Below are 72,089 nucleotides of genomic sequence, written 5' to 3'. Positions count from 1 at the left end.
TATTCAAGACCTGGCTGCCCTGAATCGTCGCATTGCCAAGAAAGCGCATATGGAGCAACAGGCGAGCTGCTTGCTTGAAGGTGTTGACTGCCTCCAAAAAACAGCTGGTGTGTCAAGGGATAGGAGCCTAACAACTTCCTTGCAGAGGGTGGTGACACACTTTGTTGATAATGAGTTGTCGCTTTTACAAGCTGACAAAGAAGGAGGCTTTGTGGTGTTGCCGAAAGGCCTTTTCCATGAAAAAGCCCTTCAAGCGGTTGAAAAGAATTTCACCCTTATAAAGCGTCGTGCTACTACTGCAAAACAAAAGATAGCCGACTTCTGCAAGGATGTTGGGAATGATACTTTGTGTACGCGAGTCACTAAGTCTAAAGGTAATGCTTTGAATGTTTTCTTTAGTGCTAAGACGCACAAACCCGGGGTCCGTTTCCGCACTATTGTAAGTGAAAAAGGCTCTTGGCAGTTACATGTTAGCCAGTTTCTGCAAAAATCTTTAAAACAACTTACTGTTCACGATCCGTTCCTTGTCAAAAATTCTGGAGATGTAGTTAATTTTCTCAAGAACGACCGCAACATCGGCTTTGCTTTCTCTGTCGATGTAGAGGATCTTTTTTATTCTATACCTCACCAAGAGTTGTTCGCTTCTTTGAGACAATGCATTGACAAGAGTGGTGTTGTCCCTTTCCAAAATTCGGCTGGCATGTCTGTTGACAATTTTTTGACTCTTTTAGAATTTTACCTTAAAGGTACATTTATCGCTTTTAACAATCACCTCTATTTACAGACGAAAGGCATTTGCATTGGATCTTGCGTTGCACCCATTTTAAGTGACATTTTTTTAGCCAGCATTGACCAGGTTTTAAGCACTGTTTTTAACTCGGACGAGGTCATCAAAGTGTACCGATATGTTGATGATTTTTTAATATTTTTGGACAAGCAGAGCCCTTTACACTACTGCGCTATTGTTAACAAGATTTTAGATGCTTTTAGGAAGTATGGAAAGGGACTAACATTTACTTTCGAGACACCGGATAACGACGAACTTCAGTTTCTAGATATTCGAGTGAAGTTGGGCAGAGGTCATACTTGTTGGATGTACGCCCCTCGTGTTCAGAAGCAACTCTTGCCTTACGACTCTACTCATTCGAAGGTCATAAAAAGAGGCATAGTTAGTTTGTGTCTGGATTCGGCGCTTGAGAAATCGTGCGTCCATGAGATGCAGTCTGGTTTTCAGAACCAATTGGCTAGAATTTTGTCAGCGGGCTACCCCTTGTCGGTCGTGACTTCTGTTGCAGAAGCTTGCCTGAAAAAAGTGAAGGCACGCACAGAGAACTCCAAGAAGAAAGAAAGGAACATGAACCTGCGACCGGAAGTTGCCCCCTACCTACACAAGGTGTCGCATAACATGAAGAAGGTAGCGAACAGGTATGGGGTGCCGCTCGTTTTTTCGGCGCCGGTGAAGCTGTCAAAGTTGTGCCCTCGTATTTCCGGAAGCGATACAAGGAGAAGCGGGTGTGGAAAAAAGCACACTACGCCCTATGTGCAATGCGCTTCTGAGGTGGTATACGAGCTGCCACTTTCGTGTGGAAGAGTGTACATCGGTCAAACGGGGCGATGTATTAACGACCGGCTAGGGGAGCACCAAAGGAATTTAAAGAACAAAGAGAATGTGCACTTGGTTAGGCACTGCCAGTCATGCGTGACATGTTCGCCACTTTTCGATAGTGTTCGAATCCTAGGCAGAAGCAAGTATAAAACGGCACGTGAACTCCTGGAGGCCTTTCACATAAAGGAAAAAGCAGATTGCTGCATTAGTGATGCATCCGTTTTTTTGTACGCTTCGGAATTCAACCTTTTCGCGGCAATACGATAAGATGTTATTTCGTGGCACGTGTTTGTTTTGGTTTCTTTCTGTAGTGCGCAGATGCGTGAGCCATTTTAAGCTTGAATTCTTTTCGCAGTAAACCAGTTGTGAGTGCAGCGTTCGTCCGTGTTTTTTGCGTGTTCCTTCTCTGTGTGTGTGTGCTTCTTCGCTGCAATATGAATCAAGAATGTTACCAACTTGCCCAAAAACGTGTTTTACTCAAGTATATTTCTCCTGCAGTGGGCCCTTCTTTCTGTATAAACAAAGACTTTCCTTCCGTCGATTTGCTCATCACCAATATTGTTCACTCTACGTGCCGTGCCAGATACATCGCCGTATGCCTCAGAAAAGGCAGGATTCCGGAAGAAGTGAGTGCCCTATTCGGCCTTGTTAGACCCTCGTGGGGGCATGTTAAACGCGCCTGCAAAATTTTACGTTCTGAGCTTTGGCGTCAGGTCTGGTGGGACATCTGGGGGGACATCTTGCGAGTCCACGCCATACTCGCGAGCCTGCACCATCGGCCTGTGGCTGAGAAGCGCGCTCTTGTGGTCATACCACTTCCAAGCCGATGGTGCAGCTCCACTTTTCTCTTGCTCCAACCGTTCCTGTCACACAAGACAGAATTGTGCTGCAACGTCGTATCATTCCGTATGGGTGTCAAAATTCGGGTGAGGGAATGTTTATACTCACGGCCGTGAATCTCTTCTTCAAATTCTTCCAGTAGTTCCGCAACTGCTGCCACGTCCAGTGATAGCCGAGATTGGCCATTTCGGCCTGCAGCTCTTTGAACACATCTTGTTTGCGCTGCCGTCTGCTGTCCAGCGCCTCGCGCACTTTTTTTCACTGATTAGCGCTAGAAAACATTCCACTTCCCGGTCGGTCCAGGAAAATCGGGTGGAAACAGCGCGGGGACCGACGGCGGCTGCCATTTTGGTCGACTGGTCACATGACCGAAATCTTTCCCAGAGTTCCCCGTTACCCGACTCCCTGACCCGACTGCGTACACATGGTTTTTGGAAAGGCGGCTCGAGCGAGTTAACCTACCCCCTGCCGGCGAGTTAACTCGACTCGCTCTGCCGCTCATTTTACTCGACCCGACAGCGTCTACATGAACCCGGTAACAAGTTTTTCACCCGACAAGCAAACTCTACTCGACTCTATCGGGTTCATGTAGACAGGGCTTATGTAGGCCTCTTTTGCGTGACGTAGGGCGGAAGGTGGGGGAGGGGAGAACTGCGGGGGCGTGGCAGCGATGCACCTGCCTACCCGCATGTTTCCTCTCTCAGCGACAGCGGCGCTCTCCCCCTTCCCCGTTCCCGAGTTGCGGAAGGTATCGGAGCCAGAATCACGCGAGCAACCACCCCCACATCCCCTCTCCAAGCAGTGCCCCCATGATAAAGGTGGCAGAAGCCGAGCACATAACCTCCCCGTAGCCACAAGAAGGGGGTTATGGCCGCGCACTGCAAGTGTCGTTTCTTTACTGCGGCCGGTCTCGAGGGGAGCGCGGGCGCGTCCCCGTCGAGACGCCGTGCTCGCGTCAGTAAAAAGTGTCCGCAAATTTTGTTCGCAGGATTATGTCGTTCTGTGGAGATAAATGTTCAGTAGTGCCTGAGTAGATCTCGAAATAGGAAAAGTTTGGTTGATGAATTATAAATAGTCAATTAGGTTGAATGAATGAAAATAAATGCTCTGAGGCAGGTTTCGTGTGACTGATTCGTTGAAAACGATCTAAATGCGTGAGAATGCTTTCCTAGTATTAAATTTTTTTAAATAAAGTAAACAAAACGGCAAAAATAATAATAGTGGAAATAAATAAAAACGAAAACTACAATATTTCATGTAACAAAAAAATAAAAATGAAGAGAGAAAGAGAAAAGGGAAAAGCTTTCGCATTTCCGCTCTTTAGCAGACTTAAGTGAATTCCTGTAATTTTCTGCTATGCCCTATTATTTTTCGTTGTGTTTGAGTATGAACTGCCATAATGTCATGTGGTATGACGTTCCAAAACAGAAAGTGCCAGAGATGTGTCGACGGCGCTGGAGCATGGCGCGTTTTGTCAGCTGCAGTCGCTCGTTGCGATCGGTGCTCCTCTCACGTCAGTTCGTGCTGATCGTCACGAAAGTTTACCATGGTTCTGTCAAATTTCGAGTAACTAAGCACTAGCTAACAGATTGATGCCATAGCACATGTTAGAGTTCTCAAATACATGCGCTTCAATGGGGGCAGTGTTGGGAAATTGAGAAACTTCGTAATGTTGAGGACGTCGCTATATGGAGGTTCGCTACATCCAAAATTACCTGTAATTTAAAGGTCCAATTAAATGCGCTCAGCTATCCATCGTCACTATATCATCAGCGCACGGTAATGAAAGCATTCATCGCGACCTATATCAGCCATGCGAATTAGTCATGAGAAAGTCGTAGTGTAGTCGTTGAACTAAAATTCAGATGTTTCCAAAAAAGCCATAGCAAGAATAGATAGATCAACAAGCTTAAAAGAATTTTTTTTCTGATAGGACCACTAGTGGCAAAAGGTAATATGGTTGCAAGCTATTTGGCGAGATTTTTCCGGCCGTCACCTCAACTCATTTAGCAGGTTAAGGCTATGTATGATGTAATGAGTCAAACTAAACCATCAAAAATCAGAAAACTAGACTTGTATCATCCTTAAGCAGCATTTCTGTCCTGCATATGGAGTCAAAAATTCTTATTATGTGTGATCTTTCCCAGCTTAAGAATCCATTGAAAGTTTCATTTTTGCTGTGCATTTCCAGAGTGCACAATTGTACCCCGGATCACAGGTTACGCCAAAAGAGAGCCTACTACTGGTTGTAGCATTCAGCCTGCGCTACAAGCTTTCCAAAGAAGCAACTGAGTACTTGCTTCGGCTTGTTGAGCTGCATGCACCTGCCTGCCAAGACAATTTTCGCACTTCTGAAAAATTTTCGAAATTTTGATTTGCTGTCATCCAATCACTTTTATTGTCAATCGTGCAAAACTTGCATTGGTGAGGATAATGGTGCAGCTCTTAACTGTGTAGGTTGCAACTCACAGTACACAGCACAAGAGCTGACAACAAAAATTTCATTTTTTGTTGTCTTGAACAATAAACAACAATTGCGGAGCATTTTGGAGGGCCACTACGCAGACATGCATGTGATATTTGAAGGTGAGCGACCATTAAGTTATGACGTTTCAAGCATTGAGCAAAGGCTTGGCTATGGCAGGTTGCCTCTGTCCCCAGGAGACATCACTTTAAGTGCTAACAATGATGGCTTTAATTTGTATGTCTTCTGGATATTCTGTGTGGCTTCTGGAGCTTGCAGTTAACGAGATGCCAGCACATAAGCGCTCTGAAAATTTGCTCTTGAGTGCTGTATGGCTTGGACACGACAAACCAGATATGAACTCCTTCATGACGCCATAAGTCAAAGAGATGAACCACCATGCAAATGAAGTGTTTTCCTGGACTCATATGGATGAAAATTAGCATATCGCAAAAGTATTCGCTGGTCCCTTCACACTGGACACAGTCTCCAGGGGAATGGTCATGAACATGACCATATTTAATGGGGCCCATGGCTGTGCCTGGTGTGAAGACAAGGGCACCGTGATAGCAAAAGGATCAGAACATGCAAGCGTCTGTCTACTTGGCCAGAAAGAGCCAAAGGCCAGGACCCCTGAATCGTTCAAAAGGCATGCCAGAAAAGCTGAGCCACAAGGCACCACGAGCCGAGGAATCAAGGGAGCCAGCATACTGCTTACACTCAGCTGCTTTGTATTTCCCATGAACTTTGTTCGAGACTACATGCACGCTGTCTGTCTAGGATTTGTACGCTCCACAACCAGCATGCTGCTGAGCACAAGGAAAAAGAAGAAAGTTATTTTAGGAGCCCATTTTTAACAGCTGGATCAACATTTGTTGTCCCTGCAGCCTGTCAATGAGTTTTCGAGGCTACCACGTTCACTAGCTGAGCGGGCATACTGGAAAGCCACCGAATGGCTTAATTGGCTTCTCTTATATTCACCTATTGTACTTGAAGGCATCTTGTTGAATCCATATTTTGATATTTGGTTGGAATTCGTTGAAATAATGCATATCATTTTAGGTCCATCCATTGCTCTTGATGAACTTGACAGCACACAGCAAAGAATGATTCACTTCCATAGAATGTTTCAGGAACTTTATGACCCAACTAAAATGAATACAATACACGCCTTCTATTACGTTTGACTGAGAGGGTGAGAAACTGGAGACCATTGTGGTGTTATTCAGCTTTTCCATTTGAATCAATGAATGGAACGTTGATGAATCTTACCAAAGGAACAAGGTTTGCTCGCAGTCAAATTGTATCGTAATTTTCTTTGACAAAAGCTGCCTCTATTCTTTGCTTGCCATCACCCCTCAAAAAAGCAGTTATAAACGACGCTACTCAGTTTATTTTTAACCTCATGAAAGGTTACAAGCTGCAAAAGAATGCACTTACTTTGAGGTCACGTGTAGTTGTTCATTAAACAGGCAAGAGCTCCAGCAGCGGGATTTTCAAAAACTCACACATTTGGGCTTTACATTCACCACTGCTTCTGTAGACAAGTTTCGTCGAGTTAATTATTTTTTTGTGACAGCTTGTTTGCACGCATTGTTGGCATGTCCTTTGGGTGCCGTTGTCACGAGCATACTTTTTCCTGTATCAAGTGCACCGTAGTCATGGCTGAAACAATGCAGACAACCAGCAATGTACTGAAATCGCTGCCTGGGGAGTTTGTATCTGTAAGGAGAAGTGGAATAACTATTCCTATCAATGCAAACAATATGGTCAAGTGCTTAGGTTTGTTTTTAAATGGACAAACATTTCTGGCAAAGTCGCTTGATAGCATTATCAACTGTTAACATGTTCACACTTTTACAGTTGCTTCTCAGAGGTGGCAGCTGTGACAGTTATCTAAAAAGTGAAACCATGCTATGCTGTTCCCTCTTGCTGTCTGTAATGTGGGAGATAACCTAGAGCCCTGCTCTGAAATAGGTATTGGTGCCACACTTTGATGTGAAAAATCTGTGTGATAGATTACAAATCCATGTGTTGTAGCAACACAGAAAGCAAAAAAATTCACAATGTATGCATAACTTGCAGTACCCGCAGTAGAAAACCCATTGTAATTATAGGAGTAGCAGCATATAAGGAAGATTATAATTTATTCAAATGTTATATTATGCTGGAGAGTATATTGAAGTGCTAGCCAGATTAAGTTCGCGTAAGAACCTCTATACACTCATGCAGAGTCCTTTATTTCAGGAGGATGCAGGGCTCCACTGTGTTTTTGGGTGTGGCTTTGCGGCCACGAAAAAGGAAATCACTGCACACTCAAATGATGCCTGAAGCAGTGCAAAAAAAATGCGCCCATGACGAAGTGTGCACAATGAACTTATCCAACCAACTAACCACGATTGCAGTGTTGTGAGCAGGCTCAATAGACAAGCTTGTAACCCGTATTCCTGATTTCGTGATATGCAGCACTGTTGAGATTCTTTACTCCGCCTCTCTAAACCGACGGATATGATGAAAATGAGTATGGTGATTTTTATCCTTTGTCACTATGAAGCGAATTTTGCAGATATGAGTGTTTTGATTGCTACAAACCCAAATAAGGTTTTATATGTCATAGCACTTGGTGGACTAGATTTGAAATTTTGTCGTGGTATTTACTTTTCATATTACAACACTTTTAAAGCGTTCACTTATTGACGGAATTGATAATGCCTCCAGCATGAGTGCATTTCTTTTCATTTTTCAATCTCATTTAATCTCTCCGTGTTCAAAGCCGCCACACTATTATTGTGCACAAGCATAGTCCTTTTTTCAGAATGTGCAACAAACCTGAAAATAAAATAATCGCATTATATCCATAATAGCTGAGATTGTGGCTATGAGAGAAGAACAATTTATATTACTTTATGCTCTTTTCCACTAATTTTTTTTCTTTGTTGAAGTAGTTTTTCTTTAATTTTGTGTTTGTGTGTTATAGTGCTTCCTTCTATGCAATGCTGTTGTTTGCTGAAATGTAGGCAGTCAACTATAATCACAGATAGGGATAAAGTTGTGGCTTTATCATTCACGTGACAGCCTTAACAAATATCCGATAATTTTAGAGGATTAGTGGTATGGTAATTTTTATTGTGAGGTCCATGGATACTGCATCTGGCTGTTAGGAGAGAATTATTGAGGGACCTATAGTCCGCAAGGACCATGCGTTCATCTGGAACAGGGCCATGCAATGTTTTCTCAAAGATTTAAAGAATCCTCTGATTTAGCAACCAGTGCCTACACCTTAGTGTCCAAAACATGAGACCATCTTGTCCAATAATGCAGGTTACGGCTTCAGGGCAATTAATCATGAAATGTATGATTGATACCAGTTCACCAGGTGTCATCTAGACATCATCACCAGAAGACAGATATAGAGCCCCCTCATATGAGAGAAATGTTCCATTGCCAATACGTGGGCATGCTACATGATGAGCGAGTGTTTTATCGGTTGAAGCTTTATGCTGACACAAATCACAAGCCACTTAATTATCCTCCTGCCTGCACAATACAACCATAGCAGATTATCCCTAACACAGCTGGAAGAGACCTCACTAGTCATCTCGCCAACTGGCCTTAACTTTCTACATGTTGAAAGGGGGTTTGTGCACAAATAGGTCAGGGGAAAGAGTTCACGACGGGCAACACGAAACGGCTTGCAGGACAGCGGGCAGCGCCGATGGCCAGACCAAAAACCAAGCGATCTCGTGCAGCGCGGCGACGCTTCGTCTTTCATCGGCGCTTGGTCAGTGATCTGCCTATGCGGCATCAGGCGTGGCCGTCATGGTTCGCTACAACTGCCCCGGGAACGAAGAGGAGCCACCCTGGCGACCTATGGCGAGGACTAGAGGAACGGGTCGTAGTAGGTCTTCAGGCGGCTGACGTGGACAGTTTCTCGGCCGCGATGACACAAGTCCGAAGAGGGGTTGAGCGGCTCCACGATGTAATTCAGACGCGACGTTTGGCGGACGACGCGATAAGGGCCGTGGTATTCTGTACGGAATTTCGACGACAATCCTGGTGGTGTGCCTGGACCCCAGAGCCAAACTAGGAATGCTATCGGAAAAACGTGCTGCCTGTTATCGTTATCGTGACGATGCTTTTGGCGGCCTTGGGATGCCGAGGTAAAAGAGCGCGCCAACTGGCGACATTCCTCCGCATGTTTTGCGACTTCGGAGAGGGGCGTCCGCTCGGAGGCGTCAGGAGTATAAGGCAAGATGACATTCATCTTGGACGACTACTCACGCCCATACAGGAGGAAGAAAGGGGTAAAACCGGTGGTTGACCGCGTGGCGGTGTTGTACGCGTACGTCACGAAAGGAAGGACAGCGTCTCAGTTCGTCTGATCCGCTGCGACGTACATCGTGAGCATTTCTCCGAGAGCACGATTGAAGCGGTAGGTTAGCCCGTTAGTTTGGGGATTTTTTTTTATTCGAGAAGTGTGCCATGAGGCATCAGTTAAAAAGGAAAGGGGGAAGGAATGCACGGGATTGAAAGTTAAAAGAAGGAGTGAAGAACCGTTGCGCTGAGGTAGTCGCAGAGGCTGTTAATGAAACGGTTGTCCATTGTCAACTTCACGAAGTCACTTTCGCGGTTCCACCGCAGGCCCATCTCCCTGAGGAGCAGTTTTCTGATAGCAGCCGTCGCTGGGCACGTCCTCAACAAGTGCCGCACATCACATATGTCCGGTGCAGCGCCACAGTGAGGGCACCTGTCAGGTAGTGGCAAATCTTTGGCACGCCACCGATGACGAACAGATGGTGTCAGAGCCGCCCCTGCCCGAATCCGGCGCACGGATACCTCCTACTGCCGAGTAAGACTACGGGGGAGAGGGTGCGAACACGGAGGAATTAGAGCGCCTGTTCGCTGGCGCAGAACTTCGGAATCGGAAACGTGAGACAGGAACGGATCTGGGGGAAGAGGGGAAGGTGGCGGATCGTCTAATGTATGAAGATGAGTCATAGCATCCGCTTGAATGTTATGTGGATCCTGGGCATGGCCGCGAATCCAGTGTATGCGCACAGGACATGGATACTTTGCGCAGAGCACATGAATAGATTGCGAAATCTGGAACGTTCGTCGAACAGCCTTCAGCTGTTTAAGGGCGGCGCGGGAGTCGGTGTAAATGTGAACTGTATTGAATGTTGGAACGAGCGGAAGGGAAGCAATGGCATTGTAAATGGCTTGAAGTTCCAATGCCAGGGGAGTGCACGTATCCGCAGTATACGTTGCGCGAGAGTTGAGATGCGGATGAGATGGACTATACACAACAGTAACTCCCCTGTCTGCTGAATGAGATGCATCCGTGTATAATATGCACCCTTCAGGCAGATACGCTGCTGATACCGACGGGCAAACAGTGGGGCGATTGTCAGTGAGCTGGCAATAGGACCACGGTGGAAGTGTCTTTAAACGATGAAGTTTGAGAGACTGTTTTCGAGCTCTATTTGCCACCCGTTGGTCGATTATTTCACTGAGTGTATTAAGTTGGGCGAACTCCTGTAGCACAGGTATGGGTGTTAAACGAGGCAGATATGTTATGACGCGCATAGCCTCACGATTGATAGCTTCAAGGGAGTCCGACTGTCTGCGGGTGAGACGTTGAAATTGAGCCTGATATACTATCCGTGGCTGAAGGATAGAGCGCAGAAGCTGGCGCGCCGTATGAGCACGTGCGCCACCAGAGCGCATAGCTATGCGACGAATCAGACCTAGAGTAGCGTGAGCCGATTTACGGGTGGCTGTCAGCCACGGGGTGCCAGTCCTAGATGTATGGAGGAGAAGACCAAGAACACGAACAGTTTCTACCTGAGGAATCAGAGAATTATGTACCGTAAAATTTAAAGGGGGAGCTTTCCGTAAGGCGGCTTTATTTCCAATTCGAATGAAACATGATTTAGTAGTAGACAGTGTTAGACCCAAAGGTGGGAGGCGAGATGTCAATACATCCAGCGCGTGCTGAAGGACCGACTGATGAATAGACGCATCTGGATGACAGCACCACAAGGTGATATCATCGGCATATGCAAGCACGTGGATAGAAGGGATGGTCTCTAGGGCTCGAACAAGAGGAATTAAAGCCACATTAAATAATTTGGGGGCGAGAACGGAGCCCTGCGGCACTCCTCTAATGTAAGTGAAATTACCAAGGGCTTTCCGTGGACACGCACGCTGAAGGTTCGATTTGCTAAAAAAGCGTGAATGGAGAGGAGGAACCGGTGAGGGATACCAAGAGTTTGAAGGGAGGCAAGAATGGCAGAGTGAAGGATGTTATCATATGCCTTTGTTATGTCTGTAGCGATTACGGTTCGTACAAGGTGACTCTGTGGAGAGTGGTCAAGCACGTCAGCAGCCAAAGCAGCAAGGCCGTCCTCCGTTCCAATTTGTGGGCGGAAACCAATTTGGGAATCTGGGTAACAATCATGGGATTCCAGCCACCATGATAAGCGTGCGGCTAGAATGTTTTCATAAAGCTTGCAGATGGTAGGGGTAAGGAAAATTGGACGAAGGGCCGAGAGAGATACTGGAGGCTGACCTGACTTGGAGATTGGAACCACAATAGAATGCTTCCAGTCTCCCGGCATGACGCCAGAAAGCCACACTTCGTTAAAAGTATCAAGTAGGGTTTCCAAACCCCTCCCTTCCAAGTTACGGAATAAGGAGTTAGGTATGCCGTCGTGCCCGGGTGTAGTAGTAGTTTTTACACGGTCAATGGAGGCCAGCAGCTCTGCCATGGTGAGGTCAGAAGTAAACCCATCGGGGGGCTCTGTTACCGATAAGTCAGGTGGAGACGTAGCGGTACAGTCATGGTTTGGAAAAAATTGACGGGCCGCTTGTTGTGCAAATGTGTCCTCATCCACATTTAGCGCGAGGCGAATGCTCTCTGTGTAATCTGCAACCTGAGAAGGGCGCTCCATGGCGTGAAACACTCTCCAAAGGTGTCGACTGCCCTGCTTAGAGGACAGGTGGGCACACCATGCAGCCCAGCGTTGCCTGCCTAGCCGCTTTGCATAGCGCCGCGCCAGTGCGGTAGCGCGGTGAAGAGTAGGAAGAGCCGAAGGGTCATCGGGGTGACGAGTAGCGTAAAGATCCACCTGGCGACGAATAGCCCACAGATTCAAGAGATGTATGTCCGGGTTTGGGTCGTCTTCATTTACAGTAGTGGTAATAGTGTGAGTAGCGAGAACAGCAGATAGAGTAGACAATGCTGAAGAGGGGTTGAATGTAGATAAATGATTGTCTGCGCGTACAGAATCCCATGATGTTATTCGTACAGTGCGGCGTATTTTCCGTAGACGCGTAGGCGTGAGGGAGATAAAAATAGGGCTGTGATCGTTACCCCAAGTATCAGAATCAACAGCCCAACGAGGATTACCGGGGCCTAACCACCAAGTCAAATCAGGTGAATACGGGCCACCTCGTGGGTGGGTAGAAGTATTCGGGTGGTTTAAAAGTTAAAAGGAATGATCTGAAAAGCTCCCTTGGATGTGTGAACCCCTTGAGGAATCCGATGGGTAACCCCACGCAGTGTGTGCGCCGTTGAAGTCACCACCAACTAGAATAGGGATACCCGAGTTTGTAGAACGTAGAAAACGAACCCATCCCAGATTGGGAGATGCGGAGCCAGGACGACTATAAAAAGAAACAAGAATAAGGGGTGTGCGTGCAGGTTTTGCGAGAAGGGCGACAACCTCTTGACGTGTGTTGCACCACCGTGAAAGGTCGCGCGGTGTGTGCGGAACTGAACTGTGAATATAAATTGCAGATTTACCTGGGCTGAGGGAGGAGGTGGTGCAACGGCGATCAGGGATAGATGGTGAATGGTATGCGCAGAAACCTGAAAGGCGTGGGAGTGCATTATGCTCTTGCAGTAGGAACGCCCATGTCCTCAGCTTTCCGTCGCGAAGGCGGATGTTCACTTCAGAGGCCTTATTAGCGAAACCTCGACAGTTCCACTGCACCACCACCGATGATGATGCGCTATCCATGACGAGGCCGAAGAGCTTCCACGATGAGGGATGTCACCTGCTTCATCAGCGCTAATATCTTGTCCACTGTCGGGGTAATCACGGCTAACAGGTGGTCGGCACCTGATTGTGGGCCAGTGCTTACCCTAGGTGATTCCTCTGATGATTGCTTCCGAGTTATGAGAATTCGTCGAGAGGATTGAGAACGACGCTGTTCCCGGCGCTGGGTGAGTTCGTCTAGTCGGCGGCGAGCCTGGCAGTGGTGGTCCGATGTACGATGCTGCATTCGGTAAGCAGAGGTTCACTGAGGTGGGAAAGGAAGACGCGGCCTCTGTCACTTAGGATCTAACGCGGCGCGCCGTGGCGAAGAACAGCATGATGCAGCAGGAACATCGCTACTACGCGGGCAGTAGCAGCAGGAAGGCCGGCTGTCTCGGCATACCGGGTGAGATTGTCGACGCCGACGATAATCCAGCGGTTCCCAGAGACTGTACAGGGAAGCGGGCCGTAAAGGTCAACGCCAACGCGATCGAAAGGACGTGCCGGGCAAGGTAGTGGATTGTTGATAAGCATCTTCGTGAGACCTCCGTGAAGATAAAGAACAGCAGACGGCAGCGGCAGGTTTTTGCGGTGGAAAAAGGAAGATGGCCTAAATAAAACGGTGACGGCTGGCGTGACAGGACACAAGAGGGATACAAGCACTAAAGCCTCCGGAGTGACTTGGACATCTTCAGTGACGGTGAGCTTCCGCAGACACACGAAATGGATGTCGTCGGCCAGTTCGCCAAACAATGCAGAAAATTTACCTCAGCGTAGGCGCAATCGATCGCGGCGTTATTTTTTGACAGGAAGTCCCACCCGAAAATCACGTCGTGAGAATAAGACGGCAAGACCAAGAATTCGACACTGTACAAAATGTCAGCGATGACAACCCGCGCTGTGCATGTGGCCAAAGCTGCGATCCTCTCTTCGGGTGCAGTGCAAAGCTACAAACCAGAAAATGGCCTCACTTTCCGTAAGCGAAGGCACAGTCTCTCATCAATCACTGACATAGCAGCACCCGTGTCGACAAGCGCGGACACAGACAGACCGTCGACAGACCCCACTAGAATGTTTGTGGGAGAACGATGAGGCCTTGAACTGTTCGAAGAGCACGCAGTTCTTGCCTCTGGAACTGTGGAACTTAGTTTCCCTCGTCAGCGGACGTAGGGCGACTGCGCATAAGCGACAGTGAACGGTGACGTGAGGACGGAGATCGACGGGCCGTATACGGACGCTGGTCGGTGGAGTACGCTTGCGGAGATGGAGCAGCCCAAAGCAGCTGTGGTGTGTCGGCAGAAGGCGCAAACGCTAGAGGTGCGAGCACGCGGCGGCGATAGAGGTGGGCCACGTCGCCGGGGAAACCGCACGAAAAGAATATAAGACGATTGTCCGGTGTGTGCCAAGGGTTGGAATGTGGCAGAGGGAGGGTGAAGCGGGGCCGCCGGTGGGACCGGTGCCGGACGTAGGACAGGCTGACTGGGTGGAAACGCCACAGGTCGAGGCCGCGCAGCCACGGTGGCGTACGTCAAGGGCGCCGCCACAGGAGTGGAGGGACTATAACGTGCCGCGGCTTCGGCGTATGACAAAGCAGGGGCGGAAGGAACTTGAGGCAGGATAGGAAGAGCCTCGGCGACTTGTTCTCGGATTACGCACTGAAGCGAAGGCGCGAGAGAAGAGGCAGCGTCAGGACTCGGGTGGACGAGAGAGAGCTGACGAGCAACTTCTTCGCGAACAAACTGCTTTATCTGGGGTAACAGTGGCGACTGATCGGAGTCAGACGTCAAAGCCGCCAGAGGCTTGTTGTTATCGGAGGCCCCGACAGCGGGAACAGACGAGCCCGGCAGGCGCCACCGAACTATGTTCGACCAAAGGTACTGTCGTCGTGAGAAGAGGATTAGGAACGGCCCCTGGCGACGGCGAGCTGTGACAAAAGGCCTCTAATCCCTTCGTCTGGAGTATGGAATGCGGCGTTTCTCCCGAACTGCGCCCTCACGTGGACCGGCAGAAAGACCCGAACAAAGGCGCCGGAGCCTCCCCGCTCGCTTGCACCTGCGCGGCCAGACAAAGCGGGGGCGGACACGGTGATTCATCTTACCCTCTGGAATTCACCGGGACCGTCAGGACGCATCTTTCCCACGGAGGGGATCACCGCCTACAACGCCAACGACCTTATGCACCTGGTCAACCCGTCGGAAACCGCATTCCAGGACCTCAAGGCCCCAGGATTCCTTATCGCCTGTGCACGTGTTTGTGAGGGCGGAGCGGTCACGGGGTTAGGGCGGAGACTATGAAGAGTGTGTCTGCCCATTGGAAGCTTGAGCAGCCACCAGATTCCCTAGCTAGGGGCCTAGGGAATATCCACTGTATTTAAGCCGCAATTTGGCGGGTTTCACTGAACTTCATCTCTGACTTTTGGTCTCCCTGCTTCTGTGGTAAATATGTAAATAAACCTTCAAGTTTACCAACCCTCCTGAAGATTCCCTCCGTCGTCTGCAGAGTTCATCGTCGTGCGGTGAAGACCTCGGTCCCGATACCCAAGCATATCAGGCTCTTGGTGCGAGAGTGGAGAGCGAGTGAGAAGACGGCGCTTGCGTACTTCGTCGTAGCTCTGGCATTGGGCAAGGACGTCGACGACGGTTGCTGGATTTTTGGCCAGAAGCATCTGAAACGCGTCGTCGTCGATGCCCTTCAGGATGCGATCGATCTTGGCGCGCTCTGGCATCGAAGAATCCACACGCTTACACAGGTCCACCACACCCTCAGTGTAGCTGGTGCAATTTTCACCAAGAAGCTGAGCACGTAGGCGTTGCTCGGCGCGCAACTTGCGCACCGCAGGCCGGCCAAAGACGCCGGCGAAATTCTGTGCTGAAGGCGGACCACGATGTGACGTCAGCCTCGTGGTTGCGGTACCACAGATTCGCAACGTCCGTGAGATAGAGGATGGCGTTCAATTTGAGGGCATCGTCCCATTTGTTATGGATGCTGACCCACTAGTACGAGGCTGTCCAATCCTCGACGTCATAGTCCCCGGTACCACTGAGACAGCAGGATCGCGCTGGCGCAAAGCTCCAGCGCAGACGACGGTTGGCGGCCGGACTGGGGCTGGAATCTTTTGGAATGGTGATGACTGGAAGCGTAGGGCTTCGAAGCTGCAGCCCGTCAGCAAATCCGCTCCTCCACCAAGTGAAAGGGGGTTTGCGCACAAATAGATCAGGGGAAAGAGTTCACGACGGGCGACACGAAACGGCGAGCAGGACGGCGGGCAGCGCCGACGACCAGTCCAAAAACCAAGCGATCTCGTGCAGCGTGGCGACGCTTCGTCTTTCATCGGCGCCTCGTCTTCGTCGGCGCTTGGTCGGTGACCTGTCTATGCGGCATTAGGCGCGGTCGTCATGGTTCGCTACAATGTTATTTATAAACCTCGAATAAAAAAGATTGAAATTCTTAGACTCTGGTATATAGCCTGTATATAAACAAATAAAAATTAGGGTTTTAGTCTTTTTTCTATATATAGTCTATAGACTGTCTATATAAAGAAGGAAATTAAACGTGGAATAAACATAGGTCTATAGGCATTCTAAGACTGGCTATATAAAAAGGAAATTGGGCCGTTTTAGAGTTTTGTCTATAGATAGTCTATAGACATTCTATACAAAAGGAACTTGGGCTGTTATAGACTGTATTCTATAGATAGTCTATAGGTTAACTTTAACGAAATAAAATTAATTCTGTTATCGACTCTTCTATAGACTGTGTTCAGACTGTCTATAGAATAAATGAAATTGGGATGTTGTAGACTTCAATCTATAGATTTTCTATAGACTCTCTATAAAAAAGGAAATTGGGGTGTTATAGACTTTAGTTTATAGATTGTCTATAGCCCATCTATAGACCAAAGAAAATTAGGGCTCTTATATAGACTTTAATCTATAGGTCATCTGTAGACTTTCTATAGACAGAAGGAAATCGGGATATTATAGACTTTAATCTGTAGATGGTATATAGACTGTCTGTGGACAAAAGTCGATGTCTATAGGATGGCTATAGAGTCTATAAAAGGTCTATAGAAAGTTTATTTATCATTTTGTAAGGGATCCCGATCAAAACGCAGAACAGAATTTTTGTCGCGCTACACAATTTTGTGTCGCAAGACAAGCTGTCTTGTCGCGCCTTTTGTCGTGCGACAAGGTTCGTGTCGTGGATTCTTTCGCGCGACAAAGATGTTTGTAGTAGGTTCTGCCGCACGACAGACATCTTTCCTGTATTTTGTCGTGTGAAGAAGGTCCCTGTCGCAGCGTTTGTCGCGAACAGGTTTCTATCATAGGTACTGTTAGCGAAATGAAATGCTAATTCACATTGGCGAATCGAGTTTTCACCTCGCTTCCCACGACCTGGCTCTCTCACCTAACGAGAATTGGCTTAGAGCAGAGGCACTGCTCGAGCACCCACTTAATTACCTTCTGTTCCCACATGACAGTGCGACGAAAGTAGTGCATGCTCAAGTGTAATCCGGCTTTGAAAGGCCAGAAAGCTGTAATGCTCAAGCGACGTAACCAGTAGTGCCTACGTATCCGCACGTGCTTGCGGTGGCGGCATGTAGCCAGCCACGACAGGGCCTGCACACCAACCTTCGTCCACAAGTCGAATGGCGCTACTGAAAGTCAGTGTGCTCCTGGCTTCGGTGACGTGTTCAAGCCATGTAACATAATGTACCGCAACTACTACATGCGCAGAAAAGGCCAAGGACACATATACGCGCGTCGCGGAAAAAAATGTCGTTAATCGTCAATCGGGGAAAATTACTCGCCATCATCATCCGGCTATCACAAAGGCAGCCTCTATGTACATGCACGCACTCTGTATAAATGTTCAAAGCAACCCCGATATCATTTTTCCACGTTTAAGTTTTAAGAGCGCCTGCTCTTGCTACTTACGTTTGCCAAGGACACGTCTGTCTGCAGGGAAGGTCAAATTGGCCCAGGTAGTTACCACACTATATCACATAGCAACAGCGGGCGCGTAGAGCCTCAGTTGTCACAGATACCTTCAATTCGTTTTACATATGCCAGTATAGCGGCTATCGAAGTGGAACCCCGGGGACTCCCATTTGCATCAAATTTGGGGGCCGCCCGTTTGACGGAGAATGATCGAAGTGGTTTCATTTACTTGTCATGTTCCTGAGGATAAAATAAATATTGAGATGACGCCCAAATTATGTGTGGGATTCGCACCGACGACCTTTTCGCCCCCAACCCATGCATTCCGGGGACTTCCAGACAGCCATATGGCCTAATCGTTTGTCGCAGAGGGTTCCGCATGCAGTCAAACGATTCGTCTTGTGGTAATGCACACGTTTATACAATTCATTAACTGATATATAAGGAGGAAACATACCGGATATAGCGAAGGTGGCTGTAATAGTAGTGCAAAATCTTTTAATTAGATGGTACTGCTTGTAACTTCGAAGGAACGTTTCCGAAACGAAACGCCCTCAGATGTTTGTATTTTGGGTTCTCCACGTTTGCTGAGCACCCCGATGTAAACACTCGGAAGCTCCCGTAGCTAACGCTCTTAAGTCCAACAATTATCTAGTGTTGGCAGAGAACTTTTTTAGCGGCAGTGACGTGCTGCTTATCAAAAAATAGCAAAAGAAATACTTTACAACGTCGTTGATTGCCTTCACTGAATATTTTATGACGGTGACACGAAAATGTCGCTAAATATAGAGAACAGCGTATGCAGCATAATGTGGAATGCGGGGGCCGGCGAGTTGGAACCGATTTGAACATGGACGCCCAGAAACGTCGCGCGCATGGGGCGCTGCCTCGCGCCTTCGCTTCAATTTCTCGGCCGAACAAGAACCCGCATATTGGTCAGGTGACGTGGCGTAATACTCCGCGATGCTACGGATTGGGCAAGGAGTTCTGTGAAATGATGTCACAAGCGCGACTTTCATAAAAGGCTGTACTTGTTCGGAACTCCTCCCGCCTCCCCCGCCCCCCGTGACCAATGGGCTTAATTAACTTGCGCGAACTCTGGGACTCGCTACTGTGAACGCACATTTAATGCTCATTCAGACTTGCAAGCCGTAAAGGGCATGCGACCAGCAGTCGCTTGCGATCAGGCAGCAGCTCAACAACGCAATTGCTCACACCTGCAAGGGCGACCTGCAAGCCTCCTCGTTTGATTCTCGGTCGAAATGAGAAATAATTCTTGGGACTGACGTCAATCGCGAGCTTTCAGGAGTTTCGTCTGCTTTGACACAGTCTAACTCCTGTGCCCCGCGCTGGGTCCGCTAAAGTGCTCTGGTCTCAGTGTGACTGCGTACTTTGACAATATGAGTGAACAGGACGTCTGGCGGTTTTGATGTGCACCACGGCCATACAATTAACCGTCATGATAGCGTACGGGCGCCCTCCTCGGGGCCGGCATGCCCGCCTGGATGCTGGCCGCCAGCATCACAAAAATGCGACAGTAATGTTTGTTCAAGTCCATACTGAGCCATCGGATGGAGTATCGTTGGCCAATATCGAGTCGTTGGTAAAAGCGATAACAGCAGTACAAACAAATGTCTTCCCATAGCGCCTTTATTTGCTCCTGTCCAATAGCGGCTCTCCTGCCCTCAGCTGGCTCCACTCCTGAAGGTGTATCTGAAGGTCTACCTGAAGCATATCTTTGTTTTACTATGAGACGAGGTTCACAGTAAAACGGTGGCGAGAGCAGCTCCTCAACGCTAGCCGGTTCTGAAGTGCACTGAGCTGCTGCATCGATGTGAAAACGGCTAGGCTTAGCGACGACTAGGGCAGCCAGGGACTGCGCGTAGTTCAATGCCCGGCGCGCTGCGGGAGGCGCCGTTGCCCAAAGCTCGGCTCGCTCACTGCCGCTCGCTCACTGATTGGCTCAACAGCTTGCGACTTGCACTCGGAAGGATGGAAAATTGATCAGCGAGTGACTGGCCTGTGACTGAGCGATACTTTATGCCCACATTTGCAGTACTGGTGAACAACTTTTAACGCCCATATGCTTGGGTTATCGGCTGCGTTGCCGCGAGTCCTAATTAAGATCATCCGCGACGCCATCGTCACCGTTCGTGACGCACAGGCTGAGAACTTCAATTGCAGAACGTGCCAAAACAGTTAGTATTTATCGTAACGATACGAAATCAAAAACACCGCCTCTTCAATGCGCTAGAGGGCTCTTCCTTGTGAAGTTACACGCGATCAGGATGCGGCGAGTGCGAGCCGCTGTTGCATATTAGCTAAAGTGTGACGAAAGTATCCACGTAGTTTCGTAACGCAGTTGATATCCAAGCAATCTTCTTGTACTGGTCACAGTTTAAGCTGTTAAGTTTCATGATCTCCGGTGAGCGTGCCAGTGTCGCAAAAATAATGCATCGCAGCTGCTCTCCATCATGCCACTCGCGTTCAACATATCCACGATATTCGCCAGCTTGAGATACGGCACATTTCTTCGCTACTTTTGTCGCAACTTAGTGATTTTATCTGGCATCAAACGAAATTGCATTCCGTCAACAGCGTCGTCCGCTCTGTCGTCTGCTAGGGCATCCGGGTCACTTCAGGGGATCACAGGATCGCAGCTTCTACAAACGACATGCCAGAAAAAGTAACTGAAAGCGCTTTGATATTCATAATGTAAAAATAAATTAAAAAATAAAAGTCTTTGTTGTGAAGATAATTTAAATATTCGCGATTTAAAAACAAACTTCATTGTGTTTTCAATTTTTCAACGACACGAACGCGCAGCCGTCGGCGCCATTGCAGCGCAAACGACGCGTCGAATTTTGTATTATTTGCCTCTTTGAGGCACTCCTTGAGTGCTTCTACGGCGGACACGTGTGAAGAACTCATTCAAAAGGAAGGTGCGCAGGAGTGTGTTTTGGAACCCAACGACCAGAATTACGGCCTGTCAACATTGGCCAGTTTCAACTGGTAAACCATGAAGAAAGACAGTGCTGCGACGTCTTGTCATCTGTAAAGGCAACGAAGACTCCTGCGCGGCTTTACTAATCCTGGATGAATCGCATGACCGGTGAGTCCCGCTCTGCGTTTCTCATCTGTATTCACACGCGCTATTTGTATGTGGCTATATAGGGATGTGAGTGGAGGCAGTCCGCCTGCGGTTGCCGCAGCTATAATGCGGCGCCAAAGAAGCAGGGCCTATATCCTGCATGACAAGTGTTGTTCTCATTGTCTTTATGTGCATTTAGTACTCGCGTGCCGTAGTAAATCAAAATGGCATTAGATATCACAACAGAGTTACGCTGTTGCTTGCTAGCGCTGCAACACTCAGTGCAAAAGCATGTATTTGCACTGCGTAGAAGACGATGAGCGAGAAGTGCCGCCCGACGGAGCGCTTGCGCTAGGCCAGCTGCGATCAGACACTGCACTATTTTGCTCAGGGTTGGTACTTTTCGAATTAGTGCTTGCGCCTTAATATTCGTCATACTAAATTATTCTGAGACAGTGATCGCATGTGAAAGGCTGGTGCATATCCATCGCCTTGTCATTTGTGAACTTGTCGGTGCTTTCCCCAATGGAACAGGATTTGAGGCAGTGTTATGTCAAAGTTAGATCAGTGTTGCGTCTCCTCAGCTGTAAGCGTCGATGCCTCCTCTCCTTCTCAGTACTGCGAGCTGTCGCAGATGCAACTGCACACTTATTTAGGATTTCTACCTTTTTGCTATATCCCTCGCTTGTGAGGCCCGCATTCAAGTCGTTCGCCATTGTCGATGGTTTTTTTGTTACTTATTTTCACTTCGTTATTTATTCTTGGTTGCGTGCCATCAGCTGTGCTGCTTGCGACTCTCCAAGCTAGGAACTCTTCCCAGGCACGGGATCCTACCCACAGACCTCCTTTCACCGCACTCACCAGTGTTCTTTGGTGTCTTTTTGTTTCTCTTGCCCCTACTTGCATTGCCAGTCGACAAATTTGTGCAGTTTTCATTTGTATGCAGATTTGTTAAATGCGCTACCAATCTTTTGTGTGATGCTAACCTGTGCTGTGAGATATCAAGCTTCTTGCTAGTGAAGGCATGCTTTTTTCCATTTTCTCTTCTCCAAGGCAGACTGGTCGCAGCGTTGAATTTGATGCCTAGACATTGGTGCAATGCACTATGATAGGAATGAATGAAAACCTCGCATCTTATATTCAAATTGGTGTGCAGTATTTCAGCCAGCTCATCTGTCAGTGTGGTTATGACAGTCATTGTGACTCTTCTCAAAGAATGTATGTGGGTGCATTACATAAAATCTGTTCATTTCTTTTGTCAGGGGCTAGCTCATAGGTTTTTATTAACTTATTTTACGTCTACGTTTAGTTTTTAGAGCAGTAGACAATTTCCTCTCTTGTCATTCATGACAATGCTACAGCCACTGACAGCTGTTGCTCTGGATGTATTTATTTGCAGTTGCCAGCTGCCAGCATCTATTGGGTCATGTGTGCCTCCTGCCTTTAGCTGTGTCATCCCTCCTGAGCCGTTCATGGTAGTTATTCTTTCTCAGTGATGCATATCTTAGCTGCCTATTTAGAAAAATATTTTCAACATAGGCTTGCAGCTAGGTTTAGAAATGCATGCAAACTCTACATGCACTTCACAGCAGTACCTCAGCTTATAATTGCAGTAACTGTAGACTTGTACAAAATATAGTGGCTCATGTAGCTCCTGACGCAGCTGCTGTTAACATAAAGGTGCTTTGACATTGCACACCTGTTGCCTGTTATGCATATGTGTCCTCAAAAAGGACCTAAATGTTCATTTATCCCTTTAAAAATTTTGTGCTCTACAATGATGGTTTACCAGTATTTCTGATACAGAGACCAAATTGTCAGACAGTAATGTAACATTGCACGATGACACCAATCCCTGTATGGCATAGCATCATTGCAATGCACTGGGCAAGCTGCTGTCAGCACAGATATATTGCTGGTTTATTGCCAGAGCATATGATTATACTGCACACTTTGTACCTCTACCTTCTTAAAACTGCATCCTTGAAAAATATAAAATTAGTTGAAGGAAAGTTGAAGGAAATGTAACAGTAACTGTCTCACATTTTGGTGGACACTTGTACCGTCATGTAAGGGAGGGAGATAAAAGCGAATTAAAGATGCCGTAGCGAAGTGCTGACGCCCTTGTTAGATGCACCTCTTTAGTTAAACATACCTAGCAATTAACACATATGGTACAAAACAAGGGACTTGTACGCTCACGAGCACCCTCATGTCAGTAAAACAAAAAATGGTAATGTTCCCGTACTTTAGAGCTTTGCTCTTAAAAGCGCAGTTGACTGCTGCTAAAAGTTGAGAGCAAGAACTTGTCTCCTTTTCCTCATGTGCAGTCCGCGGTGCTGGTGCCATTTGCAATGGTGATTGAAAATGAGTCGCATGATGTGCAGCCCATTCCTGGAGTTAGTAATTTTGTCTGTCCTGTGAATCTCCTGTTAAAATTAGTGCAGCACAATGGTTCTACAGTTCATCTTAGGTAACCGTATTCTGTGCCACCTCCTACCACCCTTTTTCCTCAAATTTCCTAATCTCGTGTGGCCACCTGATTGCCACCCATTCATGCATTCACCTACTATTGGAATCCTCCCAGTGTTTTAGTGTGCTATTGCTTATATCTTCTCTGCATTACACATGTATTGCACTTCCTCTTTTTTCGATTTAGTCAAGATATCTCTGTTCCTGTTTCTTGCATAAGCAGCTGTGCTCTTGCTGATTTGATTGGAGGGGTACAAAATTTTAAGCACTAACAATTTCAATTTTTTTTACTGGTCGAAAAGAGGCACATTCTAGCAAGTTTCAATCACGTACTGAGTGCAACATAATGTTGGCCTACCTAAGAGTCACTTCAACCTTTCACCTGCATTAAGTGAAAACAAGGGGTGCAGCCTCAAATATTGGAACATCCTTGAAATCGCCTCTCAACAGTCTCTGCTTGCTAGTGATGCTGATGGGGTCCTGTCGGCTTGCTAACTGAACCTGTTGCCATAGCACCGGTCGGTCACGCACATAAAACCTCTGTGGTCACTCTTTAATTAGTGTAGCAGCACTAATGATGACCAGGTATTTAGTGGTGTGAAAGGCTTCGTAACGAGTGATGCCGACGAGACTCTGACAGTCGCCAAGCCAGGCCTTGCCAGAAAGCAGGCGAGCGAAAACTTGTCACCGGCGAGAAAACACACTGAGCATCCTCTCTCGTCTTTGTGAGCATGTCGAGAGGAAACAATAACGAAACACACTGCATGTGTTCATGTGTAAACACTGACGAGAGATAAAGACCACACCACAGTACCAGCCTCGTTCTGTGACGAGAAAGCCTAGTGAGTACGTCTGTGTGATGATGATTGTAGAAATTGAATTCTTAAGTCCTACCGTATGAAGTTTGTCATAAGTGTTTTTTTGGTGGCAGTGACCTGAAATGAATGGTTGCTTACTGTGTAGAACACATAGAGTGAACTAGATGTGACAATGCTAGATGAGGTGACCCTCTCTGTCTAGCAATGAATTGGTTTGGGAAACGCAGACTTGCGGAGAACGGCTTAGTTACATCAGATTTCGTGATCTTATTGCTGTGGTATCAGTGATGATGAATTGTATTTCATGACTGAGGATATAAATACTCAGTGCACAAACAAAGAGAGCTAAAATACTCAACAGTCTGGAAAGTGAACATTTTACGATAGGCAGTGAGGTACTGGAATTGGTAACAGAGTACATCTAGGCCAGGTCATCTGCACATCTGAGCCAGGTCGTGCACAAACGCAGAGCAATTCAGAGAAATGGTTGAGAGTAGATTTGTGTTTAAGGCCTTTGGCATGCACGCAGAAGCTATGAACAGCGCCTTGCAGTATGATCAAAATGAAAAATTTTAAACAGCGTTGCTGCTACAAATTTGTCGGGCAAAAAGCGGTACACTAAATGGTTTAAAATAGAGAATAGTGCAGTGAACCACTCAAAGACAAGTCACAGGGTTAATGCTAAGAAATGGAGGAAAGAGCTGCCTGAGTTGGCAATGAATGCGAATCAAAATTTGAGCTGAAATCTCGAATAGACATAGGCAGGACATGCATTTTTTAAAAGCTGACTGTCCTTTTGGGTAGTGGAGTGGTTGGTGGCAGCAAGGAACTCTACTCTTGTCTTCACTTTATGGAGATATTGCTTTGTGCTTTAGGTCCCAGAGCCTGTCATAGGCAGCATATACTTGTAATTAATTATCTGTGCAAATATGTGACATTGTTAGACTAGACAAACTTTAAAACCTCATCAATGCTCACTCTTTCTGTAGTGAACTTTGTAAGGCCTGTTAGTCACAAATTAGTTGCATGTCGCCCCTTCACTACAACATTCCTCATAGCCTGAGTTGCTTTTGGTTGCTAAACCCAACTTAACAAATCTGAGCATGCCACCCCAAATGGGAGCCGCGGTTATGGTACTCAGCTGCTCACCCGAAAGATGCAGGTCCAATTCCAGCTGCAGTGGTCGCATTTTGATGGAGACGAAATGCTAGAGGTGCAGGAACTCTGTGATGTTAGTACACCTAAAGATTTATTCATTTCTCTAATATATAACATAGCCTTGGCCGTTTTGTGGTGTTAAACATCATAAAACCAAGCAATTTTTGTGTCTGCATCATTTCTGAAAATTTGTTTAAATCTGTAATGATTTTCTAACATTAACAATTTTCTGCACCTCTTTTCCTTCATTTTTGCCTCTCTTATTCCCTTTCTCGCTGAGTAGCAGGTCAGTGGTTTTGAATGCCAGCTAAATATTCTGTTTTTCATTTCTTTAGAAATACACTCTCGCTTTATTGCTTTGTTAGTTGGATCTGCAGTATATTATTATGCGGAAACATGTGAAGCTTAGATCCAAGAGCTGTGGCCTGGATAGCAAGTTCTATATTCAAGGATAAACAATTTTATATTCAACCATACTTACACAACTTATTATGCTATCTACGCAGACTTCTTTTGTAATGGGCTACCCGGCACAGACGTGCTGTGGCCTGCAGCGGTAAACATCTTTTCAAGGCAAATTTCGCAGTTACATGCATAAATAGATTGGGCAAGCTCATGCACTTGTGAAGCTCATAAACTTGCATTTGTTTTCATAACCTTCGCTTTGATGCACTGACTCACTGGGATACACTGCAAATCTTCACTCCAATTAGATCTGTCTATTATAGTGAGGCATTCATGTATTCAAGTTCGGCTTGAGGAAAAGTCCACTGTGCAGAAATGAGTGCACGGCAGCTAGTCTTTATGAACTGAAGTATTTTCAGATGATTTATGTAGTTTGTTAGCTGGCAAATATAAAGCAAGAGTGGCAGTGTTTTGTAATGTCAACAGGGTATTCTTGCAAACTGCAGTATGCGTGTTATTCCTTTCTTTTCATGCAACATAAACTGTCTTCCCTTCACACTCATGTTTGGAACAAAATGCTGCACACTTCACCGTTGTAAAATTGAAGGGCATTTTGCTGCTCCACAAAATGATATCTGGCTGCAGCTGTAGTTTTGGCATAGAAAATTGGCTAGGCTATATTTACACCTATTCGTCATGATACAAGCCACTTGCACGCCACACAAACATGTTGATAGTACAATATCCAGTTTGCTGTGGAGCGTGCAATGCTAAAACGAGAATAATGGTGAAGAAAGCAGACATATATTTTGGCAGATGCATCAAGAATGCTAAATTTTTTTGGAAAAATTTTTGGGATGCTCCTCAGAACGTTAGGAGCTTTTATACTTCACTAACATCAGACCAATTATGGAGTATGCTTATGCAGTCTGGGACCCTTTCGTCAGAACCTATTGTGACATGCTGGAACGCGTTCAAAATTGTACGGCGTGGTTTGTCACTAACAAATATATTTTTAATCATCGAAGTAACAGTGTCAAGCAGGACCTGAACTTGGACTCTCTGGAGGAGCGCCGTTAACGAATAAAGTTAGAATTCCTTTACCGCATTTATTTCAAGGAAACTTCTATTAACACCGAAACTTATTTGCTGCCACCTCATTTTGTATCCAGAAGGCACAACCACGACTAGAAAATACATAAGATAAAATGCTGTACTAATGTGTTCAAACAGTTTTTCTTTCCGCATACCATCAATGAATGTTGTAAGCTGCCGCAATGTATCGTTGAATGCCGGTCCGATTCAAAGTTCCGAGCACTGTTGTCAGAATTGTGATGTGCACGCATGCTCAGCTGTTGTTTTTCTGCTTTTCCTCTTCTTGTCCTTCCCTGAACAATTGACTTATGTGAATGCACTGTTGACGCTCTTCGACATCTGCCATAGATTCTTTCCCATTCTGTAAAAAAAGTTGACACATGCTGTAGGACTGATTGTGCATGTATGTATTCCCACTGCCGTTATGCCTTCGTGGGGCTGCAGAAATGTAAATAAATAAATAACAGCTGATGATATGCTAAGGCTGCAGGATTCTAAGAGCGAGAAAAGCAGTGGGATTCCCTGAATCAGGTATAATAGTGAAATTTGACTGGTAGCAGACGGATCATGCAGCTTGTGGAGGATTGAAAAATTGGATACTTATGGAAGAGGCGACGCAAGTGCACCATCTGGGCTTGTGATTCAATGGGGAGGGTCCTCCGTTTTGGGTAAAACCTTGTTTCTGCCTACTGTTGCACCCCAGAAAGATTCTTAAAGATCAGGATCAGCCCAGTTTCTGTGCAAATATGCCTGTAAGAAAGAGTGGTTTGAAGGTGCACAAAATGAATAACTGCTGGAGTGTAGTTGATGTCACATACTTCTTTTAACAGATTTTTTTAAACAGTTCTGGTTATTTTATTTCGCTTTAATGTTTGTTGTCGGCTGCTTATAATTTTAAATTGAAAACTACATGTACTGACAGGTATTTCATTGCAATAATTATACCCATAATTATGAACCTGTGTTGGAAGGTAGGTGTGCATTTAGTATGCGTGCTTTGAAATTCAGTGATTGTTTTTGCGATGCAAAATGGAGAACAGGTCTCTGCTGTGCGTGTTTTTTGCAATAGAGTGAAAGTAACTGGAGCAGCATTTGTTTTTGTGTCACCCAGCCAAAAGTTATCCCACAGGGACACTGAGCTTCTGAATACCTATGGCTTAAAGCTCGAAGCTCTGGTTTCCCTTGCCGAGGTTTTCTGCATTAAGCAGTGCAGCACCAAGGGCTCAGAGCTCAAAAACATTTGAAACCATAGAACTATACATAGTAGTGTTGGGACCGTGCTGCAAGTCAGTGTTATTGAGGTTGCGATAAACGTGGTTAACAGTAGAAAACTAGTGTGAAAAAATAGTTGCGCTCTCAGAAAACGCTGTTTTTTTTCTTAGTCGGTCATTGAAACAAAGTAATGCATATAAAATTTATCTCGCTGATCCCTCAATTTTTTTCCAGCTAAAGATCCAGAGTTGCATGGAAGTTGTGCAAGCCAGCAAGTTACGTGTGATTTGTGCCAGGTACCTGGAGGAGGCTAGGAAATTAGTGAATGGCCAGTGGTATTCACTCAGTAAGGCAAGCTTTTTCTGTAAGTAAAGTTTTTGGCTTGACATTGCTTAGTGATGCATGCATTAAACTGACTACTCTGCACCTGCCCATGCTTCAAGAACAATGAAGTACATGAAAAAAAATTGATTGCCGCAAAAAATGGCCGCTTCTGGTATGTTTTGCCAGGAAAGTATTTGCCATTTAAAGGGCTCAGTGTGCTGTGAAAACCTTGAAAATTATTATCTCCTTGATGTGGCCTTTTGTCAAATTTCTCCTACGTCTTTGTTGGCTTTACCTTGTAGCTTGTCTCCATGAGATTGGCTGCTACCTACAGTTCGCTTTTTTGTTGCTTTTTTATTGTTGTCACATTCTTTGCGTGGCAGTGTCATGCGGTTTGGGAAGTAATCTGATCTGATTTCTGCATTGGCCCGAAGTGCAAGCTTTTGCACGTGGGGAAGGTTTACGGTGCCCCCTTGTTTGCTGTAACTGCAGTTTGCCATGAGGGTTAGTCCTTTTTCTATTGTGATGCAGTGTCATTTATTTCATGCATACATTATTGAAGTAAGCAGTATTTTTCGTAATAAATGTTCATTAGAGCTGCGGCCATTATAAGTGCGCTTGACTCTAAGATGGCTGTCTTCCTGAATTCAGTATTGTCTTAAAACCAGCCGGAAGACACAACACAGGAGAAGAGATGAGCACAAGACGAGGCTGGTCTAACAGCTCAAATTTTGTTCAAGGGAAGCGGCAAAAGAAGACCTGCAAAGATGCACGTGCATGAAACCTCAAACAGTGAGAGGGAAAAAAACAATCGAAAGGCACTGACATACTAGTAAACTATCTAAAGAAATTCGTTACAGGGAAAGTTCACCGACAATTTAGCCACGCACATGTCCTTAGCCTTACTGATGTAGTAAGCCTCAACTATATCAGGACAGATTTATCACTTTCCTAAACCACTGATGTTCTGCGGAAATCAGGCGTGCAAAGAGACAGGTCGTCCTCCGATTGCATTCACGATATTTAACGTGCAGTGTCAGCAAGAATTCGCCTTCCCCTTTATGCAGTGAAAGTGCTCTCAGCCAGGCGCACATTCAGACAGCTGCCTGTCGGCCCATAGTAGTTTCAGCTACAAGGCAGTGAAATGTAAAAAAACCCTTTTACTTTTGCAAGTGGTGAACATTTTTTATGTGCCGCTGTGCATAGCTGACGATTACCCGTAGTTGTATCAAGCCTAGTTTGTACGGTGGCACAAAGGGCTCCTTCCTCGCTTTTAGCTGTCAAGAAAACAGCAACATAATACTTTGGTGCGACTTTCTTGAGACGGTGCAAAATGCCGTGAAGGTAAGGCATAGAGGCCGCCTTTTTGTGCTGCTGAACTACGTCAGCATCATGCGAGTGGTGTTCCTTTCACTCGAGTGAGTAAAAACACACTCTTACCGGTGCGCGAGATGGTAAAGTGGGAACCCAGGTGCCATTGGCTTGAAAACCTGCTCCGAGAATGCATTCTCAACTCTGTGATGGCATGACATCCGTAAACGGTGGTGATGCATGCTATTGCCAACCCGTCCTTTACCAGCCTCGAGTGGTTCGACTCATACCTAAGACGTTTTCGCGATCTTGGGCTGTGGCGCCAACATATATCGTCGTCCGCAAAGCGCAGGTTTAAATCAACAAACTGCAAACGGTTCTGTTGAGTGAAATTCAGACGTAAAAGGTAGGCTTTGACCGCAAGACCTAAAGATTTCTAAAACATCTTGTGCCAACTTATCTGAGCCCTCCTTGTGCAAGAAAATTAGGTAGCTATCAACATAACGAAATGTTACTATGCCGAGGTCTTCCAAACAGGGCATTGATGCGGTTTCGACTCTGGACAGAAAAATGTCACGGAGGAACAGTGCGACATGAGACCGTCTGCATACGCCTGTTTTCTGATGTAAATACCGCCCTGCCAACTCACAAAAGTGGAGTGCTGTGGAGTTCTAGTTTCTTATGGCCAGCAACCTGGGCAGGCACTCTGCAGTGAGCACCGACATGGATGGCCTGCACTATTCCTTGTCACATGATACACTTCTGAGGCACGTGCAAGACTGCATCAGGGTGATTAATGAACATGCTTTTACAGACGATTGCGTGATTTTGGTTGCTAGCTTCATGGGGCTGTTGTCCTTTTATTGCAAATCCGCATTCGTCAGATGGCAGGGTGGTATTTACACCCAGGTTGTACCTTTGCTCAGCAACATTTTTTTGTCTGAAGTCAATATGGCATTACAGCCCTGTTTGGAAGACATTGGCATAGTAGCGTTTCGTTATGTTCATGACTACCTAATTTTTCTGGACCTGCAGGGCTCAGGTAAGTTGGCACAAGAGGTTTTAGGAGTCCTTAAGGCGTGCGGTTAAGGCCTGCCTCTTACATCAGAGTTGTCTAAGCAGAACTGTTAGCTGTTTCTGGATTCTGACCTGCGCTTTGTGGGCGACCATGTTTGTCGGGGCTACAGCCCAAGACCGGGGAAGGTTTTTTTAGGTACGAGTCGGGCCACTCGTGGCTGGGGAAGGATGGTGAAGAGGTATACTTGTCGCTGGTTAAGGTCAGTAAAGATGGAAACACTTGATGGGTGTGTAATCGCGTGCATGACATTAGCTTTACATTAGTCATGTCATTACTGTGCTGAGGACGCATTCTTGTAGCAGGTTTCCAAGCTAATGGCAGCTGGGTTCCCACTTGCCCATCTCACTAACCTGTCAGAGCGTGTTTTAACTCGCTCGACGGAAAGGAACACATACTCAGATGATGCTGATATACCTTACCTCCACAGTATTTCACACAGTCTCAGGAAAGTTGCAGCAAAGCATAATGTTGCTGTTGTCTTAACAGCGAAGTGCAAGACAGGAGGCCTTTGCACTGTCATTAAAAAAAGGCTTGATAAAATTATGGGTAATAGTCCACAATGGACAGTGCCACATAAAAAAGGTTCACCACTTGCAAAAGTAATGGAGTTTATTGCATTCCACTGCCTTATGGCTGCAACTCCTATGGGCAGACAGGCAGATATCTGAATTTGCACTTTACTGAGCACTTTCACTCTATAGGGGGAAAGCAAATTCTAATCTTGCACTGCATGCTTAGTGTTGTGAATGCAAATCTAAGGATGACCTGTCTCTTTGCATGCCTAATTTCCACGACACATTAGTGGTTTGCGGAAGGCAGAAATCTGTCGGTAGATAGTTGAGGCTCACTACATCCGTAAGGCTAAGGACACATGTGGCTAAGTGGCTGGTAAACCTTCACCGTAAGGAATTTGATTTTTAGGTGATTCATTAGTATGCCAGTGACTTTTGATTGCTTTTGATTGCATTTCTCCCTTTTACTGCTTTGGGGTGTTGTGTACACGTATCTCTTCGCGGGTCTTCTTTTGCGGCTTTCATCAATGAAATTTTTGTTAGTCAAGCCCCTTCTTGAGCTCATGTCTTCTCGTGTGTTGTGTCTCCTGGCTGGTTTTAAGGTGAGTCGGTACCAACTCGCCCAGTTGTGAGCCTTGTTCAGTATTACAACATTTTAAATAAAGTGAGAACTTTACCAGGCTATGTTGCCGGGGTTCGTGTCCGCAGCATTTCTGGGCAACTCATAAGATATAGTGTCATATGAGTGGTAGTAACTTGAAGAGGATGATGTAAGAATGCTGGTCGGAAAAAAATGTTCATAATCGGGTAATTAATTACAGCAGAAAATGTCCAAAAAGTCGCCGGGCCAGAGCAAAAGTGCCGTGAAGTTTGAAAACGCCGAAAGTAGGCAGAGCTGCAGCGTAGCGCCAAATTTAAAAAACTGGAAGTATGGACAAATGCAAAGTTTGGCGCCAAGTTTGAAAACTCGAAATGGGCAATCACGTCACCAGTGATAAGTGACCAATACAAGACAAGGGGATAGAAAAAATTATGATAAATTAGAGGCAATTTGGTAATTAATGAGAAGCGAAAGGCAATGAACGGTTAATTAGACTGGGCGGGTATATAGTAAGTGGGCGGGAATGATGCATGGCGGAAATTTTGAAAACTCGAAATGGTTGCTGGGATGAAATGAGGGTAAAATAAAAGTTAATTGATATTCCAATCAAGTGAACGAGAAAACAACCATGGCGCCAAATTTGAAAGGCGACAGTGTCGAGGAAGCGTCAATGCTTTCACATTCTCTTTGTGCCGGTAGCTGCGGTGATCTCCATTTTCTCTGTTTTCAGCCGACACAGACCACTTTTCTTGTCTCATGGGCGATGTATCTAGGAACCTGCGGCCAGGACAACGCTGGACAGCGTGCATCAGCAAGCTCGAAAAAAGCATATAACAGTAAATTAAAATTGATCATTTGCATTTCTATTCGAGTGGTTTTGTACATGAATCACTATTGAATGTACAAAGCTTGTGTTAATTGACAGGCGATCATTAACAAGCTGTGCATTTTTGTGCATTGACTACTCCAAAATGCACAAATCCTGTGTTAATTCACAGGCGACGCAGTAACGACTGCGACACAGTGTACAAGCTCTACACAAGACAGACTATAGAAGACAAGACAGACTACAAAAATCAAGACAGACTACACAAGACATGCCCAAAATATGGCAAGACTACCGAAATTTTCTGTCTTAGAATCCTGTAGTGTGTTTTGACTGGGATCATTTCACTCCAAGAAGGAACCGTGCATACAGGCCTGGTGTGGAAAGTTTATTTCGAGACATTTGCACGTTTTAGGTAATTTTAATAATTATGCTACAGTATTTTAGACCTAAACCTTGTGAATGTTTACCTCTCAGTAGTAAGACCACTTTATTGAACAATATGAATTTGTTCTGGCTCTCACGGCGCTGGAACAGCCACTCGTAGTAGTAAATTTGGTTTGTCATGTTAGTTGTAAAGGAGTAAATGGCTTTATAGCAAGCACGGCCATATATACCGCAGCCGTGGCCTAGTGGGTTGGGCGCCCGTCTCGGCGGCGGGAGGTGGTCGGTTCGAAACCCACCGCCGGACACCCACCAGTAAAAATGGGTACAAGCATCCCCCGGCCTGGCGCCCGGCTTTCATTAGGGGATGTTCGCTTGGGAGAAGCTCCGTAAACCCCGCTGCGCCCCTCGCGGGCGAAGCCCCAGTGTTGGACAACCTCGGTGCCTGCTAAAGGTGGTGTCACGGCCAACGTGGCTAGAACCTTGATCACCTGCGGCAGCAGCGTCCTTTCCTCTGAAGTGTCGCTACGAAATGATGCCGTTATTGTTGCCATAGGTGCATTGTAGCAAAGGTTACAGTAGTCTAATTCCCGAGTTGCGTTTTTGCCAGTTGGATGGTTTTGGACTGGGCACTGAGCCTTACGGGGCTTTTTTCTATTTCTTATCGTTGACAATAACAATTTTGGTGCCGCTGTATTTTATTTTTGTGCGCTGATGCTGCAATACTCAAGCAGCATATTTTCATTTTGAAATTAAAATAGTGATGACAGAAAGTTAAAAATATTCACTCTAAATGTCAGTCCTATTTCTTACCTATGAATCGCTTTCAGACGAATAAAAGTAGCATCACGGCATGGAGCTTGTTCTTTTGAGTTTTGCAAGGTGGAATTGCCAAAAGGCACCGTAAGAGATGTCATTTAGTTTATTATTCAAATATTAATATTACTATTATAATAATATATCATTATAAAAGACAGACTTAATTGAAGAGACATGGGATAGGCCTTTGCCCTGCAGTGGTGTAATAAGGCTGATGATGATGATGATGATGAATACTACATAAACCATTGTAGCTATCAAAATCCCATATATAGTTTTGATGTCGACGCAAAAAAACTCACCAGGTCTGATGACTTACTAAGTTTGGACCAAAATTAAAAAGAAAATTTCACGAACTGCATTCGCCTTGAATCATTATTTGTTGCAGTGTGTGATGTATGATACAGCGTCAGCCCGGTTAGGATGTCCTTCGTTAGAAGTAAGAACAGAGCTAAAGAGAACAAGGTCTTCTCTGCACTGTTCACTAAATGCAATGCGTCATTTTATAAGTAAATGAAATTTCGATTAGTCTCAAAAATTCCTTCTCTAAAACGCCTTTGATAAATGTTAAGGCACTGGAAAGCCAATTCCATGGTTTAGCTTCAATTCATTGTGTAGTTGGAGCCCTGGCCCACTTAGTTGTGAAGAAGCCCTTAAATTTTCCCAGCTGATATTTTTTCAGCTCTCATGGACATTCTACAACGGCGCAACCAATCCAAAACGAACAACGTTACTCCCGATGCTCTCTTCACTCCAGAAAACCTGAATGGTTTCGTTGCCTTGCTCAGGCGAATAGCCGACGCTACGAACACTGTGCAGGCCCAAAAAGTAACGTCGGCTTTGTGCATTGTGACTGCTTTTAGAACCTTGTTGAGACTGCTGAAACAAAGGGCCGAACATCAGAAGTTTTTTGCGTGTTTTTTCCGTAATGTGCTCTTACCGCGTGTAAAAAAAATCGAAGCCTAAAACCAAACTGTCGCTACAACCGGAATAGCACTTATGTTACTACATTGTGTGACCGCCTACGGCATTGCGACGACAATCAAGCTTTGTAATCAGCCGATAGCTTGGCGGCACCAGTAGTTTTGTCGTGGCCATTCGCAACTCTATCTAACGGCGTCAGTGCGAGTTTCGCTTTTCTTTCCTTGACGTTTGTGTTTGTAATCATTGTCGTTTCAGGCTAGCTTCCTCAAATATATTTTGCAGACTTATTTAGCAGCTCCAATCCCCAAAAATTTCTTTCAGATTAAGTGCAACAAGTGGCACGTATGGTACACAGAATGTGAGCTAAGTTTTTCAATGATCGGTGATACAGGAAGTAATGTGTAGTTACTCGTTTCACCATAGAGTCGATCGTACATCTCTCTCTGTAACACCGAACGGCCCTGAGAGTAAATGAATGAAATGAAACACAGCGGTTTTTTTTTTGGCTTTAACATGCTGCCTGTTGTCATAACGAAGTACCATGAATGTATTTCCATGGCGGCTATACTCGTAGGTTAGAGGGAAGAAATTCTGAGTATTCGTTTATTGATCACTCCCTACTTTTGTGCGACAATTGCAGTTTTTTCTTCTTTCTAATTGGTTGTCTATGATATCCAAAGGTAATTCTCAAATTTCTTGCAGAAACAACGAAAATATTTTTAATTTTGGCTAAGAAGTTCCTTCTCATTTTGCTTAGGACAGTATATGTTTATGAATTTAGCCTACCGAGGAATTGAAGCGAACAAGATAGAAGATTTCCAGTCCTTCGCCGGGAGCTGCTCATTCAATTGAAGGCGCCTTTCTCTTCCATTGTGCAAAAAACGCCATTCATATTCGCTGCTGTCCTCCACCCGATGATCAAAACGCGAATATTGAATGAAAAGTTATTTCTAGTGGTGAACTAGGATTCCTGTGCTGTACGCCTTCACTACCAAAAAGCATATTTATCCATGAAGTGACGGGGGCCACACTCTCAATGCCTGCGGAGACGGAAGGTAGACACCGCCTTAATGAAAATTGCATTTTTATGTTCAGCACATGCAAAGTCCTGCCTATCACAGGGCGCGAAAGCAATAATAGGTTAATGCTTCTTTCAGGGCTCCATATTATTGGTCTTTGATCCTCTGACACATACAGACAGCTGCGAAGAGCTCGCCACCTTGCACCGTCTATGCACTTCCTCAAATTGGTGTTTATACCAAGTAGAATTGCTCGTTTCACCAGAATTTCGTTACACGGTTCCTATTTTCTGCAAATGGACTGAAAAAATTCACAAGTTTCAGCTCCTTACTACCTACTTATCGCGTACATCTAACGCTGTAAATCTGTATTTATAAATTGAATATTGACCACATAGAAGCTAGAAGAAGCAGGAAAAGTCCCGACGAGATAGACAGTGCCTTGTCCTTGAAATTTTTTTTTACGCATTCTTGTGCTCATTCTACTAGAATGAGGCAGTATTATTTATGCAACTGGTCGGCGCTTCTGATCATACCTCCGTGCACCTAAACAGCGACATTCGTGGTCCTGCGGTTGCTTGTGCGACAGAAATTTGTTTTCGTCTTGTTTATTTCTCGTATGTCCTACTTTATGCCAACGGAATTCTTTAAAAAAAGCTGGAAACACTGCGCAATCTTTATTCAGGCTTCAAGGCGGCCCTTGGAGTCAATATTTGACAAAAAAATAAGCGCGGCGCCTCTTGCAAAATCGGTCTTTTGGGCTGAAAAATTAGCATGCGCAATTCCCCATTGTACACAGCTGCTTAGAATGCATATATCCATTCTGCGTCATGAATATGGCCCTGAATCGATTTGCTTTCTTTCATTTAAAAATTGTGCGCAATAATTTGATGTGTTCTGTACAGCGCACACCTAATAGGTGCTGTGAAATCTTACCAGCTCCAGTTGAGGTCGGGGTAACACTTATGGTCAAATTTCTCTGTTCTCTACAGGAAGCGAGGCTTCTCAATCATTACCGAAACGTAGGCACAGCAGCTCGGCGTACGAGTTCTTCGAAGACCAGCTCGGAGGCGACAATTCTTCGTAGGAAGAAAGCCAAGAGAGCGAGACCGATCTGTGATTAAGACGAACCGATCTGTGATTAAGACGCCCTGATGTATTGGATACCAACAAAAATGTCTCATTCTAAGTCGTCTGGCTAAGAAGTTCTTGCCAATACCAGCAGCATCTTCCGTCGATAGTGAAACACTTCTCCCCAGCCGGCGATATTCAAAAGGCGCGGAGGTCCGAGGCTGAAAACTGACAGGTTGGCTCAGCTGCTTTTGCACAGAGAGAGCCGACTCAGGAACAGCACCAGATAATGAACGATGCGGCTCACTGCTACTCACTGTGCAGATAACCAATAAAGGTTTTCAGAAATATAAAAAGAACCCCTTATATGTCTTTCCCCTACATAAATCTAAGTGCTGGCTGTTACATTCCACAAGAGCTCTGCCAAGGCGTTTTTATTACTTGTACAGTTCATTCAAGCCAATCTCACTCAGCTGAACGGTTAGCCAAACTCGTCTGTGCTACGCTGGGACGAACACACTACATAAATAATTTTCCATTACCGGTTATTAAGCCAACAATCCATTCCAACCTTGCATTGGAGCTGTAGAACACTTACAGTGCGCTTTCTGGTACAGGCCGCTAAGTCCTTGCAGCTGCAAAATGTTGTCATGCACTGCCACTAAGGCCTCGCACTCGAAGCACACACTTTCGCAGGCGAGCATGAAATTATGAAGAAGGTGAGCAATTTGCCATGAGCTCTATGTGGCGTGTTCTTGCTCAGGCGCGATGAAATACGCTCAATCCTATGCAGTCAAGCCGGCTGAGTCAGATAAAATTTGAAACCTTTTGAAGGTGAACGTAGCAGGCTCGAGTGCCGCGAGAAGGTATGGTAGATTTGTTCTTACACGCACTAGCGGAGGTTTTCGGCGCATCCGCATTGGCAGGTGCTGGGCTAGGCGGAGCGTGCACCTGCTTCTGTGAGTGCACAATTAGCCACCAAAAATCCGATATACGTCTGCACTAGTGCGTCTTGAATATGCTAAATATTTCCATTTTCGCTAGACTTGCCTTACAGCAAGGCAGAGGTGCAAAGTGTGGTGGGTAGCTGCCACGGTGGCTCAGTGGCTATGGCGCTTGGCTGCTGACCCGAAAGAAGCGGGTTCGACGCCGGCCGCGGCGGTCGTATTTTGATGGACGCAAAATTCTAGAGGCCCGTGCGCTGTGCGATGTCAGTGCACGGTAAAGAGGCACAGGTTGTCAAAATTTCCAGAGACCTTCGCCACGCGTCCCTCGTTGCCCGGGTCGCTTTGGGACGTTAAACCGCCATAAACCAAAGTATGGCGGGCAAAGTCAACCACTGTAGTCTTACCAAGGAAATAAAGCAGCAGCTTAAATACCTTGGTCTGAATCATCTCTTGCTCCAGCTAGCATTGTACGAGGAGCTAAAAAACAAAAAGCTGTAGTGCTCTCCAAATAACAAGAACATTTGTTGGTTTACTTCCGTTCCTGATGAGACCAGTGACCACGTGTTTGAGCTCGTGATTTTATGAGTCAAATTGCTTGCAGGCATGATCTGGAATCGATACTCAGCGTTGGGGTAATGTGTAGACATGCAAGCAAAAAATCACGGGCGGTTTAGCTTGAGGTTGACCACTAATTATCGTGCGCTACTAACACTAGCACTAGTTTTCGATGGTTTATCTTGACTTTATATGCTTTTGCTTGAAATGAACAGGTTTACCTTGCTTGATATATGAGCTAAGATACGTGATATTGCTTCATTATACACTTATACTGTGGTAGAATTGGGGATTATTTACATTCAGAAGACCCTAGGAGTCCTCTTTTTCTCCTGGCGCAGTTCTGCAGCGGTTAAGCTACACGCTACTGCCCGGCGTTGGCAGCAGCTATTATCGGCGGGTTTTGTGAAACGCAAGTTGTTGTTCCTGAGGAATCTCTCGAGACTAATCATTACTTGAACTGCCACGGTAGGCAGTTTGCTCACAGTCCGATGGGCAGGTAGTAATGACGTCAAAACCTCACGTGACCCAGATGGCCCACGTGTAAGGAGCAGGCTTGAGAAAGACAACAGCTTTCGGCGGACTAGAAGCCCTAGCACTAGGGCACTAAAATGACAGCCACCGAAATTTTTCACTTGACACTCGCGGAGTTAATGATTAACATAATTGAGCCCAAATGGTGTATTTAGGCTACTCGTTATATTCTGAAGTGGTCAAAATAACGTTTTATTTTAAGCTACAGAATAAGATCCTCACTGCAGCGGAAATCACGTATTGCATCTGAGGGAGACATTCAACATCCTGCCTGTGCGAAATGTCAGGCTCTCGAGCTCTGCTTACAATGTCGTTGTCTCGTCACGTATCCGCATTTAAAATGCCATTCTCTCTGGCTGTAGTTTCAGTCGTGGTCTTCATCACCTTCATCAGTGCGCGTGGAAGCGCCATCAGTCATCATGCAGCAAACCGCAAAAAATGGCGGGAGATTAGAAGCACTGAAAATCAGAAGATCGGATGCTATCGCAACGCCATCATGTAAAGGTAATTAGGCGATGTACAAACTTTCCATATTTTTAGTCTATTGTGTGCTTATCACTTATTGGAATGGTCGTGGCAAATGCTACTGCATTGTTTTCTTAATATTCCTTGCGCATTTTAGTTTTTACACACAGACAAAACCACACGTAGATTTCATTTTAGCAGTGCATATAGATAACAATGACATGTTACAAGTGCTGGACACACGTATGCATGCAGTGCGTGCCCCGAGTAAAGTCGGAGTTATAATCTGGGACTGAACTCCTTACTGCCTCGCTTATGTATCGCCTATTAACTCAAACAACCCGCGCACACGTAATTACACACATCAATATTAGCATCTAGCATGTTTAATATTACCTGGAGGGCTTGTCTTATATTTTTATTACTCAGTAATGTCACCAGAAGTTGCCGAATCCAATAAATAACCCGAGTTTTAAAACAACTGTTAGTGAGGGTGAGGAAGGGCTATGGATTCAAAAGGGAGCGTGAGCAAGGAAAAGTAAAAATGAGGGCATTTGCCCACCTCTGCACATGAACAAAGGCCCAGCTTTTTCCATTTTCTACCTAGCCCTTAGTGCAATGGCGCAGAAAGTTGTCATCCTCGAGTGCAGTGCGAACAACATATCATGCTTAGAAGTTTTTTGCTATGCGACTCTGCACAACATCTCATTACTCTGTGGCCACATCTCGTGAAAATATTATTCCCATAGTTATGCGCTGGACGGGACAGTAATTGGCAAGGATCATTTCAACAAGCGGAGAATACATATGGCAGAGGTTACAACGTGTATCTGCTGTGCATACTTACGGTGTGTCCAGAATTAAATTGAACCACACTTGTCTCCCTTTCCTCACACAAAGAGCAGTAAAGGGAATCGCAACTTACCTTTAAGCACATCATTTTTGTTCCTTAAATAAAACCTAGTCCAAAGCAGACGTGCGTGCAACGGTTGCCTCTTATTTTACATAAAATAATTCCTTGGTAAATGCTTCAAATATTGGATGTACACATTTCAGTGTATTGTGATGTGAACAATGTTCCGTCATTATGATGGCAGAATTGACAAAATGTAAAAGAACACAGTCCCAAATAAAAGCACCGTGTTCTGTCAAAAAAGTGCTCTTTAAAAGTGGTACATGATACGTATTAGAACTGTTTGCAGTCTAGCATACCCATTGATATGTGTTTTGAAAAGCATGCGCGTGGTCTTTCTTTAGTGTAATTAGAATAAAAATAGCGATTAGGTTGGAGTCTTGCGAAATGTATTAAACCTCTGCATACACCGTTTACATAAAGCATGTAGATAAATTTGATGAATATCATGCTATTCCTGCACAAGCATATAAATCAAAACTTTGAATTTGCGCGATTCAAATATAATATGAACCAAATAGCCCAACAACGAGTTCTTCTACGAGCAAATAATGCGGTCTGACCGGCACCTGTCACTTTGCTTGGAAATGTTAAAAGAGCTAGAGGGCATGCATTTCTATATTTACGAGGAGGGTAATTTTGAATGCGTTTTCATGCACAGCAATAAAAATTTCTCAATTACTGCGATCCCTTGCAAATCAACTACCAACTCCAGGCGAGCTCATGACCGCACGCGACAGTTCATGGGCTTGCATTTCGAAATCCACCTTGTGTTGCATACTGTGTGGTACACAAGCTGGAGTCAATGGAACATCGCCACTCTCGGGCTCGACCTTTTGTACGGCTGCGATAGGCTCCGGTGCTCAATATTGTCACAAATAGGTTGAAGAACCAAAAGGGCTATGCACAGGCCGCAAGCAGTGAAGCAATGTCCCAGCTGCAAGAGCACGCGCGTCTCTCACTTTGTCCTCAAGGTGCCGCCCGGGGACACCTGGCGGCATTATTCCCCCTCCCCCCAAAAAGGAAGAAAAAACGTGGGCTCACTTGGAGCGAACGGGAGAAAGTGAAACAAGTGAATCATGGGCCGCCGAACGGTTGCAGGCAAAAATAAAACAAAAAAAAAACGCGGAAGAGGCGCTCGTTACTGCGTAAAATAAAGCTTCATACGCAGTACGTGCACGACCTCAGGCTGAGGTCGACGGTGCGAACTCGGCAGAGCTCCGTTATCAGTGATTGGTACCTAAACTAATACCCAATATTACGAACACAAAAAAACAGAAAATAAATGTTGACGAAATTGCAATTTTTAGATCAGCCAGTACGCTAACCGCTAATTTTAAACAATGCGCGTAAAATGCACGCATTTTCACGTTTAGGCGCAATATTTTGTTCCTCATGCGGGTACGTGGCGCGACGAGGTGTAGTAGAAGAAGAGGAGGAGGCCGAAGTGACCGTGAGCTCAAGGAAAATGGTAGTAATCCCGGTAATTGAACTTCTCATGAGGTTTGTCCTGGTTTGCTTTTCCGGGCAAAACGGCGAGACATCGTTTGGCCTCAGTCGTCGAGGCGCCGTTCGGCTGTCCGCACTTCGTCAGCTCGGGACCGGCGACCCTGCGTGTGACATGCGAGGACGCGAGCGCAAATTCTGCCTGCGAGAACTACGAGCCTTGTTCGACGCTAGAGGTGGAAGCGGTGGAGGTGAACCCGCCGCCAAGAACGCTGGCTTATTCGAAGATACTAACCCACTTTGCAAAGGGACTACCAGCGACGCGACCACATCTGCTTCCGACGTCTCGCCTAGGTGCCCAAAGGCAGGTGGAAGATTTGAGATGTGTCAAGCTGTAACTAACGTTTTAATACCAGTGCTGTTAGTAGTTCATGATCGTATTGCACCAAATGCCTTGAAAGATTAACTACAATGGAGAGAGTGCTAGGGCCACACGGTACTGGCGTCAGCAGAAGAATTGAGCGCACGTATGTGAAAACCCGTGCTTGTAGTGATTTTAGATAGCAATATATCGCTGCTTTTAAATTGCCTTTTTAGTACCACAGTATGAATGATAGCTTTTCATTTCCAACTTGTTACTCCCTGCTAACAGGGTTACTAAATTTTGTTAAACAGGCAGTCACTTGGGATTCTTAAGCTTTGATGGTATAAAAAGTTACAACAGCACAGCTGCTGAGCACCCACTTCTGGGTACATAAACTTGAAAATTGGTTTTTGAAGAAAGGAAATGACGTAGTACTTGTCTCATATCTGGGTGGACACCCGAACCGCGCAGTAATGGAAGGGAGTAAGGTGAGAGTGACACGCCTCTGATGATGGTGCAGCCGTAAGAGCGCGAAGAGGGAAGCGTAAGGCGAGAGCACTGGATAGTGGCGCGCGTATGTGGTAACGGCGTGGTTCTATCCTGAGATATAAGGCTTTTTCTGTTATCTGTACGCGTGGCCACCCACCGCGGTGGCTCAGTGGTTTGGTTTTTGGCTTCCGAGTTCGGGGAGCAGGAGAGATATATCTCAGCCGAGGCGGCGGAGTTTCGATGGAGACAAAACACAAAAGGCGCCCCTGTGCTGTGCAAATTAGTGCACGTTAAAGATCCCTGGGTGGTTGAAATTATTCCAGAGCCATGCGCTATTGCATCCCTCTTTCACAGCCACCTTCATTACTTCCCTCATGGTGCGGTTAAGGCGTACCCCGAGTAGTGAGACAGTTGCTACGTTTTTCCTTCCATCGCATACCCGAAAGAAACCCGATTGGCCAGCGCCGACCATGTGCCCAAGACGGGGAAGTTGCTACCACTCACCAGCATGCCCAATGAAAAACGCTGGGATCTTCTTTTATACCCATCCTTTGCGATGCACCTACGGCGTGACCGCACCTGAAAGAAGGAAAGAGCGAGGGCCATCTTTCACTGGGAATCTGTTTCAAGGGAGTCATTCTTTCCAGAAGACAGTTAAGTCGATTTATTTGACGAGCAATGCACAAACAAATGCTCAAGCAATTCCAACAGCGCGTCAACACAAGTATGAAGAGGTCTGGTCATTTGAACAGCATTTCACGAGAGCGTTTCAGTTCCTTACCCTCTGTACGGCACTTTCGGGGGTTTTTGTGGCGACTAACGTTGAAGCCTCGAAGATGCTGAGGAGGAAAGCGGACGAGGAGCTAAGAAGGAGAGAGGATGAACGGTCAAGTGTGGAAGGACTGGCTCGGATTGTGCAGAAAATCCAGAAAAAGGAAAATATAAGAGGAGATGGTATTTTTAAGCCCCACATCATGATTGCAGAATAATCGGGAAAACTATAGTTGGATATAACTAAAGAACGCCGCAGTGGGGTTTCACTGTGAAAGTCCCCCCTTCCAGCCAATGGCTTCGGCCGATTATCGTGACCCTTCTAGTGTGACAAAGCAGGGTAGATGAAAGGGGAGAACCCCTCCCCTCTGTGGTCAAGGATAGACCCTTCTCTCCATTGCGGCGCCGCTCCCTCCATTGACAAGCTAGCAGGCCGAAGCCATTTGCCGAAAGCGGTCCTGTGACGTGGAAATGCCGCTGCGTTTTTAGTTGTGCCCGACTATAGTACACAAGAAGCGCATCACCTTAATTCTAGAAACGTAACTGCCGCGCAGAAAACCCAGCAGTAAGAGGCGGGGACATTCCTGCTATTCTACTTTCTTCATTGCCCAGATATAAGCCGGACGAACCCATGTAAGCGCCTTGCAGAGGAAGTCTAATTTCTCCTTGTTTATTTTCATTTTCCGGTGACTTCTATGTGTTCGGGATAATTCTCATGGCTCAGGGCCAGCTGCCTCACTGCGACAGCGAGTTCCTTGACGCCGGAGTACGGGTCACCAGGGACGAGAAATGCCTCAACGTACCGCAGAGCGTGGTTGCTGATGGCCTGATGAGCCAGGAAGAGTGCGACGTCTTGGTCAAAATTGGCGCAAGTAGTTTCTTCTCACATTTTTGAAACTTCTGAGTCATTTTTCGTGTGTTTGTTCAAGGATAGGAGCGACAGCCATTCGAAGGCCGGCAATGTCTTTATGTGTGCGCCTTCAGAACAATATACTCAGTTCGCGAATAAGATGTTGTCATGTTTGCCGAACACTTGGTTCTCTGAACAGCTTGGTTTCAACTGCTCACAAGAAGACGGAGAACCTCGGAACCATGCATGCATAGACGAACTGTCGATCATTTCAGGACGAAACAGGTGTTAAATGTGACCATTTCTTAACACATTTAGAATTTTACCTTTCATCGACTGCCGTTTTTTTTAACCATCAGTTTTATGTTCAGTGCGATTGCGTTTGTATTGGGTCGTCCCTTGCACCTACATTGAGTGACATTTTTTTATCTTGTGTTGGCAAACGTGTTAGTGACCGGCTTTTATTGCCCTGTGACGTTTTTAGGGCATTGAGATATGTGGATTACTACCTCATTGTGCTAACCGATCACGTAGGTTCAAAACCAAGCACCATGTCTGAAAACATAGTCACCATTTTCAGAAGTGAACCTTTCGGCTTCGTTTCACGCAAGTTCCACAAAACAATAGCCTGCAGTTTCTTGACTTGAGACTTGTGTTTAAGCAGGACAGACATGTTAGTTGGTCCTACAACCCCAGGCTGTGCAAAGAGCTACTGCCTTTCTGTAGTGCACATTCCAAGCTGATTAAGCGGGGAATCTTTGCGACATGCCTGAATGCAGCCTTGGAAAAATCTTGTGAGCATGAGATGGCACAGAGCTTTGATGCGCAAACTGAATGCATTCACCCAGCCTGGTACCCAAAACACTTGATCACTAGTATTAGTGAGAACCGTGTCAAGAAGCGCAAGCCGACGTCAAAGGGTGAACAGGGTAAAAAAACCGGGATAAAGGAAAACAACCGACGGCTGTTTTCCTTTATCCCTGTTTTTTTACCATGTTCACCCTTTGACGTCGGCTTGCGCTTCTTGACACGGTTCTCACTAATATAAAAAACAACCGACGGTTGTGTTTCCCTATATTCATCGGCTTTCGCACAATCTGAAGAAAGGGGCCAGCAGGAATAAGGTCAATATGATTCTATCTCCTCCTTGCAAGCGGTCGCGCGCTGGCACCTTAAACAAAGTAAAAATGGTTAGGTTGTGCAAAAAGAATCACCAAATCTGCGCCACTGAATGCACGGCTGACGTTGTATACGTCGTGCCTATAAGCTGCGATCAGGAATATATCGGCCAGACAGGTAAGTGCTTTAATGAAAGAGTGAGGCAGCACAACCTTAAAATAAAAATTGTTATGGCAGCCGCATAGCTACTCACTGCAAAAGCTGCAAGTGCCGTCCAGATTTTGAAAACGCTAAATTCATTGCAAGATCTAAAGACAGGTTGGAGCGTGAAATAATGAAAGCTAATTACAGGAACCAGAGGGGTCATATCTACATAACGAAGCCACCTGTGTCGCTGTCAGTAGCAGAGATTAGTTTCTTTAGTGGGTCAATATTAGCGTTATAATCATCGTTCAGTCCTTTTGGCACGTGTGCCTTTCTTAAGTCAACCCTTGTATGTGGTTTGCTTTTATGTTTGCTTGCTCCTGTGGTTAAGTGGTTTTTTCATGAATAAACTCAGTTGAAAGTTGGCGCTAGTCCTGTCTTGTGGGTGTCGTCTCCGTCTTTTAGCGCTAGTACACCTTTTGCGTAAATCATGCCATACCTCGGAAGTTCAGACTATTAAGCCTGAGGACACCATCACACAGACTGGAAAGCGCCTGCACATTTAATAGTGTTCCTTCGCCTCTTGTTTTTCTGCGAAGTTAAAACCAGTGCATCTTTCTGAACTACCGCCTTACGGTTATTAGACAAGAGATGGCATGAGCTGTTTTGCTCTATATACGCACGAGCAAAATGACTGATGAATTCAACAGGCATTCTTTTTATTTTCGCGAGCCCTTCAAATTAGGAAGGAAATATCTTGCGACACTTACTAGTTTTGTAATGCGAATGCCACAGCGCTAGTGGGCTGCCTTTTTTATCAGACCTAATAACATATAGCGCTCTCTAATCAAACAGATTCGCACTGCTCTTCTGAAGGTCCCCATTTGCTCGCAGATGGCAGGCCCCGTCGACAACGGTCGCGAAATGTATTCTCACCGGCTCACCGACAAGGAAGTCTTCACTGGATACCGGACCTACGACGTCATTGAGGTGACTAGTGCCGCTGATGTTCCTTTAGCGGTTGTTACGTTCACAGAGAACATCTGACTCATAAACGCCGTAGATAAACTTTTTAGCGGAAACTTTCTCTATCGAAACGTGTTTGCCCGGTTTCCTTGGGTGCAAATAAAGTTAAGAGCCGATAAAGATGCGTTACGTTTGTTAATGTCGTCAAAAGTAGGCGAACGTATCTAATAACACCAAAAGACGGTCACACAGTGAATGAATGGGAGGGAGGGACACGTTATTTCGCAATCCGGCCTAGCATCATTGATCCTGCCACGCATACTTGTTTGGGGCTGGGCCACATCGAGATGCGACTGGTGCAACTCCCGTCGATACTGCTTCGTCCCTAAAGATGATTGAAAGTTTGTAATCAAATTTTTCTTTACGCACGCAGATTCAGAAGGGGAATATATATTAACTGCAGGATTTGTACCTATCGAATTTTAGTCGCCCTCCTGTCGTCGACCGGCACCGGAAAACTTCTCTGGAGCGATTAAAGAATCACGCACACCAAAGGAAGCAGTTCACTCTCTGTAACTCGCGTGGATCTCTTCCGCTTTGTGAAGCACTGCACTAAACAGAAATCAAGCTTGGTTCGAACAGAGACAGTTAAAATTCAATGTTGACTTAGAGTGGAATTTCGGACCATTGTAATATTTTATATTCACTACACAAACCTTATACCGTTGCAGGGCAACATATTACAGGTGTAGTTGCACAAACAACGTTAAAAGATCCATCATGTATATAAAAGAGTGGCACGTCCTCATGCGATATTAATGTATAGGTTGCACGCTCACCCTCAAGAGGGAAAACTAACCAACCAAATGCTCCCGAAGCAACGAGATCGTACACTACAGAAGACGCACACAAAGAGGAACTTACCTGTTTTAAATTCTGATCACCCGGAACAGCCTAAGATCAGTAAGAGCTCAGGGAATACGGGTGGACGAGATGCTTTAAAATAGGTTATATGAAAGACAGGCTAACATAAAGAGCTTCTGGCACCGGTGCACTAAGCAACGCGATTCTATTCACAGCACTTGCGATACTCGGCTGAAATGGCGACCGCCACGAGAGTGATGCTGGCTGCTTCGGACAGGGCCCGCCTCTTCTCTGAAGCCTATTTCCAGCTCAAGAGAAGGCTCTACATGCATCTGGTGCAGACCACATGCCGGACCGCGTTGATTAGTGAGTACATGAAAAGTGACTCCAACGTCATGTCCTGAGGCTTTTAGGGGAAGAAAAAAAGTATCATAGTGACGACGGCTCTACGACGGAGCTTTTTCATCCCGACATATATCATGCAAAAAAGAGGATCGTACGCTGAAACGGTCTTATCGTACGATCCTACGGGGAGTTTAACTAAATGCCCGGCAGGGCTCCCGGATAAACTGTTCCTTGTTTGAAAAGTCCCTTTAGGCAGAAAACTCCGCTTGATGTTACTGCTGCAGTTTGCGATATTCTTTTTTTCGAGATCAAAATCGCCACGGATTTTTATACGGTATGAGCCTTTTCGGGCTGTTACAGGGTGAGAATCGAATACAAATAATAATGTGGATTAGCTCAGCTAATCCAGGACATTCAAATCGATAGATGCCGGCGTTCACTGTGTTCATTGGCGTTGCCGTTGACAATGTTCTAGACGGCGATGGCTTTGAGGAAACCAAGGGCGCATAAATGGCTCCCTGGATATGCGACGCCTCATTCGTGCTTTGATGTATGTGGCGGCAGTGAGAGAGAGATGTGGCCTTAATGCATTAGCGCTGACAGCGTTGTGGCTGGCATGCAACACTGCAGCAATAGCTAGGCCGCAGCGTTCATTTGGTCATCAATCTCTCGCGATCAACCATTAACTGCATACCACCTCAGAGGGTGGCGGGAGGGCGCGCTGCCTATCCAGTGTGGGCAGAACGCAATCAAAGCAGGCTTTTGCAGTTGGACACCAACGCCGCGTACATGAAAGCGAGATTGAGGCATCCACGGACCCACGGAGCCGGTTATGCGCCTTTTGGTCGCGAAAAAGAACGGCCTTTGCAAAATTGTCAACGCCAATGAACCCTATAAACGCCGTCGGCTCATTTGTTCTGTTTGGTTTTTGAGAAAATGAAATGGCGCAGCAACCGTCTCACATATCTCGGTGGACACTCGAAACGCGCCGTAAAAGAAGGAATAAAGGAGAGAGGGAAAGAAGAGAGAGAAAACTGAAAATTGAAAGTTGGATTTCGAGGAAAAGCGCGGCGCTGCGAAGCGGCGGGACACCTGTGGCTCAGTGCTACTAGTGGCACATGCGCAGTAGTGACTAAGGAGCAAGAGAGAGAAGAAATGGCCGCGGCGAGGCGCGCGTTGTGACGTGATGTGCCTCCTCGGAGCACCGCCACAGCAAAATCGCAAGTTCGCGGCCAGTAAAGCTTTCGCTTTAAAACAAAAACGAACTGAAGATTAACAGAAAAAATACCGAGCAGCAGATAACTTGTAAGCATACGTTGCTACCTTTTCCCCAAAATCCTTTGTAGACTTAGTTTGGTTTGGTTTGCGGGGGCTTAACGTCCCAAAGCGACTCAAGCTATGAGGGACGCCGTAGTGGACGGCTCCAGAAATTCGACCATCTGGGGTTCCTTAACGAGCACTCATATCGCACTGTACACGGGCTTCTAGAATTTCGCCTCCATCAAAATTTGACTGCCGCGATCGGGATCGAACCCGCATCTTTAGAGTGAGCAGCCGACAACTATAACCACTGAGCCAACGGAGCAGCCATGTAGAAGTAGTGCTTATAAACAACAAAATGTGGATGCAGGTTTTTCCAGTCTATTATTGTCATTAGAGGTAAACAATGCTTAAAACAACTATTTGTATGTAGGTCATAATTTCATGTCGCAAATAAGACGAGGAGACAAGTCTTTCAGGCTGTGCTTGCGATTATTTCAAGAGGAGGGATCAATCTCGCCGGTTACAGGAGAGTTCGTATCAAGGAGCTCTCTACGCGGCTACGCGGCTGCACACTGAATTCATCGGCATTTATCGCTGTCGCAGACTCGAGCACCGAGAGGGCGGACATGAGCCACCCGCTGCACGCGGACAACTGCCAGTTCCAGGAGAACGCCAGCTGCCCGGCGCTCAGCTGGGAGTTCAGCTGGCGAGACGTCAGCGCTGTCGTCTATCTGAACGACGACGCACACGGTGGAGAGTTCGTGTTCACCAAGACTCCACGCACCAGCGTCCGGGTGCGTGGGAGGAGGGCTGGCCACCGCTAGCTGACCCGCTTACCAAACTGGCGGAAATGTGGATCCATGAATCGGCCAATAAGCGGCTAGGGAGATTTGCCGCCGCTCGAGACGCGTTTGGGAACAACGCAATTAAGCGAAGCTGGAGATACCGCGAGTAGTAGTAGTAGTAATAACTTTATTCATAGAAATATATGGGTGGGCCTCGGTGTAGAGGCACTCCACATCTTTTGATGTGGTCTGTGGCTCTTGTGGCAGGGTTGGAGCCCTTAGTCCAGGGCCCCACTGAGTCTTGCCGCGAGATGTCATGCCGCTAGAAACACTACCGTAATGCCCGTACAGCAAAAATAGCCCTACTGAAAGCAGTGAAAGCCTATGTCGCCCTATTTTTTTCGGGCACGCAATGGAAAGTGTTCGAAACGTGGGAAAGAGCGCGGTTATTAATGGCCATGCGTACTAGCAATTGATGAGTGTGTGACCGCTTCAGCTACCGTTTTATTTTATTAAAACCTCTTTTTGGGATCGTTGGTGCATTTTTAATCCAAGAAAAATAGCAGCGGGAAAGCATGCAACAAAAAAAAGAACAAGACGCAAGTGCTGACTGGCAACTTAATTTTACTAAAGGAATGCACACACCCTAAATAAGGCAAGGAACAGAGGTCAAAAAGAGGAGAGCGAGCAATCACGAATGATAACAGCACGCGCAAGCAAGCATCAAGGCAAAAAAATTCAAACGTTAGCTGGTACTAAAAAGTTGACCTCTGGTTCGAGGAGTGATAATGACTGAGTGCTGAAGCAGCTTCCTCCATATCTTTTAATATAGTGTGCTTCCAGGCTTACACGGCCAGTCTTTTCGGCACTCTTACCTAGAATCCTGGCCTCACCCAACCGATGCAGAAAGGCCTTTCCGGAAAGTTTATTATTATGGATTTTTATGGCGCAAGAGCATCTATGGCGAAAGACCGCCCTGGCACAAGGTATTTCGACTTCTTAAGGTGGTATCAAAGATCTATTTCCCAAGCATTTCACCCTAAATAAGCGCAACACCAGGCCAGTGGAAAGTTTGTACCCATTGTATCACCAGTGGGTACCCGGCGGCACTGGGGATGGAATCCCAAGCCTCCCGCATGCGAGGCGGATGCTCAACCACTCGGTCATCGCTGAGGTCTCCTTGCCGGAAGAGAGGTAGCATCGATGCAGTATTACTTTCCGAAATGCGATACCGATGGATCGCTATGCGACACAGGAGGACGATCGGTGGTTACGACGGGACCATTCGTTGCTCACCGGTCCGTGACACTAGACCGCCCTCTAAGCCAGCACAACCCGCGGCTGGATGTTGTCGCAGAGTGTAATGCGTCGAGGCCAGTGATGTCGAATTATCCTGTCAGTGTAGCGCCGCACCACCAGTCTCATGCAAATTGGCCACCGAGAGAAAGCTTTAAATGACTGAACAAGTCTCTACTACTCCTACTTTGCACTAGAAGCAAACATCTGCTGAGTCGATATGTCCTACTTGGATTGAATTTTATGGGGTTTGTTGTTCCAACGCGACTCACGCGATGAGGACGCCGTGGTGGAGGGCTCCGGACGACTTCGACCATCTGGGTTTCTTTAACGTCTACTGACATCCAATAGTACACGGGCTTCTCATATTTCACTATTAAAATGGGACCGCCGAGGCTGCGATCCAACACACTTCTTTCGTGTCAGCAGCCGAGCACCATAACCACTGAGCCACCACTGCAGTTATGTTATATTTCGAATCTCCCTTGAAGGTGGCAAGTAGGCTAGGTGAATGTACGTAGTTCTTTCGTTGCGGCAATTTTGGCGCCGAATTCTATAATTCAAATAAATGCAAGTGACCCTCGAATCTGGTTTTGGAAGCAATCACCTCAAATCAGAGCATCTTTGAATGGCACTGCTCTCCTCCTAATGAGCCGGAAAAGCAAATGCTATGCGTTGTGAACATCACGATCGCTGAGCGTCGCTGAAAGCAGCTGATAGCAATCCCCCCCCCCCCCCCCCCCTGCTGCCAGAGAGCCCATTAGGTCATTTTAAATAGCGCAAGAACTCGTGGAATTCTTTCTTGGCTAAGGAACGGAAACTAAATAATGGAAGCCAACATAATCAACGTTAAAAGCAGATCTTTTGTGGTGAATACATAACAATTTTTCAGGAGTGAAGTGCACTCACATCAGCCTTACTTTCAATAGACTTTTCGCATGGCGCGTGGAGGTACCGATTCTCGCCTAGCGCGCACTGTCAGTGCGCATGCGCAGTATGCTTTGGAGGACGTCCTCGCCAGTGCGGCGCACGCCATCTGCGCCAGGACCAATCAGCGCGTGTGAACAAGCCGGTCATGGTTCACCGTTAGCAGTACGCGTTATGCTAAAAGTCTGTAACGTTATCGCACCGCGTAAACTGAAGACATTGATAGCTGGCGAAGCGTCCCGTTTTTGCAGCGTAACGAAGGATATGCCCATATCTCACAAAAGGATTTCCCTACCTTAATATGATTCTCATCTCGCGCAGTCCCCTGCTGTTGTCGAGTTCATGATATTCGCTATATGAATTCTAGTACCGCGATAAAGCCTCACTTGTTGCGTCACCTCATCGTGGAGCACTCTCCATCGCTCAAAAGGTCTTCTTTGTTTATTGCATCTCCATGAATCCGACCCCTCCCGTCCCAACTGGCCGTCTTCTAAAGCTGACCTACTGCGTTGTGTATTCTGCTGCCCGGCTTTTCATCACTGAGGCTTCTATCTCCACTGCCCTATCCTTCGCCACTTGGCTCGACTGGCTTAGCATTAAAGCGGCAAATGAACAGCGTCGACTGTTGGCCCAGGCGATCGATATACTCGGCCTTGATTTCTGGTGGAATAAATAACCCTTAATACTAGCAGTGATAGTACTAGTACTTGTATTTAATAATTTCAAAACTCCTTTTAGAGGCTGAAATATATTACAGAATATTGGCACTACATTATTTGCACATAACTGGGAAGCACCACCTCTTCTATTTCCTGTAGGCAGCACGTCTGACGGCATCGATCTCTCAAATGCAGTGTGTGCCAACTATTAGAACAAGTCATTTAAATGGGTAGAATTAGCAGGAAGACTTGAGTAGGGTCGTACTAGGAGAATGGGTGGAGGGAATCTGAGTGTCGTCTTAAGCTCAACGCTCTGCGCAGCCGCAAACGTATTGCGTGCTTTGTGGTATAATTTCGATGTCGTAATGCACGGTAAATCCTGTTTGTGCCCTACATTATGTACGCTCAACTAGGAGATCAGCGTGAAAGTGAAACGATCTTCATAAGCGAGCAATCAAGCGGTCTTTTATAAAGCGAAAAGCAACCGTGCTTTAGTGGCTCCACCATTACTCTCTTCTAGGCAGGCTCCTGGACCCGTTAGGGCTCATGGTTGGCACTCCGTGCTTCGCAGGCCATCGTCCGACCAAAGTGCGGCCGCCTGGTGGCATTCAGTGGCAGAAACTGCCATGGCGTGCTCCCGGTGTTCAGAGGACGCCGCTGCGCCCTGCTGGTTTGGATGACCCACACCAAGGAGCAACGGGAGCCCGGGAGGAAAGAATGCGCCGACATACTGGGCTACACCGTCGCGAACAGCAGCGACCGTTTTGGCGGGGGCTTCTGAATGGAGTTCGTGCATATTATCGACTAGGCACCTCTCCATCACATCAATGGCGCCAACATAACCCGTCTAAAATATATTCCTTTGCTACATATATATATTCTGCATTAAATTTTTTATGACCATAGTTGTATTCGTGCTGTACAAATTTTAAAAGAAGCAATTAGAAAACCAGAATTACAAAACAATACAAGTATTATAACGGCCACTAAGTCATCAATCAAATTCCAATAAGGAAGGGCGTCAAGAAAGGAGATACGATCTCGTCAATGCAATTTACCGCCTGTTTAGAGGAAATATTCCGAGGCCTGAATTGGGAACAGTTGGGAATAAGAGTTAATAGGGAATACCTAAATAATCTGCGATTCGCTGATGACACTACCTTGCTGAGTCACTCCGGGGATGAAGTGCAAATCACGATCAATGAGTTCGATAGGCACAGCAGAATGATGTGTCTAAAAATTAATATGCAGAAAACTAAAGTAATGTTAACACTATCAAGGAAGCAGCAGTTCACAGTTTGCAGCGATGGGCGCGAAGAGCTAAGGGAATACGTTTACTTAGGGCAGGTAGTGACAGCTGATCTCGATCATGAGAGGGAAATAGCTATAAGGATAAGAATGAGGTGGAGCGCATATGGTAGGTTCTCTCAGATCATGAATGGCAGTTTACCAATATCCCTGAAGAGAAAACGGTATACCAGTTGTATCTTAGAAGTCGCCTGCAAAAATGGATGTTCCTACAAGTAATCGCTTTGCAGCTCTTGCATGTGACGACAACGACTTCCCTGAACTTCCTTTATCTGAGCCCGCTGCTCACCATACGTCTCCTCACCAGCGTACATATGCACAAGCGGCTCACCTTCCCGGATCAAATGGTACGCCAAAACGGCCAGTGCATCCATCATATGTGGATACCACAGATGAAGAACAACCTTTAGACAATGCAATCGCGGAGGCTCGCCGCCGACCAGACGAACTCACCCAGCGCCGGGAAAAACGTCGTTCTCAATCCTCTCAAAGAATTTTCATAACTCGGGAGCAATCATCAGAGGAATCACCTAGGGTAAGCACTGGGCCACAATCAAGTGCCGACCACCTGTTAGCCGTGACTACCCCGACATTGGATAAGATATTAGCGCTGATTAAGCAGGTGACATCCCTTATCGTGGAAGCTCTTCGACCTCGTCATGGATAGCGCATCATGATCGGTGGTGGTGCAGTGGAACTGTCGAGGATTCGCTAATAAGGCCACTGAAGTGAACATCCGCCTTCGCGACGGAAAGCTGAGGGCATGGGCGTTCCTACTGCAAGAGCATAATGCACTCCCACGCCTTTCAGGTTTCTGCGCATACCATTCACCTTCTATCCCTGATCGCCGTTGCACCGCCTCTTCCCTCAGCCCAGGTAAATCTGCAATTTATATTCACAGTTCAGTTCCGCACACACCGCTCGACCTTTCACGGTGGTGAAACACACGTCAAGAGGTTGTCGCCCTTCTCGTAAAACCTAGACGCACACCCCTTGTCCTAGTTTCTTTTTATAGTTGTCCTGGCTCAGCATCTCCCAACCTGGGATGGGTTCGTTTTCTGCGTTCTACCAACTCGGGTATCCCTATTCTAGCTGGTGGTGACTTCAACGGCGCACACACAGCGTGGAGTTACCCATCGGATTCCTCAAGGGGTGCACACATCCAAGGGAGCTTTTCGGATCATTCCTTTCAACTTTTAAACCACCCGAATACTTCTACCCGCCCACGAGGTGGCCCGTATTCACCTGATTTGACTTGGTGGTTGGGCCCCGGAAACCCTCGTTGGGCTGTTGATTCCGATACTTGGGGTAGCGATCACGGCCCTATTTTTATCTCCCTCACGCCTACGCGTCTACGGAAAATACGCCGCACTGTACGAATAACATCATGGGGCTCTGTACGCGCAGACAATCACTTATCTACATTCAACCCCTATTCAGCACTGTCTACTCTCTCTGCTGTTCTCGCTACTCACACTATTACCACTACTGTAAATGAAGACGACCCAAATCCGGACTTACATCTCTTGAATCGGTGGGCTCTTTGTCGCCAGGCGGATCTTTATGCTACTCGTAACCCCGATGACCCATCTGCTCTTCCTACTCTTCACCGTGCTACCGCACGGGCGCGGCGCTATGCAAAGCGGCTAGGCAGGCAACGCTGGGCTGCATGGTGTGCCCGCATGTCCTCTACGCAGGGCAATCGACATCTTTGGAGAGTGTTTCACGCCATGGAGCGCCCTTCTCAGGTTGCAGATTACACAGAGCATTCGCCTCGCGCTAAATGTGGATGGGGACACATTTGCACAACAAGCGGCCCGTCAATTTTTCCAAACCATGACTGCACCGCTACGTCTCCACCTGACTTATCGGTTACAGAGCCCTCCGATGGGATTACTTCTGACCTCACCATGGCAGAGCTGCTGGCCTCCATTGAACGTTTAAAACTACTACTACTCCCGGGCACGACGGCATACCTAACTCCTTATTCCGTAACTTGGAAGGGAGGGCTTTGCAAACCCTACTTGATACCTTTAACGAAGTGTGGCTTTCTGGCGTCATGCCGGGAGACTGGAAGCATTCTATTGTGGTTCCAATACCCAAGTCAGGCCAGCCTCCAGTATCTCTCTCGACCTTCGTCCAATTTCTCTTACGCCTAAAACCTGCAAGCTTTATGAATACATTCTAGCCGCACACTTGTCGTGGTGGCTGGAATCCCATGATTTTTACACCGATTCCCAAATTGGTTTCCGCCCGCAAATTGGAACGGAGGACGGCCTTGCTACTTTGGCTGCTGACGTGCTTGACCACTCTCCGCAGAGTCACCTTGTACGAACCATAATTGCTACAGACATAACAAAGGCACATGATAACATCCTTCACTCTGCCATTCTTTCCTCCCTTCAAACTCTTTGTCTCCCTCACCGGTTCCTCCTCTCCATTCACGCCTTTTTAGCAAATCGACCCTTCAGCGTGCGTGTCCACGGAAAGCCTTTTGGTAACTTCACTTCCAATAGAGCAGTGCCGCAGGGCTCCGTTCTCGCCCCCACTTTATTTATTGTGGCTTTAATTCCTCTTATTCGAGCCCTAGAGTCCATCCCTTCTAACCGCGTGCTTGCGTATGCCGATGATATAACCTTGTGGTGCTGTCATCCAGATGCGTCTATTCATCAGTCGGTCCTTCAACACGCGCTGGATGTATTGACATCTCGCCTCCCACCTCTGGGTCTAACACTCTCTCCTACTAAATCATGTTTCATTCGAATTCGGAATAAAGCCGCCTTACGGAAAGCTCCCCCTTTAAATTTTACTGTACATAATTCACTGATTCCTCAGGTAGAAACTGTTCGCATTCTTGGTCTTCTCCTCCATACATCTGGGACTGGCACCCCGTGGCTGACAGCCACCCGTAAATCGGCTCACGCTACTCTAGGTCTGATTCGTCGCATAGCTATGCGCTCTGGTGGCGCACGTGCTCATACGGCCCGCCAGCTTGTGCGCTCTATCCTTCAGCCACGGATAGTATATCAGGCACAATTTCAACGTCTCACCCGCAGACAGTGGGACTCCCTTGAAGCTATCAATCATGAGGCTATGCGCGTCATAACATATCTGCCTCGTTTAACACCCATACCTGTGCTACAGGAGTTCGCCCAACTTAATACACTCAGTGAAATCATCGACCAACGGGTGGCAAATAGAGGTCGGAAACAGTCTCTCAAACTTCATCGTTTAAAGACACTTCCACCGTGGTCTTATTGCCAGCTCACTGACAATCGCCCCACTGTTTCCCCGTCAGTATCAGCAGCGTATCTCCCTTAAGGGTGCATATTATACACGGATGCATCACATTCTGCAGAGAGGGGAGTTACTGCTGTGTATAGTCCATCTCATCCGCATCTCAACTCTCGCGCGACGTATACTGCGGATACGTGCACTCCCCTGGCGTTGGAACTTCAAGCCATTTATAATGCCATTGCTTCCCTTCCGATCGTTCCAACATTCAATACAGTTCATATTTACACCGACTCCCGCGCAGCCCTTAAACTGCATAAGGCTGTTCGACGAACGTTCCAGATTTCACAATCTATTCATGTGCTCTGCGCAAAGTGCCCATGTCGAGTGCGCATACACTGGATTCGCGGCCATGCCCAGGATCCACATAACATTCAAGCGGATGCTATGACTCATCTTCATACATTAGACGATCCGCCACCTTCCCCTCTTCCCCCAGATCTGTTCCTGTCCCACGTTTCCGATTTGAAGTTCTGCGCCAGCGAACACGCGCTTTAATTCCTCCGTGTTCGCACCCTCTCCCCCGTAGTTTCACTCGGCAGGAGGAGGTATCCGTGCGCCGGATTCGGGCAGGGGCGGCTCTGACACCATCTGTCCGTCATCGGTGGCGTACCGAAGATCTGCCAGCACCTGACAGGTGCCCTCATTATAGCGCTGCACCGGACATTTGTGATGTGCGGCACTTGTTGTGGACGTGCCCAGCGACGGCTGCTATCAGAAAACGGCTCCTCAGGGAGGTGGGCCTGCGGTGGAACCGCGAAAGTGACTACGTTAATTGGACTATGGACAACCGTTTCATTAGCAACCTCTGCGACTACCTCAGCGCAACGATTCTTCACTCCTTCTTTTAACTTTCAATCCCGTGTATTCCTTCCCACCCCTTCCTTTATTCAACTTATGCTTCATGGCACACTTCTCGAATAAAAAAAAGTACTCACCTACGGGGCAGAAACGTGGGGTCAAACGAAAAGCGTTCAGCTTAATTTAGGAACAACGCAGCAAGCCATGGAAAGAAAAATGATAGGTGTATCGATGAGAGACGGGAAGCGGGCATAGTGGGCAAGGGAACAATTGCGAGTTAATGACATCCTATTTGTAATAAAGAGGAAGACATGGGCTTGGGCGGGACATGTAATGCGAAGGCAAGATAATCGCTTGTCGTTAAGGGTAACGGATTGGATTCTATGAGAATGTAAGCGTAGCAGGGGGCGGCATAAGTTTAAGAGGGCGGATGACATAAAGGAGTTTGCAGGCATAGGTTGGATGCGGCTGGCGAAGGACAGGTTAATTGGACAGACGTGGGAGAGGCCTTTTCCCGGTATTGGGACGCACTGACGAGCTTACAGAAGTCGAGGACATCTTCGATATAGGCAACGGGCATTCGTTAAAAGCCGCCGCGATCGCTGCGCAACCAGCGCCATCCAGGCAGCGAGGGGAGAGAACTTAGAAGCATTGCTCCGTTGTTGCAGATGACACGAAACCATTCCGTGATGCTGGGAGCAGGGCACCAAAAAGCGTATCGATTGTAATATTGGCGGCATTTCGCGATCTGGACGAGTTTAATCGCTTTCTTCGAGGTGCAAACCTGAAAAAGAGCAAGCTCTTGCTTGAAGCCGGTCACGTGCATAACGTGAAAAGCTCATGCATTCAAGCGGCTCCTAAATAACAGGAAAATGCGCGGCGCAAACGAAAATCAACGCGGAGCCGATGAGCGTCGAGATTAACGTAAGTTACATCTTTATAACGTTTGTATTTTTCTAGCTTGCACCTTTTATTTCTCTTACAAATTAGGAACAACAGGAGAATTGTCGCGAAGCATTGCGACTGCCTTGGCGTTGTCGCCCGCAAGTGCAAAACACGACGGGAGAATCAAGGACCAACGCGGGACGATCCTGGGGCATTCGGTCAGGAAAAAACGTTTACCCAAAGCATTCGAGGGTTGGCGCACCCTGCATGGAAACAAATGAAATTTTTGAACAACGTAGCTGTTTTTCAGGGTAATTAAATGTTGAAACTTTTCCATAGGCTCCAAGAAATAATAAATGAAGCCGTGTATGGCTTCCTTGCAAATGTTCCTAACGCTGTGTTCTGTTTTATAATTTGTCAGTACGTGCCGAAACTTTTCCTGTCACGCATGTGCTGCAGTTATTTGAAGGCGTCGGATGCCCTATAGCAGACATGCTTTGTGCAGAAGCAGGCACCACAGCAGAATCGCCTTCCGCACCTGCTGCATATTGCTCTGACCCGTCTCTAGAGCTTTTTCAATGGGACAGGGACTGAGGAAGTTTCACAGTTACACTGTCAAAGCTTGCACTGAGAGAAAATTAGTTCTGGAAGCAGTTTGTCTCCCACATAGGTTTGTGCATCATTATTACAAATCTTCGTTACCTCAGCTAAACATTTTAGTTATCCAAAAGAAAAGAGCACCCACAGGCCTAACTATGGCCAGCGACTTCCGGTGCGGTGGCATGGGATGTCATGCACCTTCCCCCCCAACACCACCACACAGCACCTTTCACCATATACCCCGGTGCTACACTCTATCTAATAGCCCCTACTTACCCCGTCTCCCCCCATTTTGCACGGAGCGCTGCACGTGGTGCGCTCCGTGTTCCTGTGGTAACGACTCTGACAGCAACAATCATGTTGAGAGAGACGCAATCATCTTGTGTAATAGCCCACCTTCTCCATACTTCAACCCACTTAGGCTCTGAGACTCGTAAAAAGACCTTTACGCAACAATGCGTAATTACATTGTTGCCTTCTCGGCTCGGACATTACATAACAGAAGGTGGCCAATGGAGCAAATAGAGATTCCCAAGAATTAATGCAGCAAAGTTAACTCACCTTTATTGTTAGTGGTAGATGAGAAGGGAGGAAGACAGTATTCGACACAATAAAGAACAAAGTGAACTAGGGAGGCTCCAACTAACTTGTGCACTTTATTTTATGCTGTATTCATAGTTTTATTCCTAACAGAAAATTCTTTTTGCCAATTAGACTTCTATGAATGTAAACTAAAGAGGCCGATGTAAAACCATTAAGGTTATCTATTTTAAATAGCTGTTTATAATATATGAAATTGAGAAAGCACAAAAATTTTTTGGAAGAATAAAAACAACTGATTAACAGAACAGGTAGAAAGCATCTTTGGCTGACGTTTAATTGTAATGAGGAACACCGCAAGTTTAGCCACCACTGATGGTGTCATGCATGTTCTTGCTTGCTCAGGCACGCAAGATTCTGACATGCTGCGAGGCACAGCTGTATGAACGAGTGAAACATATAGTAAAAGCGACTCCATTCAGAGGGTCGGCAGTGCAGTACGCGCTCGCAAAGGAGCCAACAGATCGTGTGGCACTTCAGCGTCAACACAATGTAAAGATTAACCAATTCAGCCTTGTTTTGTGGCCTGAAGAGCCATCGCCTCATGTAGTACTGGTGGAATATTCAGGTAAGTGGCCTAATGAAGACATTGCCCCCTTATGAAACGAAATGTTCATCTTCCAGGAATAATGAAGGGGAAGTAATTCTCCTAGAAATAAAGTTTCCATTCAGTCGACGCCAACAAAAAAGTGACAGACAAACCCTTGCTTAAGTATTTAGTTGGAGAACAAGAGCTGCAGCTAAAAAAAGCCATCAGTATTACTCATAAATGCAAGTGTGCCTGTACGTCTTGGTCTTTGAAATGGGCCACTGATGCAGAGTCAGTGACATTTCCTGTCTCGGTAGCGGTGCCAAAACTCGGAAGGTTTTATTTTGAACATTACGATTTTGGGACAGTGACAAGGTGCATATATATGCAGGAAAGTGTAAAGCTGCAATAAGGTGTCTTACAAGCAATATTTGTTTGACCAATGCACTCCCAACCCTCAGCGGGCGCAATACAGCTTGAATTCAAGCTTTTATTTTACGTATTTTATTCCTTTGATAATATAGAGCTCTTCGTATTGATAATGACTGCTAGCACATGAAAGATTTCATCTTCATATGATGTCAACTCCTCTGGGATTTTACGAGCTATGATGGTAAATATTTTCAACTACTGAATAACCCATTCTACATGAATCCTCACAGAAGCGGGTACATAGGTTCATTTCTGATTCAGTAAACCGGGGACTCGTAGCAAGCAGGCATGACCAGGGTAGCATGTTGAGCACCAACACCTGTCACAATTCCAGAGAAGCATTTATCTTTCAGGAATATGTGTCCTAATTCAATCAAATTTATAACCCAGATTCAATGGTTATTGTGGAATCCGTTCTTGGGCCTCCAAAATCCTGGGATAAAATAGTCGCAACGTGTTTAGGAGCAATGCCAACATGATATTTTACCGTGTGGCTCTCTTTATAGTGGGAATACCATAAGTTTTGTTTTTCAACTGCCCGTGACACTTAAGTTTCCAATGCCATGCAGTCTAAAACTCTGCAGTTCAGGTAGTGTTGCCTGGGCTTGGTGGCAGTGAACTACGGACCGCATACGTGGTGGCCAGTAAAGCAAGTCTTTGGTTGCGGCACAAAAGTTGACAAGCAGTCTTTCAGTGATGCTGGCTGCAGTTCTGTGTACACGGAACAGGACACCAAGGACTGAAAATTGCAATGCATGCTTCAGCTTCATTAAAATGAACACAAGCTTACCTTGCGTTCACAGTTCACCTTTCTTGCTGCAACTGGCACTAAGTTCAGCAACACGGGAAAGGTTTGGAATGTAACTGCCGTCAGATCATAAAATGAATCCTCATGATTGCAAAGACCGCTACACCCCGCGAAAAAGAGTTGCTTACACACTGACCCAGTGCTCTTCTCACATATGCCAGGATGACACGAGCTACCAAGGTGTGAGGTGAACACTTGTGTGTGGCTGATGTATGAAGACGCATTTCCAGCACACAGTTCTGAAATGAAGGTAAGTTTGTGCTGAAGGAAACACCGCTTTTTTCTGTAATTCTTGATGCCTGAAATGCAAAAATACACATTACACAACTAACTTCAACGTTAACATTCAACATCTTTCCTTCACCCCCGAAAATGTACATATGTCATCACGATACGTCCAAGTTCTTCATGAATCGCCCCAGTGCCATAGTCACCCCCTCTTCAATCCCTGGCGGCTGGTTGTTATCATCTAACAGATCTGCAGTCATGTCTGCTAGCTCAGTATCTCCCCAATGACAGCAAGCTTTTCTTTTTCAAGTCGCCCCAAAACCGTTAAGTCACTTTTTTCATTTTCGGGCTCTTTCTTTCGCAAAACACCCCGGGTGTAAGGTGTATGAAAACACTAAGACTCCTTTCTAGGCCGGATGTAAGGGCGCGAGTTACGGACACATGAAAACTCCTTTAAAGGTGTATTATTTTTTCAGTGTGCAGTAATACGCCGCAGTAATACGGCGGCAGGTGCGGACAGAATCACCAAAGTCATAATGCGCAACCTCGGCAAGGACCAAATTCAGTATCTAACTCAGTATATTAACGAAGAGTTCTAGGAAAAGAATATACTCCCTCAAGAGTGAAAACATTCCAAAATCATCGTCATCCCAAAGCCGCGGAAGCTGCTCAAACTTGAGTCTCTCCGCCCCATCTCGCTCACGTCGTGTCTGGGCAAGCTATACGAGAAGGTGATCCAAACTTGTCTGAAGAACAACATCGAAGAGAACAACCTCTTCCCTCCTTCCATGATCTGCTTTCGATCCGGGCTATCCACTCAAGATGCCTTCTTTCTACTTAAAGAGGAAGTACTGGCGCACGTTCCAAGCGGAGGGGAGCACATTGTTATGGCCCTTGATCTCAAAGGTGCCTTCGACAACGTGCCTCACGATGCCATCCTCACAGAACTGAACAACCTAAATTGCGGCGAACGCGTCTTTCATTACGTCGAAAATTTCCTATCCAACGGAATACCTACGATCGGCGTAGGAGGTACATGCTCGGATCCACAGGACATCCCGCACAAAGGCACGCCTCAGGGTTCGATCGTCTTCGCTCTCTTTTTCAACATCGCGATGGTTGGCGTGGCCCGAAGCCTTCAAACAGTACCGAACATCGGATTTACACTGTACACCGACGACATAACTATCTGGACCACCAAAGGCTGCCTGGCGGTTAAAGGAACTCTGCAGCAAGCTGCCACTTGCGTCGAGGACGCTGCCGCCCAATGCTGACTACGCTGTGTGCCGGAAAAGTAAAAAATCATCCGCATAGAAGGACGAAACTTCAAGTCTCCAGGAGACATTCAGGTCATCCTGCAAGGCGTCCCCATTCGGGAGACCCGTCAGATGCGCATCCTTGGCTTATGGCTCGGGATTTATCGAAAAGCCACCCACGCTATCAAGCTGTTATCCACCACAGACAGCAAGTCGCCAAAATGATCATAAGGGTGGCAAGCAACTGGACAGGCATACGCGAGGAGGACACGCTACGTCTCTTCCAAGCACTTGCGGTGAGCCGCGTATCCTACGGCCTACCGTTCCTGCAATAAAATCGACAAGAACTCACCAAAAACAATGCCATGTTACGTACTGCGTACAAACATGCGCTGGGCATTCCTATCTACACTTCAAACGCCAAACAAGAGGCCTTTGGCCTCTCCAACTCATTCTAGGAGATCCAGGATGTTCTGCTCACGCAACGTGCACGCCTCTTTCGCACGGACACCAGTAGGCAAACTCTGGAGCAGGTAGGCTACCCGGCTGACGTCCAGATAATACAAAGCCCGACCAACCTCCCAACAACTTATCACTCGCGGGTGCACGTCTCCCCGATTCCCAAAAACATGTCGAGCGGAGCCGTGTCAGGCAGACACTCAGCCAGAATAGGCTACTTGAAGCGGACGGCGGCACGCAGCCCCCACTCGTTGTACGTCGGCGCAGCAACACACTGCGAGGTCACGCGGGCGACGGCAGTTGTGGTGAACTCCTCCCACAACAAGGTTGTCAGCGCCTTCTTGAAATACACGACGATCACGGAAGAAAATGTGGCAGCAATCGTGCTGGCGATCCTGTACGGCGACGCCCGCAACCAGGGTGTACACGTCATGACAGAATCCCAAGGAACCTGTCGGCTCCTACTTGCAGGCAGAATACCTAAAATGCTGTTGGGCATAGTAACAAACTCTATGAGCGCTAATTCCTCCCTAAAACATCAGAAAACATGGGTGTCTGGTCACGCGGGATTAGAGGGCAACGAGGTCGCGGACGCACTAGCTCGAGGACATACCAACCGAGTGGGCTCCAACCCCGACGCCAGCTTTCTTCCCGAAGTTCCCGCCACCAACAACACATGACTCCACTTCCTAAGAACACAACGACAGCACTTTCCCCCTCCACGTAAGAAGCTTAGCGCTGAGGAACATCGGGAGTAGAGGCAACTCCAGACCGATACATTCCCCAATCTTTACAAATACATCATTTTTACCGAGCGCTACAAAGGTGAATGCCCGTGTTGCTAAGACCGCCCCGATGCATACCACATTACATTCGGATGTAAGGGCCCGAAACCCCTGGACGTTACAACACATAAAACGAAGGAGCAATGGGAGACCTCTTTGCTCAGCTCGGAGCTTGATGAGGAGCGCACACTCGTTACGCATGCTACAGCGCCGGCCAAGGCCAGTGGAGTCTTGAAATGAAGACACCGCCCATTGTATATTTCTCCTAGAGTCTTTTATCTTCCTTGTCAATAAAGTTTTCTGCTACTACTACCTAGCTTGCATTGAAACCTCCTTTCCCCGGCAGTCTGCGAGGATACGGCGTGCGTCTTTACCTCTTTCCCTTTTGCCCTCCTTTCCCTACATACGAGGGACCCTTCACATACTCTGCTTTCAATCCCCCCCCCCCCCCCCCCCAAACGCGGCGCCTCGCCAGAGAGAGGTTAATGCCCGCGCTGCATACCCCTCTTCCCACATCGCCTCCACGAACGAAATTCATTCCTCTTGACCTTGCGAGATTTTTTAGGCTTCTGTATTGTGTCCACCCTGTGCATGTTTCTCACGGATTGCCGCGCTCAAACTGCAACCTCTACTTCGGTTGACTGACGGAGCACACAGCCCTTCAGACCCGGCTTTTCGCTTTTGCAGTTGATATTTTTTCGTAGGTATCGCCAACCATTTGGAGCCACCTAGTTGATACGTGAGCACATTTCTTGTACATTTATTTTAATTGTTTTAGGTATTGCTTCGCACGTACATAACCCCGCGACCCGCAGTCCGCTTAATACACGCGATTATGAGTTAGCTCACGTAACGCTTTCGTCCATTTTTAAAATAGGCTTATTGAGCCACAAGAGCGCCTTTTCCGGCATAGCATTGTCAGTGATGCAGCACTGCACCAGACAGCCAAGATGATCTAACTAGCAGGTTGGTTAACACGCATAGAAAGAACTTTTTCTTACTACTCTTAGGCTCCTTAATTACTGAGCGGCGCTAACCCACTGTTTTAATATCGAAATCACTTTTTATAGTTTCGAAAATGTGCTTACCCTCAGCGCTGTAGCCCCGCAACCTTGGCCTGTTTTTTGCTATTTTGGCTGGAGAGGTTCCTTTTCCGGGAAGCTTCTCGAAACGCACGTAATTTGGCGCGATGTAGCCAAAATTTGTTGGGCCGGAGTGCCAAGAGTAACGGCATTTTCGGAATTCAAAATCCGGTATGGAGATTACTTACCATGGGCTACACACCTCTCAGTAATTACGAAGCTTGACACTAAGAGCAAAAAACTTTACTACTCACTATTAGTTAAGCAACATGCCAATTATCTGGTTTTAACTGTAATATAATTAATTACTCCACTGTTAATGTTATGCCGAAAAGCGCTGTTCCAACTCAAAAACACTCCGTATAAGTCAAGTTTTCATACCTATATTCTATCGCTGGTTAATTTATGTATTCCTATATTCTATTGCTGGTTTAATACCGATTTTGTTTAATTGCAGCAACCCATGCGTCATTGAGAACGGGCGGACGTAACATATAGTTCAAGAAATTTTTCTTCCATGTGGTTTTTTGCTTTAGATCGGATACAGCTCTCATTGGTTCTTGTGTGCGCTTCAGCATTGCTCCTTTTCTCAATCACATATTTAATAATAGCAGGCCATTGGGTCATTGCTTACCGGCGGACGTTGCATATAATTTGTGAGCGGTGCGTCATACGCGAAGTTACCTCGAAGTGGCATCGCCATTGCAGAGCATGTATTAAGCACAGATTTTGTGCAATGGTCGTACAGTCGAAGTAGAATTTTGAAAGGAAACAAAAGGAGGAAATTATTGACACAACCAATAATTTATTTTCAGCCGCACATTTTGAGACGAACTCGATCTCTTCTTTAACGGTGACTGAAATGCGAGGCCGTTGCAGGAGGGAACACCTTCGCTTTCGTTCTGTTAACACATGGCGAAGTCTTTTAACGTACTTGGAGCGGAGCTTTTCCAGAACTTTATTCAGTCGACTTTGTCAGCCGGATATTCTATGACTCAACGTGGCTCCTCTGGACCGTATTAGACCTCACGCACTTAATCTTAATTGGACCTCACGGCCAATTAAGACGCTCATCTCCGAAGGCGATTTTGTCGTTGATGCGTTTACAGTGCTCAGCGATCCTGTTGCCTCCCGAATTCATTGACCGCACGTCATTCCTGTGTTGCCTGATTCTCTGATCGAGGCTTTTTGCCTCGCCGATGGATGCGGGCGGGCACATAGAGCACGGCATTTTGTAAATTACATCCGGGTGTTTCTCTGTGGGGACCCGGTCGTTGGGTTGTCGTTGAAAGCGGCTTCTCGTTGAAACAGTTTGGAGACACGCAGATCCTTTTCCTTTTTACACAGTAAGACTTAACATACATGACCAACTAGCCGAGCAGTTTGTTTTTGCACTGAAGACATTGTATTTTTGTGATATCAAATTGCCATTCACAATTATTTGCTTCTTATTTTCAGCGCCAGTAGCTCGTCCAGCTAGAGGCCCGCAAGCTGCCAGAGGTTGCAGCCAGTGTTGTGAAGGTTATTATGGGCCTTCCCGACCAGCTCAGGCTCTCAAGACAGCCTTCATTTCTACAAGGCTCTTCAGAGGGGCTACAGGTGATAGTTTCAGTTCTTATCCTTACTGCGTGTACTAACTGCACTAGCTACTATTGTCCAGCATGCAGTTTGCCAAATAAGATTTCTTTTGCTGTTTGTATGTGCAGATGCCATCACAGAAAAGGAGAAGACAGCTCTGCTGGTTCTCCCGGCATACATCGGCAAGTGGTTGTTCGCAGCACGTCACCGGGGTAGATGGCCTGAAAAAGCGCATGGCAGAGATGCTAGCTGGCTGGAACAGCACCTGCGCCTGCCCTCAACAAAGCCGCACCCTCAAACCTGGGGCCTGCTCCTGCAGCGGAGCCTTTGACGAGGTGGTCTAGCACTGATGAGATCCTACTGGACTAATTAATCGCTTCCGCGCAGCCTTCCCTGCCCGCCTAGACCTGCGGCTCTTTGTTATATCTTTAGTAAATGTTGAAATATGAAACTTCATTCTAGTTTGCTAAATTTCAATGCATGTAACCATTCAAAGAGGTGTCTAAAAACTCATTGCACAGACAAAGGTTGCCCAAATGAAACATTTGTCAGAGATGGACCTTGCAGCACGAAGCACAGAATGCATAGTAAGCAATGTTGAAGAAGGATTAATGGGACTGCTAGTGAGTGTGCCTGGATGCATGCGCTGAACACCCAACGGGTGAACTTGGGTTTGAGATAATCGGTAGCCAGTGAGTGCCTGGAATCCTTTGGCGGACATTACCTTGGGTGGGCAATACTGGATAAGCAGCGAGTGTTGTTGGATGCCTGTGATAACAAACCAGTGGACAAGCTTGGGCGGGAATTATTGGATAGCCGCTAAGTTGGGCCGGCTGCCTATGATAGATATGCCATTGAGTAATCTTGGATGGCTAATATTGTATAGCCAAGGAATGCCATTCAGAGCAGTCGGGCTGTGCCCGCTCGACTCTGCCACTCTTAGTGAAGGCTTTCTCATCAGTGCTGAACATTTATATTCAGATAATCTGCACTGCTACATTCTGATGATTCCTGCGGTGGGTGCGGCTCCGCCAGTGCCGCACCCTAGCTAAACACCTGACTGTTCACCTGGAATTCCTTCAGGCCTATCTATGCAGGCCATGCCTGCTGTGTAAGCCCTACCTGCTGCCTCAAACCTGGTGTCTTGCAACCACTCTTCTGCTCCAGCTGCAACAGGACTTGGATTTCCCGATCTTCATGGACAACGCACCCCTGATGCTTACAACTCAAGCCGTGATCTGCCACTGCGTTCAGGTTAGGACGATTTTTCTGATTCATCAGATTCTTCGACTATCATCTACATGGACACAATTGCGAAGTCCGGAGAAGGGTCTGAGAGACTTATTCACGTGCCTTCAAAGCGCCGTCGAAGCTCAAAGCTGTCACTTATGAGTGCAGGTACTCCAAATGTACCCCAAAATCCTAAGCACAACCTTACGGTTGTCATCAAGCCACTTGATTCCGGGCCCTGCATTACCTGCTTCAATTCACTGACATTGAGACAAGGTTTGTTCATTAAATCTGATTTATACAAGTAACCTACGCCTTATGTAACACTCCCAATCCAAGGGGCATTGAAGGTAATAAAGTGAAGTTTGGAATCTGTGCCTCCAGAAGGCGTTCTTCAATTTCATCCCAACGAGCGCCTAAACTTGCTCCCACTTGACACCCGTACAGCGCAAGCCACTGAACGCCTCTTGCAAATAACAAGCTTAGCTGTATTTGCAGTTCAAGCCTACGAGCATCGCCCCAGCAACTGCGGCGTGGATGTCATTAAGGGTGTCCCCCCGGAAATCTTTCAATCAGATATCTACTCACCGCTGCTACAGAGAGCTTCGATGAAATCCGTCCGCCGACTTGGAGACACACAAAATATCCGTATTGTATTTGCGACAGAATCTTCTCCGCAATACTTTATTCTCGGATAGACAAGGTACCGTTTGTACAAGTACATTCAAACACCACTGCAATGCACCAGATGTCAACGCTTCGGCAATGTGGCTAGCGCTTGCCGATTTCCCTTGCGCTGCTCTCGTTGCAGTGGCAGCCATGACCGAAATGAATGTGAAAGTGATAAGCCCTTTTGTCCTAACTGCGGTAAGGAGCATGATGCGACGTTTTTCTCGCTGCATTGCCTACCAAAAGGAGGAAACCATCTACAATTACAAGCACTCAAACTGCACAGACTATAAGCCAACAAATATTGCTGTACTTAAGAAAAACCAAATCCCGGGAAGTAGCCGTAGGAAAAATTCATCGGTGGGGAAGAAAGCTCCCCAATCGCTGGACAAACATAAAGCCAGTCACCTGCGCATTGAGGACGTGAATGAGTTGCCTCCTCTTCCACCGCGGCAAATTGTTTAGCCACCTCTCGTAGCGAGTACAAAAGTGAACACTCCAGGGCAGCCGCAGTATGCAACCTGGAACCACCCACGTGAAGGATCTACTCGGCAGAACTCCGATAGTACCAGTTTCCTACTGTTCTCGCTTGTTGAGGATGTCCCCGCTTTCTTTAAATCATACTCCTCGCCGGTGGCGAAGGCCATCCTAACATTCCTTGATTTCATTGCACCTCTTTTTGCACAAGGGTGGCAGCAGTCAATAAGCCAGCTACTCTTCCTAGCGTGCAAAGCATCTGTAACAAGGCCACCATCTTCCAATGTAATGCCTGCAGCCTTCGCCCACCACTGTGATTTCTGACAATTTATTTCCCAGCAGTGTTTTTCGATCATTGTGATCTCAGAATCCGGTCTGCATACTACTATCCGTCTTTCAGTCTATACCGTTCTGAACTCGATGACAGTTGCTGACATCAGCAAAGTTCTTTTAGCTGTTCGGGAAGACGTCAAGTTCATTCCACAACCCACAACCTGGAATGTTGACATAGGATCTCATGGCAGCGATCATCTACCTACGTACATAGAGGTTCGCGGTGCTTTCTTAAGTTCACCGCGGCGTGTGGTGCGCTACATGAGTTGGGATGTTTTCGCTGCCACAGTAGAGAAAGTGGACCTCTCAAACCTCAATTATGGAAGCTTCATCACTGCTGTAGCCCATGCTAAAACGTCCAGCACTAAGGTTACAACTCTATCAAAAGTGCACTCAACTGCAGATGCTGAATACGAGCGAGTTAGAGCCATTCGCCGAAGAGCAGAAATACGAGCACGCAGAACAAATTATAAAGAAGACATCAGGGTTGCTGGCGCGCACATAAACATGTTCAACGTCATTTGGACAAGCTGGCAAGACGGGAATGGCGATCCTTTTGAGCGAAGCTTGCACCCAGGAGGCCTCTTTCGAAGGTATGAATCATTGTACGCAGCCTTAGTAGTCAGCCCGCCCCACTATATTATTTTGACTGTGTAGCTGCAAATGTGAATATTTCTCAACTCGACGCAACGGGGGCTTTCTGTTCTAAGATCAATTGATTAACGGCCATATCGGTGCCATTGCCTCCCCAAAGGTTTACCCCTTCACCTAATACTGCCCTTTTTGGTGAATCGTTCACAATGGAAGAACTTCATGCGGCTTTGGCAGCTACCAATAAAAAATCGTGCCCAGGACCGGACAGTGTAAGCTACACTGCCTTTTCTCACCTGAAAAGTAAGGCCAAGGTTTAGCTGCTCGCTGTTTATAACAACTCCTGGGAGACCGGAAGCCTTGAAAAGTGTTGGAAGCGTGCGCGTGTAATACCTATTTTCAAGCCTGGAAAACATGAATTGAATTAGACGCTTACCGTCACATTGCGCTTCTAACCTGTGTCGGACAGCTTATGGAGAAAATGGTACACTCGCGCCTTACCTGTGACCTGACGAACAGAGGAATTTATCCTACAGCCATGTCTGGTTTCCGAAAAGGACACAGCAGCATTGACAACGTTACTGCCCTCACAAATTGTGTCAAACGCTGAAAAATAGAGTGGTCTATGACGCATGCTGTGTTTCTTGACGTGAAGGAAGCCTTTGAAAACGTCACACATGAAGCAATTTACACAGCCTTACAATTAATTGGAATTTCTGGGCGGATGTATAACTGGCTGTGCGATTATAAGCACGAAAGACCGATTTTCATGTCAACAAGTGAAGGTGACGCAGTTCTGCGTCAAATATCTCACGGAGTACCTCAGGGAGGATTTTAAGTCCCACGCTTTTCAATATCTCACTTGTTAGCTTGGAAAAATGCTTGCCTCCTAAAGTTGAAATATCCCTTTACGCGAATGACATATGTATATGGTGTTCCGGACGAAACAGGCGCATTGTGCATTTCCGATTACAGAGGGCAATGGGCTGTATCGAATCGCTTTTAAGTAAGCGCGTTGTCGTCATTTCGCCAGATAAAAGCTAAGGGATAGCATTTTTGAGGCGCGATCTTTCACGCTACGTGCTGAACGTTGCTGGCACGCCAATACCATACGTTACAAGCCATAAATTCCTACTCGTGACATTTGACGGGTCGCTGTTGTTGTCCCCACATGCACAACAGCTTAGAATCAAGCTCTGCTCTTACGCCACTTTCTTTCGTATGCTATCCACCACCAGAAAAGGCTGCTCTGCACCTTCATTACTACGGCTCTATGGTGTGCTATGTGAAGGCCTCTTACGCTACAGTCTCCCAGCTCGTCAGGGTATCTCAAAAACAAACTTCAAACTCCTTGAAGCTATGCAAGCTAAGGCCTTGAGAATCTGCTTCAGCCTACCTCCACAGTGGGTACTCTAGCACAGATCAGACGT

At 46.6% G+C, this 72,089-nt stretch overlaps 1 protein-coding gene and 1 long non-coding RNA gene across 2 annotated transcripts; both read left to right on the top strand.

The window, feature by feature from the left end:
* The first annotated feature begins 20,722 nt into the window (after window positions 1–20,722).
* On the top strand, window positions 20,723–32,816 carry LOC144130134 (uncharacterized). The gene is made up of 3 exons (XR_013313981.1): window positions 20,723–21,004; window positions 28,378–28,507; window positions 32,700–32,816. It is a non-coding gene; the product is annotated as an uncharacterized LOC144130134 (long non-coding RNA).
* A 13,693-nt stretch (window positions 32,817–46,509) lies between these two features.
* LOC144130133 (prolyl 3-hydroxylase 2-like) lies at window positions 46,510–53,572 on the top strand. The gene is made up of 4 exons (XM_077664147.1): window positions 46,510–46,599; window positions 47,655–47,805; window positions 49,651–49,841; window positions 53,286–53,572. Exons 1-4 carry the CDS (start codon window positions 46,534–46,536, stop codon window positions 53,493–53,495), a joined length of 618 nt encoding a protein of 205 aa, XP_077520273.1. The 5' UTR covers window positions 46,510–46,533; the 3' UTR covers window positions 53,496–53,572.
* The last annotated feature ends 18,517 nt before the right edge of the window (window positions 53,573–72,089 follow it).

This window comes from Amblyomma americanum, chromosome 4 (genome assembly GCF_052857255.1).
Source record: "Amblyomma americanum isolate KBUSLIRL-KWMA chromosome 4, ASM5285725v1, whole genome shotgun sequence".
Classification (NCBI taxonomy): Eukaryota; Metazoa; Arthropoda; class Arachnida; order Ixodida; family Ixodidae; genus Amblyomma; species Amblyomma americanum.
This window is presented reverse-complemented; position numbering and strand designations above follow the sequence as displayed.

Coding starts and splice junctions, on each gene's coding strand:
- LOC144130133 (XM_077664147.1), top strand. CDS start 46,534: ATGTATTCTCACCGGCTCACCGACAAGGAAGTCTTCACTGGATACCGG. Junction 46,600..47,654: donor GGACCTACGACGTCATTGAG/GTGACTAGTGCC, acceptor TTCTATTCACAG/CACTTGCGATACTCGGCTGA. Junction 47,806..49,650: donor ATGCCGGACCGCGTTGATTA/GTGAGTACATGA, acceptor TCGCTGTCGCAG/ACTCGAGCACCGAGAGGGCG.